Source organism: Macaca mulatta, chromosome 14 (genome assembly GCF_049350105.2).
Source record: "Macaca mulatta isolate MMU2019108-1 chromosome 14, T2T-MMU8v2.0, whole genome shotgun sequence".
In the NCBI taxonomy this organism is placed as follows: Eukaryota; Metazoa; Chordata; class Mammalia; order Primates; family Cercopithecidae; genus Macaca; species Macaca mulatta.
The window spans coordinates 11,995,713-12,063,644 of record NC_133419.1 but is presented as its reverse complement, the minus strand read 5'-3'; the positions used below and the strand labels follow the sequence as shown (position 1 = coordinate 12,063,644).

The following is a 67,932-nucleotide window of genomic DNA, read 5'->3' as shown; positions in this document are numbered from 1 at the left end:
CAGATGCTGGTGCCATGCTTCCCATACAGTCTGCAGAACTGCGAGCCAGAGAAACCTCTTTTCTATACAAATTGCCCAGTCTCTGGTATTCCCTATAACAATGCAAAACAGACTAACACACAGGACCACAGTTCAGGTACAAGGATAGGGGAAGTGCAAAGTCATCTGGGAGCACATCCAGGAACTCCTAACCTAGACTTAAGGTTAGGAGTCTGGAAAAATTTCGTGAGGCAGGAGTTTGGGAGTGGAAAGGGAGACCATTGAAAGAGTTGGGGCTGGCAAAAGAGTCAGGGGTTAGATCATGCGGGGCTTTGTATGTGGTATGGTTTGGCTCTGCCTCCCTGCCCAAATCTCATGTCGAATTATAATTTCCAGTGTTGAAGGAGGGGCCTGGTGGGAGATGATTGGATCATGGTAATGTATTTATGTATTTCCCCACTGCTGTTCTTGTGATAGTAAGTGAGTTCTCATGAGATCTGGGTTTTTTTTTTTTTTTTGAGACAGAATCTCACACTGTCTCCTGGGCTGGAGTGCAGTGGTGTGATCTCAGCTCACGGCAACCTCCGCCTCCTGGGTTCATGCCATTCTCCTGCTTCAGTTTCCCAAGTAGCTGGGACTACAGGCGTCTGCCACCACGCCCTGCTAATTTTTTTTTTTTTCTATTTTTAGTAGAGATGGGGTTTCACCGTGTTAGCCAGGATGGTCTCGATCTCCTGACCTCATGATCCTCCTGACTCGGCTTCCCAAAGTGCTGGGATTACAGGCATGAGCCACCGCGCCTAACTGAGATCTGGTTGTTTAAAAGTCTGTAGCACCTCCCGCTTTGCTCTTTTCCATCTGCTCTGGCCATGTAAGATGTGCCTGCTCCCCCTTCACCTTCAGTTATGATCGTAAGTTTCCTGAGGCCTCTCCAGCCATGTCTCCTGTATAGCCTGCAGAACTGTGGACCAATTAAACCTCTTCTCTTTATAAATTACCGAGCCTTGAGTAGTTCTTATAGCAGTGCGAGAATGAACTAATACAGTATGCTAGGTAAGGAGTTCAAACTTTATACATAAAGACAAAGAGGAGTCATTGAAGGATTTACACAGGAGTGTGATGTGAACAGATTTACATATCAAAAAGATGGCTCCTATGGATAAGTATGGAATTGGTTGGAGAATCTCTTCTCCTAGTGATGTGGTGGACTTGGAGCAGAGAGGAATCTTCCTGCTACGGAAAAAAAAAAAAAAAAAAATTCTAGAAAGAAGCTATAATTCTTTGAGGACATGTTGTCCATCAAGCTCTAGGCTTTGTCTGCCAAAGCCACTTCCTTGCCCACAAAGGAAAGTACATCCAAAGCTGGGAGCTTGGCAGTGAGCATCAAGCAGTGAGCTCACAGAGATCACCAGCACATAAAGATGCTAGCCACTGTGAATAAGAATCAATAGAAACAACACACAACAGATTTAGATGCTACGGGACTCCAGGTAGTGGTCTCCTATATATGATATTGAAAGGTTAACGTATGAATTTTTAGAATCTATTTTTAAAGAAAAAGAACATACACAAAATTTACAAAAAAACAAAAAAAATTTGTTTTTAATTTTTATGGCTACATTATAGTTGTACATATTTGTGGGGTATATGTGACCTTTTGACCCAAGCATACAATGTATAATGATCAAATCTGGGTAACTGGGATATTCATCACCTCAAACATTTATCATTTCTCTGTGTTGGGAACATTACAAATCATCTCTTAAAGCTAATTTTGACATATATGATAAGTTATTGTTAATATAGATGTATGGGCGGGCATGGTGGCTCCCAGCACTTTGGGAGGCTGAGGCAGGTGGATCGCTTGAATCCAGGAGTTCGAGACCAGCCCAGGCAAAATGGTGAAACCCTATCTCTACTAAAAACACAAAAATTAGCCGGGTGTGGTGGCACGCGCCTATTGTCCCAGCTACTGAGGAGGCTGAGGCACGAGAATCGATTGAACCCAGGAGGCAGAGGTGCAGTGAGCTGCCAAGATTGTACCATTACACTCCAGCCTGGGTGACAGAGTGAGACTTGATCTCAAAACATTTAAAAAAAATTTTTTTAAATGTATGAACGGAAGATGAATAAACAACAAGAGATTATCAAGGAGAGCCAAGCAGTTTTTTTTGTTTGTTTTGTTTTTTTTTTTTGATACAGAGTCTTGCTCTGTTGCCAGACTGGAGTGCAGTTGCATGATCTTAGCTCACTGCAACCTCTGCCTCCTGGGTTCAAGTAATTCCCCTGCCTCGGCCTCCTGAGTAGCTGGGAGTACAGGTGTGCGCCACCACACCTGGCTAATTTTTTGTATTTCAGTAGAGACAGGGTTTCACTATGTTGGCCAGGATGGTCTCGATCTCCTGACCTCAAGTGATCCGTCTGCCTCAGCCTCCCAAAGTGCTGAGATTACAGGTGTGAGCTACCGTGGGGTTTTTTTTTTTTTTTTTCTTTCTTTTTTTTTTGTGACAGGGTCTCACTCTGCTGTCGCCCAGGCTGGTGTGCAATGGTGTAATCTCAGCTCACTGCAACCTCCACCTCCCAGGTTCAAGTGATTCCCCTGCCTTGGCCTCCTCAATAGCTGGGACTACAGGCGCACACCACCACCATGCCCGGCTAATCTTTGTGTTTTTAGTAGAGACGGGGCTTTGCCATGTTGCCTGGGCTGGTCTCAAACTCCTGGGTTCAAGCAATACACCCGCCTCAGCCTCCTGAAGTGCTGGGATTATAGACATGAGCCACTGCTCCTGGCCAAGCATAGACTTACAAAGTCTATGAAATCAATAATAGAAAATAGAGAATGGAGGGGAGGTGATATTTGTTTAATGGGTATGGAGTTTCATTTGGGAAGACAACATGGATGGATGATGGTTGCACAACAATGGGAATGTAATTAATGTCAGTAAACTATACACTTAAAAACGTTCAAAATGTTTTTTAAAAAGGCATATCTGACCACCTAAGCATAAGGATATGGAAAGGGTGAGCTTCAAAAAGTCACACCAAAAGTAAGGTGGTATTTCTGCATTAATAACCAATCTTTAAGATGAATCATGATGAATCATATGTGTAATCCCAGCACTTTCGGAGGCTGAGGAGGGAGGATCACTTGAGCTCAGGAGTTCGAGACCAGCCTGGGCAACATGGGGAGACCCCATCTCTACAAAAAATCAAAAATTAGCCAGGCATGGTGGTGCAGGCCTGTAGTCCCAGCTACTTGGGAGGCTGTGGCAGGAGGATCACTTTAGCCTGGGAGGTCAAGGCTGCAGTGAGTTGTAATCATGCCACTGCACTCAGTCTGGGCAACACAGCAAGACCCTGTCTCAAAAAGACCAAATTAATAGAAACTTTAAGATGAAAAACATTATAAGGGTAGAGGTGGTCACTATGCAGTAATAATAAAATGATGACATTTTAAAAAATTCACCACATAGATATAACCATCTAAATTAATATGTGCCTAATAAAATAGCCTAAAATATTTAAAGCAAAAATAATTAAAGCTACAGGGGAAAATAGACACTTCCATCATTACGGTGTGAGATATCAACAAATCTTTCTGAATTATGGTTACATCAAGGCAGCAAAACATCAGGAGCTGGTGGCAGCAGAGACCACTGGCCCTGGTAGAAAAAGCTGAAGTATAGAGCACTAGATCAAAGCAAATGGATAAGCAATTTGATCCCTAGGTCCCCTCCTCTACTCCATGCCACTGGCCAACTGCCCCTTTCTGAGTCTAGCATAACACTGGAGATTTATTCTCTGGAGATGGCAAAACAGAAGGTCTTTGGGCCAGCAGCTGAATAAGGGGGTTAAGTGATTGTATACACACTGAAATCTGAGACCTCCTACCCTCTTCTCTCACTTGTCAGCCAAAATGGCAACTCACTCAGTCACTAGGAGGGTAAAGCCAGACCTTTACCCTCCAGACAGCCCCTCTATGTGACTCTGGCCGACCCAGGAAGAGAGATCTAAGACGAATGTTACCCAACAAAATATCCATCCGGCTCAAAGTCAACATGCTTGCCATTGGTTTTTCAGATCTCGCTCTTCATAATGAACAATCAAGGATTACTAGACAACTAAGGAGAACCTCTACCTTAAGAGAGACCAAACCTAGTAAGCAGAAAAAAAGCAACTTGCAGGAAAAAGAGACTCCGTAGAAAAAAGAAGGAGAAGAGGAGGTGAAGAGGAGGAGGAGGAGAAGGAGAGCAAGGAGGAGGACGAAGGAGAGGCATTAATAACCTCAGAGTGGGAAAAGAAGGTATTGTATTCATGAAATAGTAACCTGATTCTACGAAAGTAAACATTCACAGAGCAACAGAAACTACTGGAAAATGATATATTTTTTAAAAGCATGATGGTAGACATGAAAACAATGAGTAAGTTTGGAAGACACAGTTGAGGGAGTACCCCCCAAAAAGAAAGAAATGGAAAATAGTGAAAAGATTAGAAAAGTAGAGAATCAATTTAGGAGGTTCAATGTCTGCATAAAGAAGGAACAGAAGAAAATGAAGGGGGTAAAGCATTAAATAAATAATTCAAGATTGTTTCCCAAAACTGAAGTATATAAGTTTTCAAATTGAAACAGGCCACCTTAGCTGGACATGGTGGCTCATATCTGTAATCCTAGCACTTTGGGATTCTGGTTTTTAAAAAAATTATTGTTATACTGTAAGATTTTTTTAATTGCTTATATCAGTCTTCATAAATATCAATTTTAATAGTTCATTCATTCAGCAGTTATTTGTTTGGTATTTCTTTGCCTAACAGTCACTCTTCCAGGCACTGGGTGTATAGCAATGAGCAAAACAAGGCCCTGGCCTATGAAGCTTACATTCTAAGCTTTATAAGGCTTACAGTGTAATAAAAGACATTAAAGAGAAATAAAATAAAAGACATAAATAAAAGAGAAATCAAAGACATAAATAAATAGATAGTGATAAAGTCTTCTCAAACTTTTTTTTTAACTCAGCATTATATCCAAGACTTACCTTATTTTATGTAACTATAGTTCATTAATTTTTTCTTTTTTTTGAGATGGAGTCTCGCTGTATTACCCAGGCTGGAGTGCAATGGCACAATCTCAGCTCACTGCAACCTCCGCCTCCAGGTTCAAGCAATTCTCCTGCCTCAGCCTCCTGAGAAGCTAGGATTACAGGCATGTGCTACCATGCCCAGCTAATTTTTGTATTTTTAGTTGAGACAGGGTTTCACCATATTGGCCAGGCTGGTCTCAAACTCCTGACCTTGTGATCTGCCTGCCTCAGCCTCCCAAAGTGTTGGGATTACAGGCGTGAGCCACCGTGCCCGGCCAGTACATTCATTTTTATTGCTGTATAATATTTCATGATAGGACCATAACTGTAGTAGGATAAAAATGGCCTCTCAAAGTTACTGAATCCTAATCTTTGAAAACTGCAAATATTACCTTATATGAAAACAGAGTCTGTAAAGACATAATTAAGTTAAGGACTGTGAGATGGGGAGATTATTCCAAATTATTGGAGTAGACCCTAAATGCAATCACATGTATCCTTATAAGAGGGAGGCAGAAAGAGACCTGACACAGACAAAAGAGAAAAAGGCACAAGATGGAGGAGTGATGTGGCCAAAAGTCAAGGAGTGCTGGCAGCCCCTAGGAGCTGAAACAGACAAGAAATGGATTCTATAATAAAGATAAATTATAAAAAGAAAACAAATAGAAATCCTGGAGTTTTAAGTATGAGCTAAGAGGAACATTAAAAAGAAAAGAAAAGAAAAAAGTAAAAAGAAAGAAATTCTGGAGTTGAAGAGTATAATAACTGAAATAAAAATTTGCTAGAGGAGCTCAATATAGATTAGAGCAGGCAAAAGAAAGAATCAGCACACTTGAAGATAAGTCAATTGAGATTAACAATCTGAGGACCAAGAATGGAGAAAAACAAACAGAGTTTAAGAGACCCATGGAATACCATCGAGCATAACAACATATGCATAATGAAAGTCCCAGATGGAGAGGAGGGAGAGGAAGAAGACAGAATATTTGAAGAAATAATGGCCCAAAACTTTCAAAATGTAATGGAAGACTCAGTCTTTACATTCAATAAGCCTAATGAATCCCAAATAGGATAAACACAATGAGATCAAAACCAAGATACATTAGAATCAAACTATTGAAAGACAAAGATAAAAAGAGAAACTTGATTTTTGTTGTTGTTGTTGTTGTTGTTTTGAGACAGTCTCACTTTGTTGCCCAGGCTGGAGTGCAGTGGCATGATCTCGGCTCACTGTAACCCCTGCCTTCTCCATGCCTGGCTAATTTTTGTATATTTAGTGGAGACAGGGTTTCGCTATGTTGACCAAGCTGGTCTCAAACTCCTCACCTTAAGTGATCCACCACCTCAACCTCCTAAAGTGCTGGGATCACAGGCATGAGCCATGAGCCACCACTCCCTGCCCAAAAATAGAATCTTGAAAACAACAAGAAAAAGTGACTCATCATATATAAGCTAATCTCAATAAGATCAACAGTTTATTTCTCATCAGAAACCATGGGGGCCAGATAGTGGGATGATATATTCAGAAAATGCTGAAATAAACAAAAGAAGATTAAGATTTCTATATCTATCTATATATAACTAAGATTTCTATATCTGGCAAAGCTATCCTTCAGGAAAAAAAGGAGAATTCAAGACATCCCCAGATAAACTAAAGTTGAAAGAGTTTGTCACTAGTAGACCTGCCCTATAAGAAATGCTAAAGGGAGCTGTTCAAGTTGCTACTAAAGGACACTAGATAGTAACTCAAAACCACATGAAGAAATATTATAAAAAATAGACCTTAAGGCAAAAATTGTTACAAGGGACAAAGAGAAACATTTTGTAATGATAAAAGGCTCAATTCATCAAGAAGATATAACAATTATATATTTCACCTAACAGCAGAGTCCTCAAAGTATTTGAAGCAAAAACGGACAGAATTCAAAGTAGAAACAGGTCAGCAAGAATAGCTGGAAATATCGGCCGAGCACAGTGGCTCACGCCTCTAATCCCACCACTTTGGGAGGCCGAGGTGGGCAGATCACCTGAGGTCAGGAATTCGAGACCAGCCTGTCCAACATGGTAAAACACTGTCTCTGCTAAAAATACAAAAATTAGCTGGGCATGGCGGCACGTGCCTGTAATCCCAGCTACTTGGGAGGCTGAGGCAGGAGGATGGCTTGAACCTGGGAGGCAGAGGTTGCGGCGAGCCGAGATCATGCTACTACACTCCAGCCTGGTGACAGAGCAAGACTCTGTCTCAAAAAAAAAAAAAAGTTAAAAATAAATAAATAAAATAAAATAAAAAGAATAGTTGGAAACGTCAATACTTCACTTTCAATAATGGCTAGAACTACACACTAGATAAGGAAATATAAGACTTGAACAATGCTAACTCTACCCAACCATAGCAGAATATACATTCTTCTCAAACTACACATAAAACATTCCCCAGGATAGACCATATGTTAGACCACAAAACAAGTCTTAATAAACTTTAAAGGATTGAATTCATATGAATTATCTTTCTGATCACAATGGAATGAAATTAGAAATAACAGAATTAAAAGTGAAAAATTCACAAATATGTGGGAATTAAGCAACACACTCAAATGCCCCATGGATCAAAGAAAAAAATCACAAGAGAAATTAGATGAGATGAATGAAAATGAAAATACAGCATACTGAAACTTACCGAATACAGCAAAAGCAGTACTCAAAGGGAAATTTATAGCTGTAAAAACCTACATCAAAGAGAAGAAAGATCTCCAATTAATAACCTAAACTTCCAATTTAAGGAACTAGAAAAAGTAGAATAAACTAAACCCAAAGCAAGCAAAAGGAAGGAAAGAATAAAAATTAGAGTGGAGATAAATGAAATTGAGAAAAACAACAGAAAGAATCAATGAAAACAAAAGTTGATTCTTCAAAAAGATCAAGAAAATTGATGAAACTTTAGACTGACCAAAAAAAAAAAAAAAAAAAAAAAAGAAGAAGACTCAAATTACTAAAGTTAGGAATAAGGCTGGGATGGCTCATGCCTGTAATCTGAGCACTTCTGGAGGCCAAGGTGGGGGAATTGCTTGAGCTCAGGAGTTCAAGACCAGCTTGGACAACATAGGGAAACCTTGTCTCTGCTAAAAATAAAATATTAAAAAATTAGCCAGGTGTGGTGGCACATGTCTGTAGTCCCAGTTATTTGAGAGGCTGAGGCAATAGGATTACTTGAGCCCAGGAGATTGAGGCTGCAGTGAACTGTGATCCTGCCACTGCACTCCAGCCTGGGCAACAGAGTAAGGCCCTGTTTCTTACTTTGTTGAGTAAGGAATGAAAGTAGAAAAATTACTACTAGCTGGACATGATGTCTCATGCCTGTAGTCCTAGTTACTGGGGAGGGTGAGGCAGGAGGATTGCCTTGAGCCCAGGAGTTCAAGGTTGCAGTGAGCTATGATCATACCACTTCTCTCCATCCTGGGTGACAGAGCAAGATGCTGTCTCTAAAGTAAATACATAAATGAATGAATAAAAATTAAAAATAAAAATGTGTCCAGGCATAGTAGTTATGCCTGTAATCCTGACACTTTGGGAGGCCAAGGTGAGAGGATGGCTTGAGACCAGGAGTTTGAGACCAGCCTGGGCAAGATGGTGAGACCCTATCTCTACAAAAAGTTTAAAAATTAAGCTGGGCGCAGTGGCTCACGCCTGTAATCCCAGCACTTTCGGAGGACGAGGCAGGCGGATCACTTGTCAGGGGTTTGAGACCAGCCTGGGCAACATGGTGAAACCTTATCTCTACTAAAAATACAAAAATTAGCGGGGCATGGTGGCACTTGCAGGTAGTCCCAGCTACTCAGGAGGCTGAGGCGGGAGAATGGCTTGAACCTGGGAGGTGGAGGTTGCAGTGAGCCGAGATTGTACCACTGCACGCCAGCCTGGGTAGCAGAGCGAGACTCCATCTCAAAAAAAAAAAAAAAAGTAAAAATTAGCCAGGCACTGTGGCACATGCCTGTAATCCCAGCTACTTGGGAGGCAGAGGCGGGAGGCTCCCTTGAGCCTAGGAATTCAAGGTGGCAGTGAGCTATGATCACACAACTGCACTCCAGCCTGGGTAATAAAGTGAGATTCTGTTTCTATAAATAAATAAATACATAATAAAATAAATAAAACATTTTAAAAAGAAAAACTACTACCGACCTTAGAGATACAGAAAGAATTACAGAAGAACACTATGAAAACTTGTATGACAACAAATTAGATAACCTAGAGTAAATGAACAAATGCCTAGAAACCAAAATTTCCTCAAGAGGAAACAGAAAACGTGAATAGACCTCAAACACAAGATTGAATCAGTAATACAAAAACTTCCAATAGAGAAATGATTAGGAGCAAATAAAGAATAAACACCAATCCTCAAACTCTTCCAAAAGATAAAGAAGAATATACTTCATAACCCATTCTCTCATGCCAGTATTACCCTAAAACTAAAGCCAGACAATATCTCACAAGGAAAGAAATATACAGACCAGGTCAGGTATGGTGGCTCACACCTGTAATGCCAGCACTTTGGGAGGCCAAGGCAGGCAGATCACAAGGTCAGGAGATCAAGACCATCCTGGCTAACACAGTGAAACCCCGTCTCTACTAAAAATACAAAAAAATTAGCTGGGTGTGGTGGCGGGCACCTGTAGTCCCAGCTACTCAGGAAGCTGAGGCAGGAGAATGGCGTGAACTTGGGAGTTGGAGCTTGCAGTGAGCCGAGATCGTGCCACTGCACTCCAGCCTGGGCAGCAGAGTGAGACCTCATCTCAAAAAAGAAAAAGAAAAAGAAAAGAAATATACAGACCAATATCCCTTATTAATATAGATGCAAATATCCTCAATCAAATACTAGCAAATCCAATCCAGCAACATGTTAAAAAGATTATACATAATGTCCATGTGGGATTTATCATGGAAATGCAAGCAAGGTAGTTTAACATATGAAAATCAATGTAAAGGCTGGGCATGGTGGCTCATGCCTGTAATCTTAGCACTTTGGGAGGCCTAGATGGGCAGATCACGTGAGGTCAGAAGTTCGAGACCAGCCTGGCCAACATGGTAAAGCCCCGCCTCTACTAAAAATACAAAAATTAGCCAGGTATGGTGGCGTGCACCTGTAATCCCAGCTATTTGGGACGCTGAGGCAGGAGAATCGCTTGAAACCAGAAGGTGGAGGTTGCAGTGAGCTGTAATCATACCACAGCACTCCAGCCTAGGCAACAAGAGCGCAACTCCGTCTCAAAACAAACAAACAAAAAACACCTGAGCTCAAACAATCCTCCCTCCTTGGCCTCCCCAAATGCTGGGATGACATGCATGAACCACTGCACCTGGAAAATCATGACGTGATCTTATATGTAACAAACCCTAAAGAATCCACACAAAAACTATTACAGCTAGTAAATAAATTAAGCAAAGTTACAAGATACAAGGTGAATATACAAAAATGAGCTGTATTTCTATACATTAGCAATACACAATCTGAAAATAAAATTAAGAAAATAATTCCATTTACAAAATGGAACTTTATTATTATCAAAAAGAATAAGAGACTTAGGAATATTTTTAACCAAGAAGATGCAAGACTTGTACACTGAAAACCCGACAACAGTGGTGAATGAAACTAAAGAAGACCTAAATAAATGAAAAGACATCTGATGTTCATGGATTGGAAGACTTGATGTTGTAAAGATGACTAAGTGATCTACAGACTCAGTGTAATCCCCATCAAAATTGCAACTGCGTTTTATGCAGAAATGGGCAAGACAATCCTAAAATTCATATGGAATTGCAGTGGACCCCAAAGAGCTAAAACCATCTTGAAAAAGAACAAAGTTGGAGAGCTTACACTTCCTGGTTTTGAAATTTCTGCATAACTACATCATTAAAACAATGCAATATTGAAGTGACACATAGCTCAATAGAATAGAAGTGCTAGTCCAGAAATAAATCCATATATGTATTATCAATTGATTTTCAACATGTATGCCAAGACAAGTCAACAGGAAAGAATAAGCTTTTCAACAAATATACATAGACACCTGGATAGCTACATGCAAAAGAAGAAAGTTGGACCTTTACCTCAAATGATATATAAAAATTACCTCAAAATAGGTCAAATTCCTAAATGTAAGAACTAAAGTGATAAAAGTTTTAGAAGAAAACATACAGGTCAGTCTTCATGACCTTGGATTTGACAGGGTCAAAATTTATCAAAATTAAAATTTTAATTTTTAAAATTCAAAATGAATTAAAAACTTTATGCAACAAGGAACCTCCTCAAGAACGTAAAAAAGATGACCTACAGAATGGGAGAAAATATTTGTAAATCACGTATTTGATAATGACCTAGTATCCAGAATATATAAATGATTCTAACAATAAGAAGAAGACAAACAATCCAACTGAAAAAATGGGCAAAAGACTTGGGTAGACATTTCTCCAATGAGGATAAACAAATAGCCAATAATCACATGAGAAGATGCTTAACACTGTTTGCCATCTGGGAAATGCGAATCAAAACCACAATGAGATACTACTGCACACCTACTAGGATGCCTTTAGCATAAATAAATATGTAAACACTACATACGTAAGTGGAAAAGGTGAATTTTACAGGACGTGGATTGTACCTCAATATTAAAATTATAAAAAAAGACTGGAAGGAAATATATCAAAATGATAACCTTGTTTGGGGGTTTGTTTTGTTTTGTTTTAAACTGCTCTGTAGTTTCCTAATTGTTTATAACAAGCATTTAGTACTTTTGAAGTGTAAACAATAATCTTAAATCTCTCTTGTAATTGTATAAAGCAGGTATACATGAATCTTCCTCCCCTCCTCTCCCTCCCTCCCTCCTTCAAAATGAATTAAAAACTTTTATGCATCAAGGAACCTCCTCAAGAAAGTAAAAAAGATGACGTACAGAATGGGTCCCTCCCTCCCTCTTTCCCTTCCTTCCCTTCCTTTCCTTCCTTTCCTTCCTTCCCTTCCTTCCTTTGTTGAGACAGGGTCTTGCTCTGTCACCCAGTCGGGACTGCAGTTCTGAGCTGGTGTGATCATAGCTCACTGTAGCCTCAAACTCCTGGGCTCAGGCAATCTTTCGACCTCAGCCTCCCAAAATGTAGGGATTATATGTGCGAGCCACTGCACCAGGCCGGCTCTGCTTTGGTAACAAGCTTCCAAATGATGTAACTGGGCCCCAGGCCTCAGATTGAGAAGCCAGGTTGTAGAAGTCAGTAGCAGGAAGGAATGGATGGACTAAGCAAATCAGCAAAGCAGAGGGGCCGACAGAGAAAAGGACGATGCTCCCAGGCCCCTCCCCTGGGAGCCTATATAATGTAGGACATATTTACACTAAAAATTATTCACTTTTGTATCTGAAATTCTTATTTGCCCAACTGTCCTGTAGTTGTTTTTGTTTTTGACACGGCGTTTCACTCTTGTTACCCAGGGTGGAGTACAACGGTGTGATCTTGGCTCACTGCAACCTCCATCTCCTGGGTTCAAGTGATTCTCCTTCCTCAGCCTCCCCAAGTAGCTGAGATTACAGGCATGTGCCACCATGCCTGGCTAATTATTTTTGTATTTTTAGTAGAGACGGGATTTCTCCATGTTGGCCAGGCTGGTCTCGAATTCCTGACCTCAGGTGATTCACCCGCCTCGGCCTCCCAAAGTGCTGGGATTATAGGCATGAGCCACCACGCCTGGCCTGGCCTGTAGTTTTATTTGCTACGTCTGGTAGCCCTAGCATGGGTGGAGAAGGCTGTAGCTGTGGGAGCCCAGCCAGCCTGCATCTGAGGCAGGGAAAGGCAGCTAAGGCAGCCTGCCCTCAACCCATTGACCTGACAGATAGTGGCCAATGTGGCTTACTCCTCATCCAGCCTGCCCTTGTGCTGTCCTCCCCCACATCCACCCACTGTGACGGATGGATGACCCTTCCTCTTCCCCAGGGGTTGTTTTGATGATTAGATGACATTTCTAAAGAGAGCTTAGTGCACTGCCTGACATCCAGTAAGTGGTCAAGATGGGGAGAAATGATTATTTCTACTGTTCTTGCCCTCTCACAGTGGTCACCGCAGCGCTAAGCACGGTCGGTCGGCATTCAGTGCTCACCATGGAGTGAACCGCAGGAGCATCCTGGAGCAGTGGAGATGCTGCACTCACCTAGACAGGCGGCCTACTGTGACTTCAGGCAAGTCATTTTCCTTCTCTATACCTCAGTTTCTTTGTCTGCAAAATGAGCAGCTGGACGAGAAACTTACCATTCTTTCACAGCACGTCAAACTCAACATGCCCATCTGAGCTGAGGACACTGAGGCTACTCCCTGGGTGTGAACCTTTGACGGCATCCAGGTCCTGTAGAGTTGTCTAGGAGAAGCCTGACCCACGATGTCCTTTCCGCTACTCACCTGCCATGAGCCCCAGTTCTGAGCTGGAGGGCTGGGGGTAGGTGGAAGGTGGATAGGGTCAGTGCCTCACCTGACCAGCTTCAGCGTGGCAGAGTCCATGGGGGAACTCACAGCCTCGTGTCTCTAGTTGGTCCGGCTCTGGTCTATTCCATGCTATTCCGTTGTCATGGGCAGGACTGGGTTTGATGAAGTTGGACCTAGGTGTATCCCAGCCTCTCCGGCCTTCCCTGGTTTCTGTCGTCTTTCCGTGGTGCCCAGGGCTTATGTGTCCATCTCTTTGAATGTTGAGTCTACTTCACCCTTCAGGGATCAGGGCTTCCTGAGCTCAGGGTGGAGGTGCTGTTGTCTGTCTGGCTTCCAGGCCCTGGACTGGCAGTGTCCCCCAACACCCCTGTCCAGCTATGCCAAGCCCCCTCCTTTTCTTTCTTGGCCTCTGCCCTGTTTGTTCTGTGACTGGCCCAAGAGAGGGGTGTGGGCTGGCAGGTGTCCCACATAGAGCCTGGAGGCAGCATCCAGGCCTGGCTGACTCACTCCAGGGCCCCCTGCCCACTGCCCCCAGCCAAGCTGGGTCCCCTTCTTCCTGCCCAGCTGAGGCAGGGCCTAGAAGGGCACCGTGGCAGGCTCTCTGTGATGCTCCTGTTGCCATGGTAATCCTAGGTGAGAAGGCCATAGCATTCTGTGTCTAGCACCTCCACCCATCTCCCCAGCTCTGCTCTGCTGCCCCAAGAGATGGCTCTCCGCTGGGGAGCTCGAGAGCTTGGAATCTGCTGCAGTCAAAGTCTCTTCCATTCGGCCAGGCGCAGTGGCTCATGCCTGCAATCCTAGGACTTTGGGAGGCCGAGGCGGGTGGACCACTTGAGGTCAGGAGTTCAAGACCAACCTGGCCAACATGGTCTCTACTAAAAATACAAAAATTAGCCAGAAATCACTTGAACCCAGGAAGCAGAAGTTGCAGTGAGCCAAGATTGTGCCACTGCACTCCAGCCTGGGCAACAGAGCAAGACACTGTCTCAAAAAAAAAAAAAGTCTCTTCCATGCAGGCCCCATCCTTTGGACCTCCCTTCAACCCCAAGAGAGACCACTACCCCAGTAGGTAAGACTCTGCCTCTCAGAAACTGACCTCTACTGTGGAGCTGATAGTGGGAAAGGGCTCAGGATCCAAAATCAAGAGACCTAGTTCCTAGTCTCAAGCCATTTATAGCTGTGTGACCTTGGACAAGGCAGGCCTTGAACTTTAGCGTCCTCCTCTGTAAAATGTGGATAAACATGCCATACTGAACCATCCTTCAGTAATACCTATGTGACTTTCTGTGGGTTGTTCCCCTGATGTGTAATGCTCTTCCATTCTTCTCAGCTCCGCAAACTCCTACTCTTGCTTCAAGACCCAACCCAAATGCCCCCTTGTCTGTAAAAATTTTCCTGCCCTCTGTGCACTTGGCACAGATCTTAGGCCTTGCCATTCGAGTTATTTAAGTGTTTCCATAATTTTTGACTATGAATACGTACAGGTAGGAATCAGATTAGGCTCAGTTCTGGAAGGAGAAATGGTTTGGTGAATATTTTCTTTGCGGAACGGAAAGCAGAAGAGGGCGACCTTGACTGGGTTGGGTGCCATCTCTGCGGAGGTCAATCCTGGGACTCTTGTTCCAGGCACGGCTTGGGTCAATCAGCATTCACGACTTTGCTGTGTGCCTGAGCCACGCCTGGCTAGCTGGGGACATTTTCATAGCTGAGACCCAGTAGGAGAGACCATGACTTGTGCCAGGGTGTGCCTGTCTCAGCTCTGGGGCAGGGCCAGGAGCAGCTGCTCATGGAATGTCGTTGGGGACATGCTGGGGCCTCTGGGAGGGGAAGGGAAACTGGGCATGCACTGTCGATGGTCCTGGTGGTACTTCTGGGATATTGCCAAGGAACCTGCGGTTCAGGGAACAGGGAGGAAGGACTCCAGTGTCTCCAACTCCCTCTTATGGCTTTATGGCTGCTTGTCGGGGTCAGGGAGATGAAGGAGTGCCAGCTCGGTGGTCTACACTGATCCTGACCAGTGAACCAGGCTGTCCCAGCCAGAGCCAGCTAGTCAAGCACGCCCTCTAGTGGCTATCACAGGGAAGACAAGAACTTGTCTCCACAAAGGCAGGATTTTCCTTTACCCCTTCAGAGAGTACAGAATGAGCATCAATGTTCCAGGCATGGTGCCAGGCATGTGTGTTAACTTTAGTTAAAACATACTAATTGGCCGAGTGTAGTCCCAGCACTTTGGGAGGCCTAGGTGGGAGTACTGCTTGAACCTAGAGTTCAAGACCAGCCCGGGTAATGTAGTGAGACCCTATCTCTATAAAAAAAAAAAAATTAGCTGGGTGTGGTGGCATGTGCCTATAGCCCCAGTGACTTGGAAGGCTGAGATGGGAGGATTGCTTGAGCCTGGGAAGTGGAGGTTGCAATGAGCCAAAATCACACCATTGCACTCCAGCCTGGGTGACCTTGTCTCAAAAAAAGATACATATATTTTTATATATTTATTAATATATATTTATATGTATAAATAGATGTATGCATATAAATAAATATATTTGTAATATTATAGACATATATTAATACTTATCTGTATATGTTAATATAAAAATATATAATATATATAAAATATATTAATATATATTTGAATATATATATTAAAATATATAATTAATCATCTTCTAAATGGAAATCTCTCTTGAGTTTCAGGATGTGTTGGTGGGGAAGGGAATACAGGATAGGGAAATAACCCCTTAAGCAATGACTCAGCACAGGCTGTAAAATTAGAATCACCTGGAGAACCTGAACAATCCCAATGCCTTGGGTCCATCCAGACCAATCAAATCAGAATTCATAGGGGTCAGGCACAGGCACCAGCGGTTCGGAGAGTTGACAAACACATGTCGCATCCATCATTCTCACTCAGCTGCCAAGGTAGGCATCATTGTCCCATTTTGCACACGAGGAAACTGAGGCTGAAGTGAACCCGTTTCTTTCCCCGTTTCAGTTGAGGACAGCGATGGGGCAGCGGGGAGGCAGTAAATACTCCTACAAGGCTGCCTCTACAGAGATTCTTATAATAACAACAGCTTTATTGTTTGCCATGATTAGAAAAGTATTCAAGGTCATTGTGAAATAGTGGTTTTTTTCCTAGGCAGATAATTATATAAAGGCAAAAGTGGTGTGTAGGGGTGGGGGACAAGGGCAGGGACAGCATTAGGACAAATACCTAATGCACATGGGGCTTAAAACCTAGATGACGGGTTGACAGGTGCAGCAAACCACCATGGCACATGTATACCTATGTAACAAACCTGCACACCATGTATACCCATGGAACAAACCTGCACACCATGTATACCCATGGAACAAACCTGCACATGCTGCACATGTATCCTAGAACTTAAAGTGAAAAAAAAAAAGTGGTGTGTAGAAAAATCACCTGCAATTTCAGCATAGTTAACTCTTAGTACTATTTCAGAGACAGGGTGACAGGAAAGGAAGGATAAGGCACAAGGTCATATTATAAATCAGGGCTTCTGGAAGTGTAGTCCCAAGACCACACACATTATAATCCCCTGCAGTGCTTGATTAAAATGCAACATCCCTAAGGCCACAGACTCAGACTCCGGAGAAAGATCCAGAAAACTGCACGTTTAATAAACATTTGGGCGATTCTTATGGCCTCTAAAGACCAAGAACCACTGCTGCCTGGAGCTCTGCTCTCTTCATTGAACAATACAAGAGGAGCGTGTAGGTAGACACCTATCACTTCCAACAGCTTAGGAGAGCCTTTGAGTATGGATTGATGTATTAAAATTTATTGAATCACATGCTGAGATTTTCACCAGCTGCCCGTGGGGATCTGGGCACTTATTCCCATATTGCACTGGCTGGAAGCCAGCAGCATAAATTTCAGGGCTGTTCTGTCAACCCCCACCAGCCCCGGCAAGTTCTCACCCCCCTACACCAGCCCCAGGCTTCTCCTTCCATCTCTCTGAAGCAACCTACTAATGGGGCCTGCCAGCCAATCACAGCCAGAATAACGTATGATGTCACCAGCAGCCAATCAGCGCTCCTCACCAGTATATGCAGAATTCTGTCATTTTACTAGGGTGATGAAATTCCCAAGCAACACCATCCTTTTCAGATAAGGGCACTGAGGCCGAGAGAGGAACTGAAACCCACCCAGAGTCACCACACACAGGTGGCAAGGCTGGGACTAGAAACCAGGACTGGTGACTGCAGCCGGGTATTCATTCTTTCCACAGCCCAGAGGGCTGTCAAAGACCCCAGGGCCTGGTCAGAGGCACCTCCTTCCTGGAGAGTTCCTGGCACAGGAGTTGAGGCTCAGCACAGTCCCCTAACCCCCAACTCTCTCTGCAAGGCCTCAGGGGTCAGAACACTGGTGGAGCAGATGCTTCGGCCTCTGGATTTTAGGGCCATGGTAGAGGGGGTGTTGCCCTAAATTCCAGCCCTGGTCTCAGTCCAACGGCCTCCAAGAAGAAATTAGAGGCCGGGCGCGGTGGCTCAAGCCTGTAATCCCAGCACTTTGGGAGGCCGAGACGGGCGGATCACGAGGTCAGGAGATCGAGACCATCCAGGCTAACACGGTGAAACCCCGTCTCTATTAAGAAATACAAAAAAAACTAGCCGGGCGAGGTGGCGGGCACCTGTAGTCCCAGCTACTCGGGAGGCTGAGGCCGGAGAATGGCGTGAACCCGAGAGGCGGAGCTTGCAGTGAGCTGAGATCCGGCCACTGCACTCCAGCCTGGGTGACAGAGCGAGACTCCGTCTCAAAAAGAAAAAAAAAAAAAAGAAGAAATTAGGGGGGCCATGGCCAGGCTGTGCTGGCCGTTGCTTCTGAGCAGATTACAAGGAGGGACCGAGACAAGGACTCCTTTGTGGAGGCCCTGGCTTAGGGAGTCAAGTGACGGCTCAGCACTCACGTGGGCAGTGCCAGCCTCTAAAAGTGGGCAGGGGCACTGGCCAGAGAGTCCCAGGGAGTCCCACCAGCCTAGTGGCCAGACCTTCTGTGGGATCACCGGATCCACCTGGAACCCCACTTGTGAGTACAAGGTGCCCCAGGTGGACTGGGCTGGGGCTTTGAGGCCTTCAGGGTTGGATGGCCATCTTGCATATGTGTGTGGGATGTGCACACACAGGCAGCACATGCGTGGGTGTGTGGGCACCTGTGTGTCTGTGCAAAGGCCCTGAGGTGGGAATGAGCTTGGTGTGCATCAGGCACAGCCAGCCAGTGTGGCTGCAGCAAAACACATAGGGAAAGAATGGAGGGGACATCAATCACTGCTTCAGTAAATTTTCATCGAGCGCCTTCTATGAGAACACAAGAGGAGATTCCATTGTGAGGAGGAAACAGGCAGTAAACAGGCAGATATCCTGTATAATTTCAAGTAGTGATAAGTGCTCTCTAGAAATGTCAAGCAAGGTGAGGAGACAGAGAGCACCGGCGGCAGTGGGCTCTATTTCCAGGTAGGATGGTTGGGAACATTCTTTCTAAAGGGAACCTGGAGTGGGAAGGAGCCATGCGGGTACCTCAGGAAGACCTTCCTCCAGGCAGGAAGATCAGCAGGTGGAAAGGCCCTGGAGCCACCATTCAGTAAACATTGTTTGAGCATCTCTACCAGCTAGGTTCCGTTGTGGGAATGGGAATATGGTGGTGGACAGGGCTGCCTGGTGCCTTCCATACTTCTCACACTAGAGTGGTTGAACGAGCTTGGGAGTAATGAACAAGATGGACTGAGAACACTGCCTAGCCCAGGGACTTAAGCTTAGTGTGTAGACATTGCTGCTGTTACTGCCTTTGTCATTGTACAAATTATTTATTTATTTATTTATTTAGTTATTTATTTATTTATTTATTTTTAGACAGAGTTTTTGCTCTTGTTGCCCAGGCTGGAGTGCAATGGCGCGATCTCAGCTCACTGCAACCTCCACCTGCTGGTTCAAGCGATTCTCCTGCCTCAGCCTCCTGAGTAGCTGGGATTACAGGCACCCACACCATGCCTAGATAATTTTTTGTATTTTTAGTAGAGACGGGGTTTCACCATGTTACCCAGGCTGGTCTCGAACTCCTGACCTCAGGTGATCCACCCGCCGCAGCTTCCCAAAGTGCTGGGATTATACACATGAGCCACCGTGCCCAGTGATTACAGAAAGTTAAAGGCACATGGCAATGCACATGCCTATCTACATCTTCCCCTGCCAAAGCAATGGGCAGCCTCTGGGCTCACTTTCTTGGGTTTCCACCTTCAACAGGCAGTCAGAGCTGGCAGGGCCTTGGAGACCACTTCATCCACCTCCCAGGGTCCCTATGGGAGAGTTGAGGCCCAGAGCAGGGAAGGGTCCTGACAGGCTCTGACCAGGGTCTCTGATCCCTACCAACCCCCAAATCCGTGTCCCTCTCTACTAGGACCCAAGCCCACCTGCTGCAGCCAAGTGCCTGGCCATGACCATCACCTACACGAGCCAAGTGGCTAATGCCCGCTTAGGCTCCTTCTCCCGCCTGCTGCTGTGCTGGCGGGGCAGCATCTACAAGCTGCTGTATGGCGAGTTCTTCATCTTCCTGCTCTGCTACTACATCATCCGCTTTATTTATAGGTAAAGCTGGCAGGGCTGGGGTGGGGGGCCTGGGAGGGATGTGGCGGGGGCTGGGAGCTCCTAGGGGCCTCCCAGCCTGCTCAGGGGCCAATGCACCAGTTCACTACAAGACTAAGCTGAGCTCCTGACCAGGTCCTGGGCACTGGAGCTGAGGCTGGGGCTGGGGGCTGGGGAGAGAAAAGAAGTCAGACTGAGAGGCTGCTCAACCCAGGCCAGCAGGGTTTTAGCCACCCTTCCTCCAACCCCAGGAGGAGCCCTGGAGCCCAGAATTTGTCTGGTGCCACTCAACTGGCCTGTTTTATTGAATCCCACACAGACTCATAGGTCCACATGGTACACTGAGAGAGAGAGAGAAAGAGATAGAAAGAGAGAGAGAGAGAGAGAGTCTCACTGTGTTGTCCAGGCTGGTCTCGAACTCCTAAGCTCAAGCAATCCCCCTGCCTTAGCCTCCCAAGGTGCTGGGATTACAGGTGTGAGCTACTGCGCCTGGTCAACCACATGGTACTTTTTTTTCTTTTTTTTTTTTTTGAGACAGGGTCTCACTTTCAGCTCTACAGTAGAGGTCAGTTTCTGAGAGGTAGAGTCTTACCTGCTAGGGCAGTGGTCTCTCTTGGGGTTGAAGGGAGGTCCAAGGGATGGGGCCTGCATGGAAGAGATTTTTTTTTTTTTTTGAGATGGAGTCTCGCTCTGTTGCCCAGGCTGGAGTACAGGGGCACGATCTCGGCTCACTGCAACTTCTGCCTCCTGGGTTCAAGTGATTTCTGGCTGTTTTGTATTTTTACAGCCTGCACTCCAGGCTGGAGTGCAGTGGGGGCGATCTTGGCTCACTGCAACCTCTACCTCCCAGGTTCAAGCGATTCTTCCGCCTTAGCCTCTTGAGTAGCTGGAATTATAAGCACACATCACCACGCCTGGCTAATTTTTTTTTTTCTGTATTTTTAGTGGAGACGGGGTTTCATCATGTTGGCCAGGCTGGTCTTGAACCCCTGACCTCAAGTGATCCACCCATCTCGGCCTCCCAAAGTGCTGGGATTACAGGTGTCAGCCACTGTGCCCAGTCCACATGGTTCATTTTTTAAAAATTATTTTTTAATTAAAATGTATATCTAAGGCCAGTAGCAGTGACTCATGTCTGTAATCCCAGCACTGTGAGAGGCCAAAGTGGGGGGAATCACTTGAGCCTGGGAGTTCAGAATGGGCAATATAGTGAGACCCCATCTCTACCAAAAATTTTAAAAAGTAGCTGGGAGTGGTGGCATTTGCCTGTGGTGCCAGCTACTTGGGAGGCTGAGGCGGGCGGATCATGAGGTCAGGAGTTCAAGACCAGCCTGGCCAACATAGTGAAACCCTGTCTCTACTAAAAATACAGAAATTAGCCGAGTGTGGTGGCATGTGCCTGTAGTCCCAGCTACTCGGGAGAATGAGGCAGGAGAATTGCTAGAGCCCGGGAGGCAGAGGTTGCAGTGAGCCGAGACCATGCCATCGTACTCCAGCCTAGGTGACAGAGTAAGACTCCATCTAAAAAAAAAATCAAAAAATGATCTGGTCGTGGTGACTTATGCCTGTAGTCCCACCCAGCTTCTCAGGAGGCTGAAGCAGGAGGATTGTTTGAGCCCAGGAGGTTGAGGCTGCAGTAGGTCATGATTGTGCTACTGTACTCGAGCCTGGGTAACAGAGCAAGATCCTATCTCAAAACAAACAAACAAACAAACAAAAACCAATAAACCAAAAACATTTACCTAAACAATAAAATAGAGGACAGATATAATCAGAATATATGACAGCATTTTAAACTGAAAAAGCACTAATGACTACAATGGATTATAAAACATCAAATACATAAAATTCTTGAGTTCCTTATAATACCAATAAGAAAGCACATTGGTCTTTGGTTTTTACTTGGGCACCAATGCATGCTGAAAAAAGTCAGACTTCATTTTTTTTTTTTTTTTTGAGACAGAGTCTCGCTCTGTGGCCCAGGCTGGAGTGCAGTGGCCGGATCGCAGCTCACTGCAAGCTCCGCCTCCCGGGTTTACGCCATTCTCCTGCCTCAGCCTCCCGAGTAGCTGGGACTACAGGCGCCCGCCACCTCGCCCGGCTAGTTTTTTGTATTTTTTAGTAAAGACGGGGTTTCACCGTGTTAGCCAGGATGGTCTCGATCTCCTGACCTCGTGATCCGCCCGTCTCGGCCTCCCAAAGTGCTGGGATTACAGGCTTGAGCCACCGCGCCCGGCCTAGACTTCATTTTTTAGAGCAGTTTTAGGTTCACAGCAAAATTGAGCAGAAGGTAGAGTTCTCATGTGTTTCTTTGCTCCTCCCCCTGCCCCCAGCCTCCCCACTATCAACACCCCCACACTACAGTGGCAGATTTATTACAATCCCTGAACACACATTGACACATCACCATCACCCAAAGTTCATAGTGTACAGCAGGGTTCAGTCTTGGGGCTGTACATTCCATGGGTTGGATAAATGTGTAATGATGTCTCCGCCATGGCAGCATCAGGCAGAGCAGTTTCACTGCTCTAACAAAATCCTCTGTCTGCCTACTCACCCCTCTCGTTAAAGCCAAACACTCTGTTTCTTTTTAGAGACAGGGTCTCGCTCTGTCACCCAGGCTGAAGTGCAATGGCAATCACAGCCCACTGCAGCTTCCAACTCCTGGGCTGAAGTGATCCTCCTACCTCAGCCTCTAGTGGCTAGGACTGCAGGCATATGGCCATCACACCCAGCTAATTTTTTTTTTTTTTTTTTTTTGAGACGGAGTCTCGCTCTGTCGCCCAGGCTGGAGTGCAGTGCTGCCATCTCGGCTCACTGCAAGCTCCGCCTCCCGGGTTCACACCATTCTCCTGCCTCAGCCTCCCGATTGGCTGGGACTACAGGCACCCACCACCACCCCGGGCTAATTGTATTTTTAGTAGAGACGGGATTTCACCGTGTTAGCCAGAATGGTCTTGATCTCGTGACCTCATGATCTGCCCGCCTTGGCCTCCCAAAGTGCTGGGACACCCAGCTAATTTTTTGTAGAGATGGGGTCTTGCTATGTTGCCCAGGCTGGTCTTGAATTCCTGGTCCTGCCTCAGCCTCCCAGAGCTCTGGGATTACAGGCGTGAACCACCGTGCCCGGCCCAAACACTCTGTTTTGGCCTGCTTTTAAAAACTGACCCCTGGCTGCGTTCAAAGGGTCAGGGTGTCTGAAACTGGCCTCTGCAACAGGACCTGAACTACACATCTCCCAGTGGCCAGTGTGAGGATTCTCCCCACAAGAAACCACTGGAGGGGGCCTCCTCTAGCCTGTCTGGGTTAGGGGCTGCACAAGGAGCATCATGGACCTGGCTCAGGCCTCAGGAGGGGACCTGGGCTGGGGAAAATGTGGGACAGCATCGAGGCAGTCCCATTCCTGCAGTAAGTCATGATTGTGCCACTGCACTCGAGCCTGGGTAAGAGAGCAAGATAAAACCAAAAACATGTATCTAAACAATAAAATAGAGGACAGATATAATCACAGAATATATGACAGCATTTTAAATTGAAAAAGGGCTGGGCTAGACCTGGGGACAGTCTCAGCCATCTCCTCGCTGCGTCCACACATGTCCACCCCACACCCACCCCCAGGCTGGCCCTCACAGAAGAGCAACAGCTGATGTTTGAGAAGCTGACTCTGTATTGCGACAGCTACATCCAGCTCATCCCCATTTCCTTCGTGCTGGGTGAGTTCCCCCTTCTGGCTGTTCTGGGTCCCAGTGGCCGCCCAGGCTCCAGACAGGCCAGGGGAGGACCACGAGGAGCTGAGGCAAGGGGCTGTCGTGGGGGAAGCGGGGACGCCAGCGGCAGGTCGGCGCCTCTCTGTAGTTCAGGGAAAGGTGCGGACTGCAGCCAGAGAGACTGAAGTTAGACGTTAGGTAAGACGTCCTGCTGCTAGCAATGAAAACCCCATTTTCTGAGGGAAGCGCTGACATCATGGTCCCTGGAGCCCCTGCGCGGGAGGGGAGGGTGTCTGGAGGATTTCTGGGACCAGCAGGGGGCCCCCCGGGAGACAGAACCCTTGGAGCTCTCGCGCCTCCATGAGAGGCTCTGCCTGCCTCCCGCTCCTGAGCGCCTTCCAGGAGGGTTGGGGGCTAGGCCCGCTCGCAGCAGAAAGCTGGAGGAGCCGAGGCATCACCTGGCGCTGGGCCCTGGGCTCTGGCCGCAGCCTGGCCCCTCGCCCCTCGCCCCTCCTCCCCAGGCTTCTACGTGACGCTGGTCGTGACCCGCTGGTGGAACCAGTACGAGAACCTGCCGTGGCCCGACCGCCTCATGAGCTTGGTGTCGGGCTTCGTCGAAGGCAAGGACGAGCAAGGCCGGCTGCTGCGGCGCACGCTCATCCGCTACGCCAACCTGGGCAACGTGCTCATCTTGCGCAGCGTCAGCACCGCGGTCTACAAGCGCTTCCCCAGCGCCCAGCACCTGGTGCAAGCAGGTGGGCTGATCCGGAGCAACGGGGCGGATGAGGCGGAGCCAGGGGCCATGATGGGCTCCGCAACAATGGAAGATGGGTGGAGCCAAAGTCCCCCGGACTCGGGGGATTGGGTGAAGCCAGGAGTGGGGTGGGGTCAAAATTTGGGGGTCCAGTCGGCCGGGCGCGGTGGCTCACGCCTGTAATCCCAGCACTTTGGGAGGCCGAGACGGGCGGATCACGAGGTCAGGAGATCGAGACCATCCTGGCTAACACGGTGAAACCCCGTCTCTACTAAAAAATACAAAAAAACTAGCCGGGCGAGGTGGCGGGCGCCTGTAGTCCCAGCTACTCGGGAGGCTGAGGCAGGAGAATGGCGTGAACCTGGGGGGCGGAGCTTGCAGTGAGCTGAGATCCGGCCACTGCACTCCAGCCTGGGCGACAGAGCGAGACTCCGTCTCAAAAAAAAAAAAAAAAGATTTGGGGGTCCACTTGGGCGGGACAGAGTCAGGTGTCTGAAGGTGGGGCGAGGCCAGGAGCCCACCCTCCGAGAGTAGGTGTCTGAGGACCCTTGAGAGATAATGGAAAGAAGGGTGATGGCTTGGGAACTGGTGAGATACTAGGGTCTACCTCCCTCTGCCCTTGCCCCTTCTGATCTCCGGTTTCCACTCTGGAGGTATGGGACATTGGTCTCTGACTCCCCCTCAGCCTTGCCTGAACTGGTCCTGGTTAATAAGACAGATCCAGGCTAGGCGTGGTGGCTCTCGCCTGTAACCCCAGCGCTTTCGGAGGCGAAGGTGGGAAGATCGCTTGAGCCCAGGAGTTTGAGACGCCCCTGAGCAACGTAGGGAGACCCCCATCTCTACAAAAACATTAAAAATTAGCAGGGCATAGTGGCTTGTGCCTGTAGTCTGAGGCTGAGTATCGGGAGGCTGAGGTAGGAGGATCACTTGAGCCCGGGAATTCCAGGCTGCAGTGAGCTAGGATCGCATCACTGCATTCCAACCTAGGTGACAGAGCCAGACCCAGTCTCTGGAAATAAATAAATACCCTGCCCACATGCTCAGCCCAGAATAGCACATAGTAGGTGCTCAGAAATATTGTTGTTGTTGAAAGAAAGAAGATGGCAAAGGAGTGCTGAGGTTCCTATAGGTCAGCAGGTCCTGGCCTGGCCACCAGATGCCAGCCATCCCTTCTGCAGGTTCTCCCACCCACCGCTTTCTTCACTCCACTCTGCAGGCTTTATGACCCCGGCAGAACACAAGCAGTTGGAGAAGCTGAGCTTACCACACAACATGTTCTGGGTGCCCTGGGTGTGGTTTGCCAACCTGTCAATGAAGGCGTGGCTTGGAGGTCGAATCCGGGACCCTATCCTGCTCCAGAGCCTGCTGAACGTGAGTCCACTATGCAGACAGAGCTGCCGCGGAGTGGGAAGGGTTGTGGTCCACAGGAAACAAGGTTTCCTGCAAAGAAAAGGCTCGAGCTCCCGAGAGTCTTCCCAGAGCCTGAAGTGGGGTTGCAGAATCTTTTCCAACAGCATTCCCCAGCCCGAGGTGGTCCCTCCTCAGATGCCCCTCCTTCCTCTCTGAGTCTGTGAGGTCCTGGTTCTTTTTTGATAGATGAGGAAGCTGAGACACAAAGAGGTTTAGTGAGCTGCCCATGACCACACAGCCAGGAATGGACCATGAGTACCAGGCCCTGGTACTTGGAGAAGAGTGGGGGTGAGCCCAGGGTGGGGGCAGGTGGTGTTCAGAACCCCATCCCTCCCTGCTGCCCCCCAGGAGATGAACACCTTGCGCACTCAGTGTGGACACCTGTATGCCTACGACTGGATTAGTATCCCACTGGTGTATACACAGGTGAGGACTAGGCTGGCAAGGCTGCCCTTTTGGGAAACTGAGGCTGGAAGGACCAAGGAAGCAGCTGGGATGGGAAGGGCTCACCTAGAGGCTGAGTAAGTGGCTCCCCCAGGAGTTGGGTCCGCACTTTGAAGTTGGGTCTAGACTTTGAAGTGCCGAGTTCTTAGAGACCAGGCTCCTGCCTGACGCAGTCCAGTAGGGGTGGTGTGATTATCCCCATTTTAAAGAGAGGTTGGCCAGGCGCAGTGCCTCACGCCTGTAATCCCAGCATGTTGGGAAGCTGAGGCAGGTGGATCACCTGAGGTCAGGAGTTCAAGACCAATCTGGCCAACATGGCAAAACCCCATGTCTACTAAAAATACAAAAATTAGCTGGGCATGGTGGCGCATGCCTGTAATCCCAGCTACTTGGGAGGCTGAGGCAGGAGAATTGCTTGAACCCGGGAGGCGGAGGTTGCAGTGAGTGAAGATCGCACCACTGCACTCCAGCCTGGACGACAGAGCAAGACTCTGTCTCAAACAAACAAACAAAAAAAGGGGGGCGGTTAACAGAGACTCTAAGTCACGTAAGTGTGCAAGTCAGAACAAGGCCTCGGTCTCCTGTCTCAGACTCCCAGCCCCGGGAGCATCCTGATGTCAGGGTTCCCACCTAGTCCTTTGCTGCTGCACCCTCCTCCTCCTTGTCCTCCTCCAGGTGGTGACTGTGGCGGTGTACAGCTTCTTCCTGACTTGTCTAGTTGGGCGGCAGTTTCTGAACCCAGCCAAGGCCTACCCTGGCCATGAGCTGGACCTCGTTGTGCCCGTCTTCACATTCCTGCAGTTCTTCTTCTATGTTGGCTGGTTGAAGGTGAGCCTCTCCAGGGCCCCTCTCGGCTGGAGGCATGGCCAGAGGGGTCATGGCCAGCAGCTGCCTGAGACGAGGACGCATTGTCAGGAAAGGAAGGTCTCATGGGTAGAAAGCAGCGAGCAGGGCCCCGACCACAGCCCTCTGGTCTGCACATTCCCATGTTGTTACATATGAGGAAACTGAGACTCCAGCAGGGCCTTCTTGAGGCCTGAGTCTGCTTCCAAGGCTGCACCCAAGGCCCAGACTTAGCAGCTTGAGGGACAAGGAGAGCTCAGTCAGTCTAACCATTTGCTGCTCCCTCAAGAGAATATTCTTTTTTTTTTTTTTTTTTTTGAGACGGAGTCTGGCTCTGTTGCCCAGGCTGGAGTGCAGTGGCCGGATCTCAGCTCACTGCAAGCCCCGCCTCCCGGGTTCACGTCATTCTCCTGCCTCAGCCTCCCGAGTAGCTGGGAGTACAGGCACCCGCCACCTCGCCCGGCTAATTTTTTTTGTATTTTAGTAGAGACGGGGTTTCACCGTGTTAGCCAGGATGGTCTCGATCTCCTGAACTCGTGATCCGCCCGTCTCGGCCTCCCAAAGTGCTGGGATTACAGGCTTGAGCCACTGCGCCCGGCCTGAGAATATTCTTCAAACGTTTGTCCAGAGAATAGGGGAATTCATGGAATCGGAGTGGCAGTGGCAGGCCCTGCTGGTGAGGACACTTCTCATCTCTGCTTAAAACAAAGCCATGAGGCCAGGTGCCGTGGCTCATGCCTGTAATCCCAACACTTTAGGAGGCCGAGGCGGGTGGATCACCTGAGGTCAGGAGTTCGAGACCAGCCTGACCAACATGGTGAAACTCCGTCTCTACTAAAAATACAAAAATTAGCCAAGCGTGGTGGTGCACACCTGTAATCTCAGCTACTTGGGAGGCTGAGGCAGGAGGATCGCTTGAACCCCGGAGTCAGAGGTTGCAGTGAGCTGAGATCGCACCACTGCACTCCAGCCTGGGCAAAAGAATGAAACTCCGTCTCAAACAACAACAACAACAACAACAACAACCACCACCACCACACACACACACAAAAGCCCTAAGGTTCACTAGCCTCTGCCCTTTACAAGGCAGATTGGTACCACCTCTCCTTATTCAAGATGCCTGTTGGGGTGTCTTGTTCCTCACCTCGAGTGGCTTGTCCATGTATTCCCTCCCACCACAGCCAGTACGCCAAACAGGAGTTCTCAATCCCAGTTTTCTCTCCAACTCTTTATCTTTCCTTCCTTCTGTTGCCCACCCACTCTCTCTCCCTTCCTACCTTCCTTTATTTTTTGGTAGTGGGGGTGTAAGTCTCCATCTCTGCCCTTCCTGTTGCTGTGACACACACACACACACACACACACACACACACACACGCATGCATTCCTATTCCTCTAAATTCCCCCTGCCCCCCAGTTATCTTTGGTTTCTACAGATCAAAACAAATCACACTTTTATGCTTGAAATTCTCCAAGGTGCCCCAGTGGCCTGTAAGATGTCCCCTGGACCCCGAAGGCAGAGGCGTGCCACCTCTTCGGGGCTTTGTTAGGGCATTTTAGAGATTGCTATCCAGGAATCTGCCCACCTAGACGGCCCTTTAGTTCAGCCCAGCTTCAGTATATATCTTTGTTGCAGGAATGAATAAAATTATGCAACTCCAGGTAAGATACATGAGGTGAGATAAAGGTGATGACTCAGCTGAGTGATACACTCAGGGACAACTGTGGGTGCTCAGGGAAGGACTGGCTCAGGAGAGTTAGAGGGGCTGTGTCCAGAAGTGTGTGGGTGCCCACAGGTGTGGGGGGCTGGAGCCCTAAACTCTGGCTTTGAAGACAGTGGTCAGGCAGGAAGGGCATCATGTGGTGTGGAAATGGCAGCAGCTGAGGTTTAAGTGGGGAGGCTGGCTTTGAGGAGTCCTGCCTGAGGGTTTACAGAGCCTCACCTGTCCCCAAGGTGGCAGAGCAGCTCATCAACCCGTTTGGAGAGGACGATGATGATTTTGAGACCAACTGGATTGTCGACAGGAATTTGCAGGTATGGGGAGAGGGAGAGAGGCCATACCATGGACCTTCTCCACAGTGGACCCAAAGAGAGGACCCCACTGTTCTGTAGGGAGGTCTCACAGTGAATGATCACCCCTTCCCCTCCTCGCTCCTGCAGCCATTCACTCACAGGATTCTCACCTCAATCTTTGAGGCTGCAGGCAGGCACCCATCTCCCCATTTCACAGACAGGGAAACTGAGGTCCAGAGAGAGGGAGAGATTCCTCCAAGTCATCAGGCACGTACAAGGTCCTGCCTGGGATGACCTTTCTGTGGGACTTCTTCTGTCCCTGGTGACCAGGTGTCCCTGCTGGCTGTGGATGAGATGCACCAGGACCTGCCTCGGATGGAGCCAGACATGTACTGGAATGAGCCTGAGCCACACCCCCCCTACACAGCTGCTTCCGCCCAGTTCCGTCGAGCCTCCTTTATGGGCTCCACCTTCAACATCAGGTGTGGCCAGTGCCAGGGGGCTGGGTGGGAAGCCCCTCCTAGTGCAGGGGTCTGCCTAGGAACTTAGAATAGCACTAGGTAATACATACTGGGTGCCTCAGTAAGTGTCAGGCACTGTACTATGCTCTTTATAAATAGTAACTATTTTTTCCTCCCAATAATTTTGGTTTGTTATCCCAAGTGTTCAGATGATTAAAGTACAGGTTCAGAAAGAGTAAGTTGCCCAAGGCCACATAGCTAGCAAATGGTGCATCTGCTACTCGAAGGACAGCCTGTGATCAATGATGCAGTGGAAGGTTAGGACCTGGCTCCTGTCATCCAGAACTATGTTTTCTTTTCTTTTTGAGACAGAGTCCCGCTCTGTCACCCAGGTTGGAGCGCAGTGTTGTGATCTCGGCTCACTGCAACCTCCGCCTCCTGGGTTCAAGTGATTCTCCTGCCTCAGCCTCCCTAGTAGCTGGGATTACAGGTGCCCACCACCACAACCGGATAATTTTTGTACTTTTAGTAGAGACGAGGTTTCACCATGTTGGCCAGGCTGGTCTCGAACTCCTGACCCGTAATCTGCCCGCTTTGGCCTCCCAAAGTGCTGGAATTATAGGTGTCAGAACTGTGTTTTCTGATAAGCTACGGTGCTTGGATGGGAAGTGGAAGTGGGGTTCCCTGGGATGGGGAAGGGGCAGCAAACATATCCTAGCAGGCAGCCAGGCCATCACAGGTACCTCCTGAATTGACTTTGTCCTACCGAGTAAAGGGCTCAGGCCACCCACAGCAGCCAGACTTATCCTCACATAGTCCCACTTCCCTGATTCCATCTGAATCCCTCTTGAGCTGCAGTGGGCTGAAGGGCTATCCCAGCTGGTCCTTTCTCCCCAGGACAAGAGTTGAAAGTGCCTTAGAGTGTTGGGCACATGTCAGGGTTCATACTCAAGGTTTTCTTCCACAGTATCCAGTGCTGTTCTCGGCTTGTTCTTTTCTCTTTCCATTTTTTGTTTTTTTTTTTTTAAACGGAGTTTTGCCCTTGTTGCCCAGGCTGGAGTGCAGTGGCACAGTCTCGGCTCACTGCAACCTCTGCCTCCCAGGTTCAAACAATTCTCCTGCCTCAGCCTCCTGAGTAGCTGGGATTACGGGCGCCTGCCACCAAGCCTGGCTAATTTTTATATTTTTAGTAGAGACAGTTTCACCATGTTGGCCAGGATGGTCTCAAACTCCTGACCTCAGGTGATCCACCCTCCTCAGCCTCCCAAAGTGCTGGGATTACAAGTGTGAGTCACCGTGCCTGGCCACTTGTTCTTTTAAGAACCAAGTATCCGGCCAGGCGCGGTGGCTCAAGCCTGTAATCCCAGCACTTTGGGAGGCCGAGACGGGCGGATCACAAGGTCAGGAGATCGAGACCATCCTGGCTAACACGGTGAAACCCCATCTCTACTAAAAAATACAAAAACTAGCCGGGCGAGGTGGCGGCCGCCTGTAGTCCCAACTACTCGGGAGGCTGAGGCAGGAGAATGGCGTGAACCCGGGAGGCGGAGCTTGCAGTGAGCTGAGATCCGGCCATTGCACTCCAGCCTGGGCAGCAGAGCGAGACTCCGTCTCAAAAAAAAAAAAAAAAAAAAAAAAAGAACCAAGTATCCTACTGGACTGCAATCGAGTTTAACTAGAGTCTATAGTTTGAGGAAGAGTTGGGAAGGTGATCAAATGAAGGCTGGAGGCTTGCTTAGGTCATAAACATTTCTGGAGGATGACTTTGAGCCCTACATGGTCTGTACCCCAGCAGCTGAAGGTTGTTGGGGGGAAAGCTGAAAACAGAACAATAAAGCATAGACCTTGTCTCCAAGGAATGCGCAATTTACGGAGGGAGCTCAAACCCAAGCCTCAAACTGTGGATACAAGGTACAAAGTACTGGACATCTAGGAAAGGGACAGAACATGGAACACAGTCACCTTTGTCTGCCTGGAGGCGGCTTCCAGCAGGGTCTGGAGCTGGGCCATGGAACATGGGAAGAATCTGAACTTGGGAAAGGGCAGGCCATACTCTGTGGTAGATAAGCTTTCCCTTGCAGGGTAAAGGTCTTGGGCTCCTGGGATGCCTGTTGCTAGGAAGCCAAATTTCCCTTTGTGGATGTCGCTCCCAGTTGGAACCACAAATCCCTGGCATTGCCCAGAGTCACTCATGGGCCTCATCTGAACCACTCATGCCAGGGCACCAGTGTTTCTGACTGCCTGGAGTGAGGGGGTTTTAAAGGGGAAGTGAATGATGAGGAGGGCTTTACATGCCAGGCAGGGGTGGTTGAGGGGGTTGGGTGTTAACTCTGGTCAAGAGGGAGTCAACGAACAGTGAGGTGAGCAGGGCCTGGAGGGATCACCGGGAGGTACAGGATGGATCAGGAGAGAGGTGAGAGCTGGGGTATTGTGAGGAAGATGGTGTGGCCTTGGCTTGGGCCAACCGAGAGAGAGGAGGGGGTAAGGGAGAAGGCCAGGTGTTAGTCCTTTGTCCACTGGCCCAGCCCTGCATCTCCTGCTTCTTTCCAGCCTGAACAAAGAGGAGATGGAGTTTCAGCCCAATCAGGAGGACAAAGAGGACGCTCACACTGGCATCATTGGCCGCTTCCTAGGGCTGCAGTCCCATGATCACCATCCTCCCGGGGCAAACTCAAGGACCAAACTACTGTGGCCCAAGAGGGAATCCCTTCTCCACGAGGGCCTGCCCAAAAACCACAAGGCAGTCAAACAGAACGTTAGGGGCCTGGAAGACAACAAGGCCTGGAAGCTTAAGGCTGTAGATGCCTTCAAGTCTGCCCCACTGTATCAGAGGCCAGGCTACTACAGTGCCCCACAGACGCCCCTCAGCCCCACTCCCATGTTCTTCCCCCCAGAACCATCAGTGCTGTCAAAGCTTCACAGTGTCACAGGCATAGACACCAAAGACAAAAGCCTAAAGACTGTGAGTTCTGGGGCCAAGAACAGTTCTGAATTGCTCTCAGGGAGCGATGGGGCCTTGATGGAGCACCCAGAAGTATCTCACGTGAGGAGGAAAACCGTGGAGTTTAACCTGACGGATATGCCAGAGATCCCCGAAAATCATCTCAAAGAACCTTTGGAACTATCAACAACCAACATACATGCTACACTAAAAGATCACGTGGATCCTTATTGGGCCTTGGAAAACAGGTCTGTCCTCCACCCGAACCAGGGGCACTGTATTGCCCTGTGCCCCACCCCAGCTTCCCTTGCTCTGAACCTACCCTTCCTCCACAATTTCCTAGGGTTCCATCACTGCCAGAGCACGCTGGACCTACGCCCAGCACTGGCTTGGGGTATATACTTGGCCACCTCCACAGGGATCCTAGGGAAGTGTTCGGGACCTTTTCTCACTTCACCCAAGAGCCTGGTATCACCAGGAAGACTTCTTGGGAGCAGGTGAAGGAAGCTGAGGTTGTGCTGACCGGAGTGCTGCTAGAGAACTGTCCCAGGGCTGCCAGGCCAGGCTTCGCTGAACAGATGTTATCACTGGCCCCGACTTACTTTGAGCAAGGGTAGCTGACCCAAAACCATGGGGTGGCAGTCAGCTGGATGACAGATGAACACTTCCCCATAACCATTTAGGGTAGTACCCAAGCACTATGGTGATGGTGACATTGAGGGTGTCCGGGGCCCTTAGGTCATTTTCTCACTGCCTGGGGCACCTCACCAAAATACTTCATGCTTCCTTGGGGTCAGCCCAAAGCTGTCACAAAATCAGATGTTTCCCTTTATTCCAGATTTCCTGGGCACTTTCACCCAATTGGAAACACCCCACTTCAGCCCCAATCATGAGGGAAGGAAGTATATAACTTCCCTTTTCTGGATTCTCAAGCAGTTACTTTCAGTCAGAACACCCAGCTATTGTAATTGAAAACTTAAAAGGGCAACAGTTTCAGTCTTGCTTCTAGGGCTAGACAGGAACTTGGCAAACATCTGTGGCTTGTTTAGCAAAGGATGTTATTTCAGAATCTTGTCTTGGGCTGGGTGTGGAGGCAGGCAGATCATGTGAGGTCAGGAGTTTGAGACCAACCTAGCCAACACGAAACCCTACCAAAATAATACAAAAATCAGCTGGGTGTTGTGGCATGTGCTTGTGGTCCCAACTCAGGAGGTTGAGGGGAGAATTGCTTGAACCCAGGAGGCGGAGGTTGCAGTGAGACTGAGCGACTGCACTCCAGCCTGGGCGACGGAGTGAGACCCTGTCTCAAAAAAAAAAATAAAAAAGGATCCTCTCAACCTTTGTCCTCCTACTACAACGTTTTAGTATTTGAAATGAAGGTTCCTTCCATATTCACACTGTTAATTCTCTCCCATTCTCACTAGGGATGAAGCACATTCCTAACGTGCTTCCCAACGGGGATGCTTCGCCAGCCAGGTCCTCTCCGGTGTGTACACCAGCAGGACACCGATCCAGTCACACAGCCATACAGCTGTCCACACTGAAGAACATGTCCTATGACAGCCTGAATCAAATGGTTAGTTTAATAGATAAAATCAGCAGTCCAGGACTACTTCAGCCTTTAATGCCTTTCATTCATAAAAATTATGAAAGCTAGACTGAACCATCGGAAACATTTAGCTCAGACACTGGATTGAGAGTCAGGAACCCTTAATCCTGTCTGAATCCAAGACAGCCATACCTCAGTATACTGCCCAAACTAAGGCGTTTAATAAATACAAATACTCTGTTTCTTTTTGATTAGTGTGATTAGAACTGAGCAACGGCACTTAAGGAATCTGGAAGATAGACTGGATAGATTTCTGATTCATCCCAAGACCTCAAAGACAACACCTGGGTACCAAATGTCTTTATTTGAAGGAATGGTACAAATCAAAGAACTTAAGTGGATGTTTTGGTACAACTTATAGAAAAGGTAAAGGAAACCCCAACATGCATGCACTGCCTTGGTGACCAGGGAAGTCACCCCATGGCTATAGGGAAATTAGCCTGAGGCTTAGCTTTCATTATCACTGTCTCCCAGGGTGTGCTTGTCAAAGAGATACTCTGCCAAGCCAGATTCGGGTGCTCCCATCTTGCGCAAGTTGGTCACGTGGTCACCCAATTCTTTGATGGCTTTCACCTGCTCATTCAGGTAATGTGTCTCAATGAAGTCACACAACTACAAAACAATGGGCAAGACAGTTAGTGGGCAGCTTTCCCAATCCCTAAGGCAAATGATTTCCTCTATTTCCTGGGTTTCCAGTACTCACATGGGGGTCATTTTTGTCAGTGGCCAGTTTGTGCAGTTCCAGTAGTGACTGATTCACATTTTTTTCCAAATGTAAAGCACACTCCATTGCATTCAGCCCGCTCTCCCAGTCGTCATAGTCTGGTTTCTGAACGAGGAGGATAGGTTAATGCATCTCTACCAACTAACCTACAAATCAGCAAGCCCGTCATCTCTAACCACCACGCTTTGGCAAAAGGGACATTACTATTTGCCTAATTTAGTTTAGATGGTAAGCCTAAAAAAACCACAAAAGGCAAAAGCCCAGTGTATCATCACTTTATAAGGGCAACTGCTAGTTTAAGTGATTTCTGATACCCAAACACGGCTAGATGATGAAGTATGACACCCCTAGGATCTTTTGTTCACCTTAATATCCTGAAGGAAGATTCGGCCACCTCGTTGGTTCTGCAGCTTCATCAGTTTCTCGGCATGTTCCCTTTCCTCATGAGATTGGTGAAGAAAGTATTTGGCAAAGTTCTTCAAAGCCACATCATCGCGGTCAAAGTAGTAAGACTGAAAGGAGAACACTGAATGTGTTATATTAGGGATCCCCAAAGACAGGTAGCTGTGATGGTCTACACTGAGGCAAGATGGTCTAGATAGTCAGCCTAGGCTTCCTTTCTCAAGGCGCAGCATGAAGGGGTCAGTGCCCAAGGAAACTGGGGGCAGATGAGCTACTGGATTGAACCCAACAGTAATCTTTCTATTCTAATAGAAAACTGAAACTTGATCCTTCAAAGTTTACTTCAAGGACTTCAAGGAACCTTTAGATTATGGGCATTGCCTGGGGCAATGTCTTAAGGCTCTGTATTAGTGCACAGAAAACTTTCATTGTCTGATGAGAGGGTGCTGGGGTACTGATCCCGCACTTAGTCCTTTTCTCCTCCCTGTTCCTGGATTAACCATCTTAAAGCATGGTTAAAACAAAGAGCTCAGGAGCCTGCCAGCTGTACCGCGATTTATTTATAAAATTAAAAACCCCTACTGGGCGCAGTGGCTCACGCCTGTAATCCCAGTACTTTGGGAGGCCGAGACGGTTGGATCACGAGGTCAGGAGACCATCCTGGCCAACATGGTGAAACCCAGTCTCTACTAAAAATACAAAAAATTAGCCGGGCGTGGTGGCGGGCACCTGTAATTCCAGTTACTCAGGAGGCTGAGGTAAGAGAATCGCTTGAACCCGGGAGGCGGAGGCTGCAGTGAGCCGAGATCGTGCCACTGCACTCCAGTCTGGGCGACAGAACAAGACTCTGTCTCAAAAAAAATAAATAAATAAAAATTTAAAACGCCCATGCAAGGTGACAAATGTGGGCAGTATGTTGATGCAAATATACTTTTAAAATACTTGTATCACAAAAATTTGATTTTCAGTTTTAGACATTTGATGTAGTCAAGTGCTTCTGAAAGGCAATGACAGTCACAGAAATACAGGCCTGTTTTCAAATCCATTTGGAACACATTCTTGGGATAGTTTGGACAATCACAAGGCAATTCTAGGAAGACTCCCACGACACTGCCGAAGACCAAGATTTGGGAAAACTGATTCCACTGATCACTGAAAAATTTATTGCCCAGTAACTGTCGGTGGACTTTATCCAAGAACTGGAGGTTCACTTAGTACGCCACACCTCTTACAGTAAGATACATAAAAGATAAAAATTAAGTTCCCTAGACGCAGGGTCAGGTGACACTTCGGTGACTGCAGAAGGGGCGATTTCTGGAGATATGCTTCAATGCAAGTGGGGCTTAGAGATAAGCAGAGCTGAGAAGTGGATAGGGCTGCTCCAGAGGGATCTGCCCACAAGATAAGCCACTTCGCGCCAGCCCCTAGGGGTTGCTGTTCGACACCGTTACCCAGCAGGCCCGCCATACCTAGGGGACTGGAGCTGGATACCTAAGCAAAAAACGCTAGGCTTCAGAGCCAACTGCCGGAGGCAGAGAAAAAGATGGGAGTGCAAAACTCCACCTTCCTAACCGCAGGATTGATCGCACGGGCTGACAGTTTTGCAAACCCAGGATTTCAGGACACCCAACTCTCCTTTAAAAAAAGAACGGTGTGCAGAGGCGGCCCCGGCCTAGGAGGGAGCCTTCCCAGCGTACAGCCGAGAAGAACCAGCTGCCCCCACTTTCTGCGCCAGAGAAGTCCTCGGAAACCTCGAGCAGCCTCCATTTTCCAGAAGGGCGCAGGGAGGCGGGGGATCCCGCGGGTGGCCACACCCCCGGCCCGCCCCAGCGCGCGCCCCGGGAACCGCGCCCGACCCCCGCCACCGCCCCGAGCCGCCCGCGCTCACCATGGACAGGTAAACGTAGGAAGCGTAGAGCTCCAGATTGATCTGGCGGTTGATGGCGGCCTCTGAGTCCTGGTGGTAGTTCTGGCGCACCTGCGAGGTGGACGCGGTCGTCATGGCGGAGGCTAAGGACAGGCGGCGGCGGCGGTGGCTGCGCGGCGCTGGAGCGGCGGCGGGGCCCTTGGGGCAGTCCGAGGACGCGGTGAAGAGGAGACGGAAGGCTGGCTATGGGCGGCCGGCCGGGATGGGGGACGAGCGCCGGGTTCCGTCCAAGCACTGTTGAAGCAGGAAACCCCGACGACTCTCGGCGAAGAACGTTTGGCGCAGCGGGTAGCTTGCGGTCTCTTATAGCGGCGGCGGCGTCAGGCCCGCCCCGGCCAATCAGCACTGCCCGCCCCGCGCCCGCTCCTTCCGGTGGGCGCGGGGCCCCGCCTGCGGTGGGGGAGGGGCGGCCGCTGGAGGCCCTCGCGCGCTCTGGCGGAGCTCGGGAGCGGGGACCGGTACCGGACTGCCTCGGGGACAGTGGTGTCGTCTCTGTGCCCCTGGGGCCCGTTTAGTGGAGTTGGAGGGAAGCTGCGAGGAGGCGCGGGAAGTCCACCTCAGAGCCCCCCGCTCTAGGTGTGCCCGGACCTTGGAACCGGCGGGGGCGGGGTGCGGGGGCGCATGGGGTGATCCTGATTTGGCTCCCATTTTCCCGAACGAGCACCCTGAGGCTCCTGGCCCGGGGCATGGTGTTAAAAATCATAGCTGCGGGGAAGCCCTTGTGACATCTTGCTGCAGATTGAGAAGGTGGAAGGTGGAGACGCGGGCCTTAACTTAGGTGGTCGAGCGCACTTTCTCTTCCTCAAGAGTCCAGGAAGGAGCGCGATGGAGAAGTGGGGCTCACGGCGGGTTTCGGGTCCGCCCCTGCCCTTCTGATTCCGGCGACCACGTCTGCCTTTGGCTGAAAGCAAATATGGCTCCGAGTGCAGTTTCTACAACAAAGGCTGGGCGGGCCGGGTTTCCCTAGGGATGGGGACCGCCTCCCCTGGGGGTCTTGGGAGTGAGCCACCGGGGCTTCCGAGAGAATCGCTGGAGTCGCTTCGCACCCAAGGGACACATCTCGGGTTAGAAAGGAGAAGCGACGTGGATCTAAAGGCGAAGCCCATGCTGAGGCCTTTTCAAAATGGCCTCTTACCAGCCACACTCACAGGAGCTTCAGGCTTCGGCGGCCCTGTAGGACAACCCCGGGGTGTCATTGGAGAAAAGCTGACAGGGTTGATGGCGGGTGACAGGTGAAAGAGACCCCGGATGGGCGGGGCCAGTGTGTGTGGCTTGCAGCTGAGTCCCAGGCACAGGGTGGATGTGAATTTATGGGTGGCAGAGCTGGAGCTAGGCCCTGCCCCTACCTAGGTCCTGGCTTCGAGGTCCACTGTTGTGTTGCATCTTTTGACGCATCGGTGGAAGAACTATTAATTTCAGGATGCTCACAAACCTGCAGCTGAAAGCTAGACTTCCAAACCTTATTTTAAAAAAGCAACTCTACTGAAATATTAAAAACAAATTGCCGACGGAATTAGGGTGATTTCTTTTTCACGGTTTCATTAAATGCACCTATGTTACTTACAGGAAAAAAATTTTCGTGGTGCTAGAGCTACAAGAATAAGGTAAACAGAAGGATGCTCCTAGACCGGGAGTACCTTACCCAGTCTGGGATAGGAGGAGGTCAGGGAAGCCTTCCCTGAGCAAGACCCCTGAGCTAAGTTTGCAGAAAAAGTTAAAAGCAAGGTGAAGTGCAGGAGGGAAACAGGGAAGGGAATTTAGAGCAGAGTGAAGAGCATATGCAAAGGTGTGGCAATGTGGAAATGCATGACCTGTTCAAGCTGCCTTAAGAAAGTATGTTGCCTGGGGCTGGGCACTGTGGCTCACGCCTGTAATCCCAACACTTCGGGAGGCCAAGGCGGGCGGATCACTTGAGGTCAGGAGTTGGAGATAGGCCTGGCTAACTAACATGGCGAAACCCCTCTCTACTAAAAATACAAAAATTAGCCGGGTATGGTGGCATGCACCTACAATCCTAGCTACTCTGGAGGCTGAGGCGGCAGAATCGCTTGAACCTGGGAGGCGGGGGTTGCAGTGAGCCGAGATCGCGCCATTGCACTCCAGCCTGGAAGACAAAGCAAAACTCCGTGTCAAAAAAAAAAAAAAAAAGAATGTTGGACTGGAAAGTACAGTGCATGTTGGGGGATACTGGATAGGGTGGAGAATAGGGGCAAGGTCGGGCAGGGTTGTGTTCCATAAAAAGAGGTTAAACTTGATCCTGGAGACAACATAGAGACACCGCATTAGCTTTGTTTTTAGAAACCTTACACTGGAAATCTCTTAGAATAAGAGTATAGCAAAGTCACCATATATAGGATCCAAAGCTTTCCTTGATAGCAGTAACCACCAGTTAGAAAATAGGGGGAAAAAATGGAAAAACACAGTGTTTTTCGGTTACATTGACAACAACAGCTTAAAGTACCTTGGAATAACGTTAACAAGAAATATATAGAGAAAACTATAAATGCTTACTGCTGGACCAAAAAAATCCAAAAAGCCTAGCATAAATGAAGAGGTACCATATTCCCAAATGGTTGGTCAGTCTTCATTTTGTAAAGATGTCAGTTTTCCCCAAATAAACGTAAATTCACTGCAATTTCCATAAAAGGCAGTTTTTTGTTTTTGTTTTTCCTCAGCCATTACTGTCTCTGGGACAGTATTTTTTTTTTTTTTTTTGAAACTTCACAAAATGGCTCTAAAGTTCATTTGGAGGAGTTAGTGTGTTGATAGATTTGCATTTAGTGCTATAATAAAAGTACAGTAAAGTGCTATAAGCAGTATGGTACTGGCACAGGAAGAGATGACTAGATTAATGTGACAAAATAGTCCTGCCCACCTATGTATGAGAAGTTGGGATATGCTAAACTGTTGTGTCAAATTAGGGAAGAAAGAATGGGTTTAACAAATTATGTTGAAACAATTGACAGTCATGTGGAGAAAAATGACTCACTCAGTATTTAAAAATACATTCCAGATAGATTAAAAATCCAAGTCTGAAAAAAAGTATAAAGTTTTGAGGAGAATGTATAGAAGATTTTTTTTTATAATTTTGGGGTAGGGAATGTTCTTCTGAGGCTGTCAGAAGCCATAAAAGTACAGTTGGCAGATTTGCCTACTTAAAAATGAAAAGCTGTAAGACAAAAGATGTTGTCAACAAGGTTAAAACAGAGATGACAAATTCGGTTGATATTTGTAACTCATATAAGTGATGAAGATTAGGAACTGTAATATATATTTGTATGTTTAATGAAATACTATATATGTATCACACTTTTTTTTTTTTTTTTTTGAGACGGAGTTTCACTCTTGTTGCCCATGCTGGAGTGCAGTGGCTTGATCTCAGCTCACTGCACCCTCCACGTCCCGGGTTCAAGTGATCCTTCTGTCACAGCCTCCCAAGTAGCTGGGACTACAGGCACCTGCCACCACGCCTGGCTGATTTTTGTGTTTTTAATAGCGACAGGGTTTCACCATGTTGGCCAGGCTGGTCTCGAGCTCCTGACCTCAAGTGATCCACCTGCCTCGACCTCCCAAAGTGCTGGGATAACAGGCATGACCCACCCCACCTGGCCTTATGAGACCCTTTCGATTGCCTGCGCTGGTGCTGTAGATGGTAAGCTCCTGGAAGGCAGGCATTGTTTCTGTCTTGTCTCTGCACTCCCAGCTTTTTGCAAGGTGCTTGTTACTTGGTGCCCAGTATCTGTTCCATGAACAGATGGATTCATGATTGAATGTGGAGGATGGCTGAGAGTGAGGCTAGAGGGCTGGGCACCAGTCGGGAGGCAGCAGCCTTAGTTCTTAGTGAGCAGAGGCGATAGAACACAGATTTGACAGATCTGGAGAAGATCAAATGAACAGACTGATTGGCGAAAGTGGGGGGCCGGGGTGGGCAGTGGGTAAGAGATCTCCCAGCTTTCTGATTTGGTAGTCCTGGCTGCTGCTGCCATTCCCTTAGCCAAGGAGTGCAGGAGGAAATGCAGGTTTGGGGGAAGGCCAGCTTGGTTTTGAACTAGATGTGCTGAGTTTCCAGGCTTCTGGGCTGTTCAGAGGGACAAAGCCAGCGTGAAGTTTTGGACCCACCGGAGGGCAGTCGGTTGGCTCCATGCTTGGCTAAACACGCATGTAGCTGCAGTGAACATCGCAGCAAGACTGAGGGACAGCTTGTGCTGTTGAAGGTCACTGGGAGGAGGCTGGCTGGGAACAATGGAAAGGGCATCTATTGGTGGGGGAGTGTGAGTGTGTGTGTGTGTGTGTGTTTATATGATTGCTTGTTTCCCCTACTTTCTGGTAACTTGAGGTGTCAGAACTGCAATCTCCAAGCCTTTCGATTCTTCCGAAGCTGTGGCCTGGTCTTTGGACCTTTGTTGACCAGGGTTCTACCTCCCCCACCCTCGTACAACCCTGCTCCTCGTGACTTGGAGGCGCCAGAGAGTTTGGCTGGTCTCCCAGGACAGCCGCCTCCCAGGGCCAGGAGTGGCGGGAGGGACCTCGGATGAGAGAAGAGCCAAGCCGGTGGTTTCTGGAGGTTCAGCACATCCTGGAGCAGGAGGGGGCGGCGGTGGGGGTTGCGGTGGAGAGTTGCTGTCCCACCGTGACTCAGCACTCTGCTAGGCTGGGCTTGGGCTCAAAAAGTGCTTTGTCATGGAGGAGAAGAGCAGTCATAAGACCTGGAGGGCTGTGGCTTCACTGTGGAGGGAGGGAGGGAGGGAGGGAGGGAGAGCGTCCCCCTCCCCTCATTTCCTAATGGGACAAAGACCAGAGGCCGGACTGGGAACAAAGGGGTCTGAGATCACCTAGCGGGGCCTCTGATGGTGTTTTTGCTGGCAAGCCGCGGTGTCACTTTTCCTACCTATCTCCTGCTCAGTGCCTTCCCGCCGTATGGAGAATTTTCAATAGATGTTGAGTCTCTTTCCCTTCTAGGGATTGTTATTGTGTGGTCACAATTTAGGATCTACAGCTAGGAAATCATAGACCCCCACAAATTTTAAGGCTTGGAAAGGACGTTAGAGCTTCCAAATCATCGTGTTTTACAGATAAGGTGAGGCTTATCTGTAGCCTCAGAAGAAGGTTAGGCTTACCCAAAGCCATAGAGTCACTGGCTGAAACACAAGCTGAAAACTAGGACAGGGCACATGACGGAACCCCGCGTGGCCGTTAAATACAGTAAGTGTGTTTAATAAGTGTGTTTAATGTGTGTGTGCGGGAACGCTATGTGAAAAGGCAGACCCCAAACCGTTCCACAGACTGATTGCAGCAAAGGAAAACCTCAGGGCTGGAGACATAGATGAGGATTGGGAGAGAATCGGTTACGTGGTATTTTAAGTGAAGAGCTCATGCTTTAAATGTCTGGGATTCCCCCTGAAGTGAAGTAAAGCAGGAAATTCAAGTTTTGAAATTCCGAACAAGGAAAAACAATACTAAATCAGTATTCTGGTACATTTCTGGATGATGCAATCATATTCACAGAGCTTGTCCTTAAATCATTTCTTGAAAACCCTTGAGGCCATTCAGACTCAGAGTCTAGGTATTCGGAATCCCCCGCTTCCAGAAGGTTAACGAGAGCCACAGCCTGCGATGTTTGAGGACAACTGTGAATGGAAGGCAAGGCCCATTTTTGAACGCTAACTCGGGCCTCACTGCACTCCAGACTTCTGCCAGAGACTTTATCACATGGGGCCCCAGCTATGTGTTTACCTCTTCTGGCTGGACTTTGAACTTAACTTTAAGCTGTGTCCCCAGGCCTGGTACAGCCCAGGGGTCCTTCCAGTTCTAGCGGTTTGCAGCTCTGTGCCTCTTCTCTGGAATGGTCATGCCCAGCAGAACATCTGCTCTCTACCTTTGGACTAGCAGCTCCTGGAGATCGAGGGTCTTGCCTTTAACAGTCCCCAGCTGTATCCTTCCCAGTGAGCCCCTGGGATCTGCACATGGTGAAGAGGCCAGGTGGCCTCTCTGAACTTTGATTCCTGTATTATTTACGGTATCTGATGACAGCCCTCTCCCATGCTACCTTGAGCACCCGCTCTGGGCACCCTCTTCACCACAGTTCCCGTTGCACCCCGTCAGCTGGGACCCAGCCACACGGCATCCCCACATCACCACATCCAGGCTCAGTTGTGCTCACCCTGGCCAAATCGGGAGGCCCAGCTCAGTGCAGGGGACAGGTGGGAGCCATGGCTAGCAGCCTTGGGAGGAGGGTGAAAAAACAGAAAAAAGTCTTGCATGTCTGGGCAGGGACCTCAGCAGCCAGAGGCCTGGGCAGCCAGGGGCTGGGAGTGGCTCCTCGTGGAAATGGGTACTGTGCCTCAGGAGTTTTCACCTTGTAGACACTCACTATGGTGGAGGGGAACAAAGGCTGCACAGCACAGTCCCTTGGGCACTGGGGTGGAGGGAGTAGGGATCAAGAGGGTCTGAGAGATCAGCAGCCAGGGACTAACCCAGCTGGGAGGCAGCAGAAAGAGGCAGTCGGAAGGAGCGGCTAGGGCTTTCCTGCCCCCAGAGAAGAGGCACAGTCCAGGAGAGCTAGTGAGTCTCCCTGGGCCAGCAGATCCTGAGTGTCCTGTGAGAGGGTCAGGACCCAAAAGATCTCACCCTCAGCATGGATGAGGCCTCCCTCCAGCCTCTGGCTGTTCCCACTGTCCCAGGCTCCTTATTTCCTGCCTGAACCACCTCCTGCAGTCCCACTCTCTCTAACTTGTCTCTTTTCCGTCTGTCCCAGCATTATGAAATGCAAAGATAAGCACTTTGTGGTTACAGCTTCTTCAAGGAGGCGGGTACAGTGGCTCACACCTGTAATCCCAGCACTTTGGAGGCCGCGGCAGGCAGATTGCTTGCCCAGGAGTTTGAGACCAGCCTGGGTAACATAGTGAGTCCCCCTCTCTACAAAAAAAAAAAAAAAAAAAACACAAAAATAAGCCGGGTATGATGGCACAGGCCTATAGTCCCAGCCATTCAGGAGGCTGAGGCAGGAGGATTGCTTGAGCCCAGGAGTTTGAAGCTGTAGTCAGCAATGATTGTGTCATTGCACTCCAGCCTGGGTGACAGAGCCAAACCTTGTCTCTAAAAAAAATAAAAAATAAAATAAAACTCCTGAAGTGCTCCCCACTGCCCTTGGGATAGAATTGCAATTCCTGGGTGTGGCCCGGCCACTCACTCCCAGGCTCCTCTCTAGCCCTCCAGAGCTCCTCTCACACCTTGGGACTTGGCACAGCTGGTCTACCTGCCCAGACGGCCTGCCCCTCACTCTTCTGCATGAAAAAGTACCCAGCCTTCAAGACCCAGCTCAAATACCCTCCCGAAGCTCCCTGCACGGCCCTGCGGAGCTGAGAATTTCCATTCTTTATGCCCTCCAGCGCTCCGAGCGTGTCGTCTCCACTGCCACGCACTACTGCAGTGACCTACTCCGTACCCGTCTCCCCCACTGCAAGGGAACTTCTGCCCTGTTTATCTTGGCCATGCCTTTGCCTTTCCCACCTCAGCACCTGGCAAAGCACTCAGAGTTTCATAGGCTCCCAGACTACTGACAAATACGGGCTGGATTTAAGTTGGACTTAGCTCTTAGCCCAACTCTTACTCATCTTTTCTGTTACTGAGTGTTAGGCTGCGCCACCACTACCCCGTGCCTCATAGGTTTTTTGGTTTTTTGACAGAGTCTTGCTCTGTTACCCAGGCTGGAGTGCAGCGGCGCCATCTCAGCTCACTGCAACCTCTGCCTCCCAGGTTCAAGTGATTCTCCTACCTCAGCCTCCTGAGTAGCTGGGACTACAGGCACACACCACCATGCCCAGCTCATTTTTGTATTTTCAGTAGAACAGGGTTTTGCCATGTTGCCCATGCTGGTCTCGAACTCCGGGCCTCAAGCAATCTGCCCACCTCAGCCTCCCAAAATGCTTCTGTGAGCCACTGGGCCCGGCCAGGTTTGGTTTTTCCATCTTTACTTAATTAAGACTACCAGCTGTTTCTGCCTCCCGTATGGAAGATGCTGGGAATCAGTGGAAGATGCTGGGAATCAGTGGAAGATGCTGGGAATCAGTGAGTCCTTCTGGGGTTTCAGGATTATTCCTAGGCAGAGACCTGAAGCCACTGTGAGGCAGTCGGGGCTGGGACCGGCGCAGCCACGGGGATGGCGATGTCACAGTCACAGGCTCAGTGGCTCTGAGGTCCAATCCCCGTGGCTTGCTTTTGTGGCCACAGAGTGTTTCCTCAACTGCAGGAATCTGTGGGCTGTCACTAGGGACCAATGGGGAAGGAAGGCAAGAAGGGTTGGTATAAAACCGGCTTGCTACTACAAAACAGTGTCCTATCCTTCCTGGCAGCGGGCCAGTGCATTGTTGGAATTGTCATTCTATAAACATAACGGAGATTTTTACATAAAGTAAGTTGACAGTTGACACCTTTGGCGCTGACACTGACAGCCCCTCTGAGTAAGTAGGGCAGGTAGCCCGTGCTGGCAGCAGAGGTTCCCTTTATCCAGTGAGGAAACTGGAAGTCAGAGAGGGTAAGAGACGGCCTTGCCTAAGATTGCGCAGCTGGTAAGAGACAGGGCTCTGACGGGAACCTGGACTCTGATTGTGGTGCAGTTTTCTAAATCTGGTGCCCTGACACAGCCATGACGGCAATTCTGAAACTCAGCACGTACATTACCCTTAATCTCGAGGCATGCAGGAGGAAGAGCTCCAAGATTCTACTTGCTTAGGCTTCTGAAATATCCCTGCAGCTGGAGAGCACTTCCCGCAGTCCTGAATCCTGAAGGCGAGCCAGCACCCAACTTCGGCCAGCTTCAAGCCACCAGAGTTGGCGGAGGGCGCTTTCAAAGTAGTTGCTGTGTTTCTACCAGCAGCAAAGTTATCATGGGTGATCTTTGAAATTAATAGGCTGATTTGATTAGTAACTGAAGTCTGTTTGCTTGGTAGGAGTTTTGTGGTTCTTTGGAAGGCACAGGGGATCTCATGGTAGGACTTAGAGTATTGGACTTGGTCTTGAGTTATCTGGACTTGGTGCTAATGGCTGGCAGGCCCAGGAGATGCCTGGGCAGCCTGGAGACTGGTGGCTGTCCAGTGGCATTTCAAGCAGGGCAGTCCCGCACCTTAGGCCCACACCGGAGAGCTTAGTGTATTTCTGGAGCATGTAATTTCCAGGGACCGTGGCTGGCTCCTCAGAGCCTCAGTACTCCCACTGTGCTTGGCTGGTCCTCCCAGGGGTTGGGGGCCTCTGCTCAGCCACAAGACACACCATATTAGGGAGCAGTGGGAGAAGCTTTCCTGAGGGTTTCATGGTGCCTCATTCCTATGTAGGATCTGAGAACCATATAAACTTGCCTGAAAGAGTCTCTGGGCCTCTGGAGCTGAAGCTCTTCACATGCCGGGAAGCATAGGATGACCCACTTCCAAACTGGGGCAACGCCAGCTCCTCCCCTGGGGCCTTAGTTTTCTGTGCAGAGGGCTCACCCACCTTTCTGACAAAGCTTCTGATGCTCAGAAGCCAGTCGGCCTGAGTCAGAGCCAGGAGAGCCTTCCCATGGGAAGGGGCTTTACATGCTATTACCTTTCTCATCTGTTTCCAGCTGCACAGATGATATTCTAACCCCCTGTCAAACATCCCGGCCTTTTGTAATTTGAAAGCATTAGATGGAACCAAGTGGCTCTCGTTCTTTTCCTACTATTTACTCACCTATCCAGCTGCCCTTTTGATATCATGGGTGTGTATGTGGGTGGACGGGGGTGTGTATGTGTAGTGGCAGGAATCCGGATGTTTTGCTTTTTGCTTTTTTCTGGAATTGATTTCTCCAGATCCATACCTACTTCCCAATATCCACCTCCCTTCTGGACACTAGATCCAGATTTTCCTCTGGGGATCTATTTCCTTCCTTCCAACCTCTGTGATGTGCTATGATGGAAACTGCCTCCATCCCTAGATTCAGGGATAGACGTGTTTTGTTTCACTTGCAACAAATTTTTCAGTCCACTTACCTTTTACATCAGGGGTCCCCAAGCCCCGGTCCGTAGACTGGTACCGTAGCCTGTTAGGGACCAGGCTGCACAGCAGGAGGTGAGCAGCGGGCGAATGAACATTACCTCCAAGCTCTGCCTGCTGCCTACCCGAGCTCTGCCTCCTGTCAGATCAGCAGCGGCATCAGCTTCTCGTAGGAGTGTGAACCCTATGGTGAACCGCCATGACAGGGATCTAGGTTGTGCGCTCCTTATGAGAATCTAATGAATGCCTGATGATCTGAGGTGGAGCAGTTTCATCCTGAAACCATCTCCCTCCCCAACCCCTTGTCTGTGGAAAAAATTGTCTTCCACAAAACCGGTCCCTGGTGCCAAAAAGGTTGGGACCACTGTTTTACATCATCTAAATGGCAACTGATTCTTACATGAGTCACAGAATTTTCAAGACAGGAAGGAGCCTTTGAGACTCTCTAATACTTTCAATCACTCAACTAATGATTTTATTTTATTATTACTCTTTTAAAAATAGAGACAGGATCTCAACTCTGTCACCCAGGCTGGAGTGCAGTAGCACAATTGTAGCTCACTGCAGCCACCAACTCCTGGGCTCAAGTAGTCCTCCCACCTCAGCCTCCTGAGTAGCTGGGATTACAGGTGCATGCCACCACACCTGGCTAATTAAAGCAGTTTTTGATGGGGTCTCACTATATTGCCCAGGTCCCGAACTCCTGACCTCCAAAGATCCTCCTGCCTCAGCCTCCCCAAAGCTTGTGATTACAGGCCTGAGCCACTACACCTGGCTTCAAACATTTTAAAATGCCAGCTCTGTGCCAGCCCCTGGGGTTAGATGAAGAAAATGATATCTGGGGCCAGGGATTGGGGGGACCAGATCAGGGTTACAGGGAAAGTCAGTGGCTGAGCCAAGGACCAAAACCTAGGCCTTCTGACTCCCACACCAGCCTTCTTTCCTCATGCTTCTCTGCTTCCTGAGATTAAATTCTTCTGGCAGTGCTCACATACAGTTATGTGATTATGAAAAACACAGGGAGCTCTGTGCCAAGCAGCTATCATTGGTTTCGTGGGCAGGGTTGCAGAGAAAGAGAGAGGAGAAGGACAAAGGAGCTTCACTCACCCCTGCGTGTGAGACTCAGCTCTCTGGCGGGGGGCGAAACAGGCTCATGGGGCTGCCTGAGGGCTCGTCCTCTGGTGTCCCTCCTCTGGGCCCCATCAGCCCTCTGCTTCATCCACACCAGCCCCTGGGGTGCCCCACAGCGCCCCTGGTCCCCCGCCTCTGTCCTTTGCTGAAGTCTTTCCTCCCCTCGCTGTTCACTTTTATCTATCAAAGGCCCACCCTTTCTCCAAGCTGCAGTCCAGGTCCTGCCTCTGCCGAGAAGTCTTCCTGGATTCAGAGCTTGTCTCTTATTCCTGCTAATGTTTATTCCTTCGGCCTTTACTGACTGACAGGAGGCCCTGTGCCATTGCATCACCACGGGGGAGGCTCGTAGGAAGGCATCATAGAAGACTCACAGGAAGCTGCTCTTCATCTCTGCTCCCAGGAATGGGACCAGGCCCTGGCACCTGGCAGAGCCTCAGCTAAGACTCTGGTTGGATGTGATTGAATCATTGTGAGAAAGGGGAATCCTTGCCCTGCTGCAGGGCAAAGCAGGGGGTAACGTTTGGACCCCCTGCCCTGCCCCATCTCACAGGCATTGTGAAAAGGTCTTGAGCTTTGTCTGACTGGGTCTTGCTTGAGCCAGTACTGCCTCTTCATTCCTTGAAAGATGGTTCTCTGCACTTAACTCCAGGTAAGGGAGGGCCCGTCCTGCAGTTTCCCCTTAAGAGCCTGGAATGGGAGCCTCGGGAGTTAGAACTGGTCTCTGGAGTTTGCCTTAAGCCCAACCAGCTTGGTCAGCTCTTTAGTCCAAAACTCCTGTATTCCAAGGGCGGGGGTCCTCAGGCCCAAGCTCCACCCAGCTGGGTGGGTTAGACTCAGACTCTTTTCTTAAAATGAATCAAGTAAGAATAAAAACTAATACTTATTAATAAAAGCAGATACTTCTTGACCCCTTACTACATAGGCCAAACGTTGTTTGACAGATGAGGAAATTGATGCACAGAACTACAAAGTAACTTGCCCAAGGACACACACCTGCAGTTCCAATCCAGAGCCCACACTCTTAACCGCTCCTCGTCCCCACCCACTGTCCAGATCATTGGGCTCCATCCTGTCATCCACTTGTCATTCCACTGTTTGCCCAGGACCTAGTATGGCGGCTCCCATATGGGGGTTTAGTAAATGCTTATCATATGGGTGCTTATTGAATTTGAGATTTCTGTTTGTTTACCAGGTTATCCCTAGCAAGGCATGGAGGGAATAAGAGGGAACAACAAAAATGCTGGATGCAAAAATGCTGGATGCTGGGTGGGGCACGGTGGCTCACGCCTGTAATCCCAGCACTTTGGGAGGCTGAGGTGGATGGATCACCTGAGGTCAGGAGTTCGAGACCAGCCTGGCCAACATGGTGAAACCCCGTTTCTACTAAAAGTACAAAATTAGATGTGGTGGTATGCGCCTATAATGCCAGCTACACGGGAGGCTGAGGCAGGAGAATCGCTTGAACCCAGGAGGCAGAGGTTGCGGTGAGCTGAGATTGCACCATTGCACTCCAGCCTGGGCAAAAAGAGCAAAACTCTGTCTCAAAAAAATAAATAAAAATGCTGGATGCTGTATCTGTGTCTTGCTGTGGGATCAGTCCTTGGCACAGACATCCCACCCAAGCCAGGCTTCTTGCATGCCCTTACTCTCTGCCGTTCCCAGGGAAGGAGGATATATTTCTGAAAAGGTCCTGAATTTCAGATGGGCTCTCATCACTGTCAGTGTTAGGATGGAAGGACTGAGCGCAGTTGCCTCTAGACCAGCCCCTGTGAAAAATACTCCAGGGAAAATCACTCTGGAGAGAACGTGGCTTCTGAGATGGTGCCCTGGGTGGATGGAGGAGAGACCTGGGAGGTCTCACATCAGTCAGGATGATTTTGGTTTCAAGCAACAAAACCCAACCCACAATACATTAAGCAACAAGGGGGATTTATTGACTCGTGGAGTTGAAAAGCCCAGAGGAGGTGGACTTTAGACATGGTTCCATCAGGGCTTGGGCCCCGTTTCTCTGTGATTCAGATCTGCTCCCATCCACAGGGCTTCATCCTCCGGCTGTCTTCCAGCAGCATCCACAGTTGCAGGCTTCCTTCTTCCAGGGGTAAAGTTAGGACACCCTGCCTGCCCCATCTCACAAGCATGGTGAAAAGGTCTTGAGCTTTATCTGACTGGGTCTCGCTTGAGCCAGTACTGCCTCTTGGAGTGTCTGATTCTAAATGGTTGTTTAAGCAAATTAAGGAAATGGAGTTGATGACCACTTCTGAGTGGCATCGGGCCCCAGGGCTCACTGGAGACAGGAAGAGTCTTTATCAACTGCTCTCTGCTCTCTCTGCGCTTGCCGTGTCTGATTTCACTAGAGTAGGGTGACCTCAGCTGGGACCCTCAGGCCTGCACCATTCAGAGTTCAGAGCTGTTTGCGGATCTGTGTGAAGACCTCTAGGAGCCCAGCACTCAGATTTGGGAGGCCCCACTGCACATCAGGGCAAACACGTTAAAACATGCCCACACTCCGCATGCAGCATTGTAACCGAAACACAGGTTCAGTTGCTTGCCACTTGTAGAGTCCAAATAACAAGAGTGAGGTCCTGGTATAAGTCAAGTGACTTTTTATTTCAAAGCTAGCTTAGGGGAAGAGGTACAGGCTTCTTGCCTTAAGAGTGCCACCTTGGGGCTGGGCGCGGTGGCTCAAGCCTGTAATCCCAGCACTTTGGGAAGCCAAGGCGGGTGGATCACCTGAGGTTGGGAGTTCAAGACCAGCCTGACCAACATGGAGAAACCCCTTCTCTACTAAAATGACAAAATTAGCCAGGCGTAGTAGCGCGTGCCTGTAATCCCAGCTACTTGGGAGGCTGAGGCAGGAGAATCGCTTGAACCCGGGAGGCGGAGGTTGTGGTGAGCTGAGATCACACCATTGCATTCCAGCCTGGGCCACAAGAGAAAAACTCTGTTTCAAAAACAAAAACAATCAAAACAAAACAAAACAAAAACAAAAAAGACTACCACTTTGGGCTGGGTGCAGTGGCTCATGCCTGTAATCCCAGCACTTTGGGAGGCAGAGGCAGGCAGATCACCTGAGGTCAGGAGTTTGAGACCAACCTGGTCAACATGGCGAAATGCTATCTCTACTAAAAATATAAAAATTATCCAGGCGTGGCGGCGGGCGCCTGTAATCCCAGCTACCTGGGAGGCTGAGGCAGGAGAATCACTTGAACCCAGCAGGCAGAGGCTGCTGTGAGCTGAGATCACGCCACTGCACTCCAGTCTGGATGACAGAGCAAGACTCCTTCTTAAAAAAAAAAAAAAAAAAAAAAAGAGAGTACCACTTCGCTTTTGGAGTGGAAAGTGGGTGCTTTTAAAGGGGGCCTGGCGCACAGACATGAATGGCACACAGGGGAGGAAGCAGGCAGGTGGGGGGCTGTGTACTTGCTTTGGTGCCTTATCTACCAGGTGGCCGAGTTGGCGTCTTTGAGGACAGAACTGGGTTGTGAAGGTGGCCAGAACTCTCCAGGTGGGAGAGAGTTTCATAGCAGGCATACTTTGGGTTGTAAATGGACTGTTGTCTCTCAAGGTAGTCCCCTGGTGGGAGAGAGTTCTACCCTGGAGCTTCTAAGCACATAGTTAGATGAACTTGCCCTGTTGGGAGTGTCTGGTGAAGAGGAAGTGAAAGGTTATAACTGCATTTCTAAAGGGACAAGTGGGATGTAGGGAATAGGGAAATAGAGGAAAGACAAGAGAAAAAATAATTTAAAATGATGCCTTGCTTCCTTCCTCTCTCTCTGTCTTTCCCTCTCTCTCTGTCTTTCTTCTTTCTTTTTTTTTTTTTTTTCTGACAGAGCTTCACTCTTGTTCCCCAGGCTGGAGTGCAGTGGTGTGATCTCGGCTTACTGCAACCTCCACCTCCCAGGTTCAAGTGATTCTCCTGCCTCAGCCTCCCAAGTAGCTGGGATTATAGGTGCCCACCACCACACCCGGCTAATTTTTGTATTTTAAGTAGAAATGGGGTTTCACCATGTTGGCTAGGCTGGTCTCGAACTCCTGACCTTAGTTATAAGCAAAAAATAATTAAAGAAGGCCTGAGCTCAATTGCAGTTGAATAGATGACAGCTTTACAGTTCATAAATATTTGCTTTTATGAACTTTGCTGTTTTCTTTTTAAATTTAGGAGCCAGTACATTTTCTTGGGCCCTTGTAAAGCTCATAGGCACTAGGCCTGGGCCTGTCATGCGTAATAGAGAAACCTGCCTGTTTGAGGCCAGTGATGGTGATTTGTGTGTGTGTCCCTAAAGGAACACCAGGCCTGGAGCCAGGACTGTGGAAGCTGGTCCCAGCTCTGCCATTAACTAGCTGGGTGACCTTGGATAAGCCGCCGACTTCTCTGGGCCTCTGTGTAGTCACTTGTCAATTGGAGATAATGTCACCTCTATTTGTCGCCTGCGTTCTTTGCTGAAGGGGCATTTCTTCCGGCTGGGGAGACTGGAGGGCCTTAACTGAGTCTTGCCATAGAGCCAAGTAAACCCAATTTCTCTGGGATCCTTCTGACACTGGTTGGCTGCCCATGGTGAGCCAAGCTTGCAGCCCAGCTCTGGAGAGTAGACATGGCTAAGCCAGAGCTTGTGTTCACAGGAGCCCAGAAAGACAGGCTCAGCAGAGACGTGTGGAAGGGGCACACTGGGATTCAGATGAGCAGCCTGAGAGCCTGAGAGAGCCATGGAAGAGCCTGACAATGGAACGGCCCTTTCCTTGCCAAGGAAGGTAAAATACCCAAACCAAGTCAATTCAGCAGTGATCCAGGCAGGAGCCTGGGGTGCAAGAGTGAAAGGGCCAGGGGCTGTAGCTGCCTCTTAGCCCCAGTGTAGTGATGACTCCCTTCTGTTTTTTGTTTTGTTTTGGTTTTGTTTTTTTTTCCTTTTTTGAGACAGGGTTTGGCTCTGTCACTCAGGCTGGAGTGCAGTGGCACATACATGGCTCACTGCAACCTCGACCTCCTGGGCTCAAGCAATCCTCCCACCTCAGTCTCCTGAGTAGCTGGGACTATAGGTGTGTGCCACCACACCTGGCTAACTGTTTTTATTTTTTTATTTTTGAGACGGAATTTCGCTCTTGTTGTTCAGGCTGGAGTGCAATGGCGCAATCTTGGCTCACTGCAACCTCTGCCTCCCGGGTTCAATCAATTCTCCTGCCTCAGCCTCCCAAGTAGCTGAGATTACAGGCACGCGCCACCACACCTGGCTAATTTTGTATTTTTTTTTTTTTTTTGAGACGGAGTCTCGCTCTGTCGCCCAGGCTGGAGTGCAGTGACGCGATCTCAGCTCACTGCAAGCTCCGCCTCCCGGGTTCATGCCATTCTCCTGCCTCAGCCTCCTGAGTAGCTGGGACTACAGGCGCCCACCACCTCGCCTGGCTAGTTTTTTGTATTTTTTAGTAGAGACAGGGTTTCTCCATGTTGGTCAGGCTGGTTTCGAACTCCCAATCTCAGGTGATCCGCCCATCTCTGCCTCCCAAAGTGCTGGTACAGGCATAAGCCACCGCGCCCGGCCTGTTTTTTGATTTTTAGTAGAGGTGTTTCCATATTGCCCAGGCTGTTCTTGAACTGCTGGGCTCAAGCAATCCTGCTGCCTTGGCCTCCCAAAGTGTTGGGATTATAGATGTGAGCCACCGCACCGGCTCTCTCTTAATAACCTTTAAGTGTACATCACAATATTGTTACCTATTTGCACATTGTTTTACAAGAGTTCTCCCAAACTTTTTTTTCTTCCATGACTGAAACTCTATCGCGTTGAGCAAAAACTCCCCATTTCCCCTCCCCTCAGCTCCTGGAAACCACCATTCTACTTTGTGTCTCTATGAATTTGATTACTTTAGGTACCTCTTGTAGGTGGAATCATGCAATATTTCCCTTTTTATGATTGGCTTGTTTCACTTAGCATGATGTCTTCAGGGTTGTCGTTGATATAGTATATGACAGGATTTCCGGTTTTTAAAAAAGACTGAATGACATTTCATTGTATGTATATACTATGTTTTTTTAATCCATTTATCCATCCACAGGATAAATGGATTAAAATTTGTGTTGCTTCCACATCTTGGCTATTGTGGATAATGTCGTAATGAACATGGGAATGCAGATATCTCTTTGAGCTGAGATCCTGTTTTTCATTCCTTAGGATATGTACTCAGAAGTGGGATTGCAGTATCATATGGTAGTTCTATTTTTAATTTTTTGAGGAGCCTCCATATTATTTTTCATAGCAGTACACCATTTTACAATCCCACCAACAGTTTGCAAGAGAACCCTCCCGGGTTCAAGTGATTCTCCTGCCTCAGCCTCCCAAGTAGCTGGGTTACAGGTACCCACCCCCACGCCCACCTGATTTTTTTTTTGTAGTTTTAGTAGAGACAGAGTTTCACTATGTTGGCCAGGATGGTCTCAAACTCCTGACCTCATGATCCGCCGACCTGGTAATCTGCTCACCTCGGCCTCCCAAAGTGCTGGGATTACAGGCGTGAGCCACTGCACCCGGTCCACTTTTTGTTTTTTTGATAGTAGCTATTCCAATGGGCATAAGGTGATAGCTGATTGTGGTTTTGATTTACAATTCCCTGATGATTAGTGAGCATCTTTTCGTATGCTTGTTGGTCTGACCGTTGAAAAAAAAAAAAACAAACAGAAAGAAAAAACAAAAACAGCATCAACAAAAAAGTCCCCACACAAAACCCATCCAAAGGTCAGCAGCCTTGAAGATTGAAGCTAAACTCATGAAGGTGAGAAAAAAATAAATGAAAAATTGCTGAAAACTCAAAGAGCCAGAGTGCCTCTCCTCCCACAAATGATTGCAACACCTCTCCAGCAAGAGCTCAGAACCAGGCTGAGGCTGAGACGGATGAACTGACAGAAGTAGGCTTTAGAAGGGGAGTAAGAACCAAGTTCGCCAAACTGAAGGAGCATGTTCTAACCCAATGCAAAGAAGATAAGAACCATGATAAAATATTACAGGAGCTGTTAACCAGAATAACCAGTTTAGAGAGGGACATAAATGACCTGATGGAGCTGAAAAACACAACATGAGAACTTCACAGTGCAACCACAGGTATCAATAACTGAATACGCCAAGCGGAGGAAAGAATTTCAGAGCTTGAAGACTATCTTGCTAAAATAAGACAGAAAAGATGAGAGAAAAAAAGAATGAAAAGGAACAAACAAAACCTCTGAAAACTATGGGATTATGTAAAAAGACTGAATTTACAAATGATTAGGGTACCCAAAAGAGACGGGAGAATGGAACCAAGTGGAAAACATACTTCAGGATATCACCCAGGAGAACTTCCCCACCCTAGCAAGACAGGCCAACATTCAAATTCAGGAAATCCAGATAACCCCAGTAAGATACTCTATGAGAAGATCAACCCCAAGACACATAATCGTCGGATTCTCCAAGGTCAAAATGAAGGTAAAAATATTAAGGGCAGCCAGAGAGAAAGGCCAGGTCACTTCAGAGGGAAGCCCATCAGACTAACAGTGGACCTCGCAGTGGAAACCCTACAAGCCAGAAGAGGTTGGGGGCCAATATTCAACATTTTTAAAGAAAAGAATTTCCAACCCAGAATTTCATAACCTGCCAAACTAAGCTTCATAAGCAAAGGAGAAATAAAATCCTTTTCAGACAAGCAAGTGCTGAGGTAATTCATCACCACCAGGCCTGCCTTGCAAGAGCTCCTGAAGGAAGCACTAACTTACCAACCACTACAAAAACACGCTGAAATACAAAGACCAATGAAACTATGAAGCAACTACATCAACAACTCTGCAAAATAACTAGCTAGCATCATGACAACAGGATCAAATTCACACAATCTTAAATGTAAATGGGCTAAATGCCCCAATTAAAAGACACAGAACAGCAAGCTGGATAGAGTCAAGACCCATCGGTATGCTGTACTCAAGACACCCATCTGACATGCAAAGACACACATAGGCTCAAAATAAAGGGATGGAGGAAAACATACCAAGCAAACAGAGAGCAGAAAAAAGCAAGGGAGGAAAATTTACCAAGCAAACGGAAAGCAGAAAAAAAGCAAGGGTTGCAATCCTAGTTTCTGACAAAACAGAGTTTAAACCAACAAAGATTAAAAAAAAAAAAAAAAAAGAAAGACAAGGACATTACATAATGGTAAAGGGTTCAATTTAATAAGAAGAGCTAAGTATCCTAAATATATTTATGCACCCAACACAGGAGCACCCAGATTCATAAAGAAAGTCCATAGCAACCTAGGAAGAGACTTAGATTCCCACACAATAATAGTGGGAGACTTTAACACACCACTGTTAATATTAGACAGATCATCAAGACAGAAAATTAACAAGGATATTCAGGACTTGATCTCAGCTCTGGATCAAGTGGACCTGATAGATATCTACAGAACTCTCTACCCAAAAACAACAGAATATACATTCTCCTCAGCATCACATGGCTTTTACTCTAAAATGATCACAGAATTTGAAGTAAAACACTCCTCAGCAATGGAAAATAACTGAAATCATAACAAACATTCTCTCAGACTGCAGCGTAATCAAATTAGAACTCGTGATTAAGAAACTCACTTAAAACCACACAACTACAAGGAAACTGAACAACCTGCTCCTGAATGATTCCTAGGTAAATAATGAAATTAAGGCAGAAATCAAGAAGTTCTTTGAAACCAATGAGAACAAAGAGACAATGTACCAGAATCTCTGGGACACAGCTAAAGCAGTATTAAGAGGGAAATTTATAGCACTAAATGTCCACATCTAAAAGCTAGAAAAATCTCAAATCTACACCCTACCATCACAACTAAAAGAACTAAAGACCCAAGGTGAACAAACCCCAAAGCAAGCAGAAGAAAAGAAATAACCAAGATCAGAGCAGAACTGAAAGAGATAGAGACACCTTTCAGCCAGGCACAGTGGCTCATGCCTGTAATCCCAGCACTTTGGGAGGCCGAGGAGGGCAGATCATGAGGTCAAGAGATCAAAACCATCCTGGCCAACATGGTGAAACCCTGTCTCTATTAAAAATACAAAAATTAGCTGGGCATGGTGGCGTGCACCTGAATTCCCAGCTACTCTGGATGCTGTGGCAGGAGAATTGCTTGAACCTGGGAGGTGGAGGTTGCAGTGAGCCGAGATCACTCCACTGCCCTCCAGCCTGGTGACAGAGCAAGACTCCATCTAAAAAAAAAAAAAAAAAAAAAAAAACTTCAAAAAAATCAGTGAATACGGGAGCTGGCTTTTTGAAAAAATTAAGAAAATAGATTGCTAGCTAGACTAATAAATACAATAAAAAATGATAAAGGGGATATTCACTGACCTCACAGAAACACAAACAACCATTAGAGAATACTATAACCACCTCTATGCAAATAAACTAGAAAATCTAGAAGAAATGGATAAATTCCTGGACACATACACCCTCAAAGACTGAACCAGGAAGAAGTTGAATTCCTGAATAGACTAATATCAAGTTCGAAAATTGAGGCAGTAATAAATAGTCTACAAAAAAAGCCAAGGACCAGATGGCTTTACAGCTGAAAATTCTACCAGAGGTACCAAGAGGAGCTGGTACCATTTCTTCTGAAACTATTCCAAACAATTGAAATGCAGGGACTCCTCCCTAACCCATTTTACGAGGCCAGCATCATTCAGATACCAAAACCTGGCAAAGATATAACAAAAAAAGAAAACTTCAGGCCAATATCCCTGATGAACATCGATGCGAAAATCTTCAATAAAATACTGACAAACCAAATCCATCAGCACATCAACAAGCTTATCCACCATAATCAAGTTGGCTTAATCCCTGGGATGCAAGGCTGGTTCAACGAGTGCAAATCAATAAACATAATTCAACAGAACTGAAGACAAAAAACACATGATTATCTCAATAGATGCAGAAAAGGCCTTTGATAAAATTCAACATCATAAGTGGCTCTTATTATTTTGTGGTAAAACTAAGTGTTGAAGGAACATACCTCAAGATAATAAGAGCCATTTATGACAAACCCACAACCAATATCGTACTGAATGGGCAAAAACTGGAAGCATTCCCCTTGAAAACCGGCACAAGACAAGGATGCCCTCTCTCACTACTTTTATTCAACATAGTATTGGAAGTTCTGGGCAGGGCAATTAGGCAAGAGAAAGATATAAAGGGTATTCAAATAGGGGAAGAGAAGAAGTCAAACTGTCTCTGTTTGCAGATAACATGATCCTATATCTAGAAAACCCCATCGTCTCAGCCCAAAAGTGTCTTAAGCCGATAAGCAACTTTAGCAAAGTCTCAGGATACAAAATCAATGTGCAAAAATCACAAGCATTGCTATACACCAACAACAGACAGAGAGCCAAATCATGAATGAACTCCCATTCACAATTGCTACAAAGAGTGAAATACCTAGGAATACAGCTAACAAGGGAAGTGAAGGATTTCTTCAAGGAGAACTATAAACCACTGCTCAAGGGAATCACAGAGGATACAAACAAATGGAAAATAATTTTATGCTCGTGGATAGGAAGAATCAATATCATGAAAATGGCCATACTGCCCAAAGTAATTTATAGATTCAATGCTATTCTCATTAAACTACCATTGACATCCTTTGCAGAATTAGAAAAAAACTACTTTGAAATTCATGTGGAACCAAAAAAGAGCCTGTATAGCCAAGATTATCCTAAGCAAAAAGAATAAAGCTGGAGGAGTCATGCTACCTGACTTCAAACTATACTACAAGGCTACATTAACCAAACAGCATGGTACTGGTACAAATACAGACACATAGACCAATGGAACAGAATAGAGATCTCAGAAATAAGACTGCACACCTAAAACCATCTGATCTTTGACAGACCTAACAAAAACAAGCAATGGGAGAAGGATTCCCTTTTTAATAAATGGTGCTGGGAGAACTGGCTAGCCATATACAGAAAACTGAAACATGACCCCTTCCTTACACCTTATAGAAAAATTTACTCAAGATGGATTAAAGACTTAAGTGTAAATCCGAAAACTATAAAGACCCTAGAAGAAAATCTAGGCAATACCATTCATGACATAGGCACAGGCAAAGATTTCATGATGAACATGTTAAAAGTAATTGCAACAAAAGCAAAAATTGACAAATGGGATCTAATTAAACTAAAGAGCTTCTGCACAGAAAAAGAAACTATCATCTTGGTGAACAGACAACCTACAGATTGGAAGAAAATTTTTGCAATCTGTCCATCTGACAAAGGTCTAATATCCAGAATCTAAACAAATTTACAAGAAAAAACACCATTAAAAAGTGGGCAAAGGAATGAACAGACACTTCTCCAAAGAAGACATTTGTGTGGCCAACAAACGTATAAAAAAAAGCTCAACTTCACTGATCATTAGAGACATGAAAATCAAAACCACAGTGAGATTCCATCTCACACCAGTCAGAATGGCGATTATTAAAAAGTCAAGAAACAACAGATGCTGTTGAGGCTGTGGAGAAAGAGGGAACGCTTGTACACTGTTGATGGGAGTGTAAATTAGTTCAACCATTGTGGAATACAGTGTGGCGATTCCTCAAAGACCTAGAACCAGAAATACCATTGCTGGTTATATACACAAAGGAATATAAATCATTCTATTATAAAGATACATGCATGTGTATGTTCATTGCAGCACTATTCACAATAGCAAAGACATGGAATCAATCCAAATGCCCATCAATGATAGACTGGATAGGCCGGGCGCGGTGGCTCACGCCTGTAATCCCAGCACTTTGGGAGGCCGAGGCGGGCGCATCACAAGGTCAGGAGATCGAGACCACGGTGAAACCCCGTCTCTACTAAAAATACAAAAAATTAGCCGGGCGCAGTGGCGGGCGCCTGTAGTCCCAGCTACTCGGGAGGCTGGGGCAGGAGAATGGCGTGAACCCAGGAGGCGGAGCTTGCAGTGAGCCAGGATCGCGCCACTGCACTCCAGCTTGGGCGACAGAGCAAGACTCCGTCTCAAAAAAAAAAAAAAAAAAAAATTATAGACTGGATAAATAAAATGTGGTACATATACACCATGGAATGCTATGGAGCCATAAAAGGGAACGAGATCATATCCGTTGCAGGGATGTGGATGAAGCTCGAAGCCATTATCCTCAGCAAACTAACGCAGGAACAGAAAACCAAACACTGCATGTTCTCACTGACAAGTGGGAGCTGAACAGTGAGAACACATGGACACACAGAGGGGAGCAACACACACTGGGGCTTGTGGGGTGCAGGGAGAGCGAGAGCATCAGGATAAACAGCTAATGCATGTGGGGCTTAATACCTAGGTGATGGGTTGATAGGTGCAGCAAATCACCATGGTACACATTTACCTATGTAACACACCTGCACGTCCTGCACATGTATCCCAGAACTTAAAATTAAATTGAACTTAAAGAATAGTTTAAAAAAACAAAAACAAACCAAAAAATGCCTTTTAAAAAATTTAATTTGTTTGAACCAGGATTTAAAAAGTTCTGTAGACCTGGCATGGTGGCTCACGCCTGTAATCCCAGCATTTTGGGAGGCCGAGGCAGGCAGATCATGAGGTCAGGGGTTCGAGACAAGCCTGGCCAACATGGTGAAACCCCGTCTCTACTAAAAATACAAAAATTAGCTGGGCGTGGTGGCGGGCACCTGTAATCCCAGCTACTTAGGAGGCTGAGGCAGGAGAATCATTTGAATCCTGGAGGTGGAGGAGGTTGCAGTGAGCCGAGATCGCGCCATTGCACTGCAGCCTGGAAGACAGGGTAAGATTCCGTCTCAAAAAAAAAAAAAAAACAAAAAACACAGTTCTGTGGCTGGTTGACATATCTCTTTAGACTCTTAACAGACTTCCTGACCGGGCACAGTGGCTCACACCTGTAATCCCAGCACTTTGGGAGGCTGAGGCGGGCGGATCACGAGGTCGGGAGATCGAGACCATCCTGGCTAACGTGGTGAAACCCCATCTCTACTAAAAACACAAAAAATTAGCTGGGCATGGTGGTGGGCGCCTTTAGTCCCAGCTACTTGGGAGGCTGAGGCAGGAGAATGGCATGAACCCGGGAGGCGGAGCTTGCAGTGAGCTGAGATCGGGCCACTGCACTCCAGCCTGTGTGACAGAGTGAGACTCCGTCTCAAAAAACAAAAACCAAAACAAAACAATAAAACAGACTTCCTTCCCATCTTCTTTCTCCACCCCCACTCCCTGATCTGGAGCTTACTATCTTTGTGGTATTTGACATGCTCCTCTGTCCCCTGAATTTCCTGTAAGTTGGTAGTTAAATCTAGAGGCTTGATCAGATATTTGGGGCATATTATTTTTGGCCCAGTTACTTTACAGGTCATGTTTTGTTCTTCCATCAGAAGGTACGTGTCTGTCTTTCTGCTTGTTAGCAGTTGTTGCTCTCTTAATTTATTAGAATTTGCAAAATGGTGATATTCAAACCTATCATTCCATCTTCCCTTACTATGTGAAATATTTCTGTAGAATCTTCCCTTTATGAACTATTTGGCTAGCCTGAAGAATAGTTCTTTTAAAAAGGCTGAAAAGGCCAGGCACGGTGGCTCACGCTTGTAATCCCAGCACTTTGGGAGGCCGAGGCGGGCAGATCGCCTGAGGTCAGGAGTTCGAGACCAGCCTGGCCAACATGGCAAAACCCCATCTCGACTAAAAATACAAAAATTAGCCTGGCGTGGTGGCGCATGCCTGTAGTCTCAGCTACTTGGTAGGCTGAGGTAGGAGAATGGCTTAAACCTGGGAGGTGGAGGTTGCAGTGAGCTGAGATTGTACCACTGCACTCAAGCCTGGGAGAAAGAGTGAAACTCCATCTCAAAAAAAAAAAAAAATGGCTGAAGAAATGCTTGATTTCTCCACCTCCTTCCCCCACATATAATAAGTTAGTTTTCTAGTATCCACTAAATTAAAAAAATTACGAACTCCTGGATTTAAAAGTATTTGATTAACTATAATTCAATTTACTATAATTATTGTCTGTATTGATTTTCAAATTATCTCAGTTTGGGTCCAGTGGCAGCCTGTTCACCTTGACCGTGAGTCCTTTTGACATGGCCTCTATAATAGAGATCTTTGATTAGTTCTTTGCTTTCTGGTGTGATGAGCTGTTCCAGGCTTAAACTCACTTTGTACATTTACTTCTACTCCCCAGGCTTGCAATCAGCCATTTCTCCCAGGAGTCCTGGTTCCTTTGGTGGAAATATTAGGTTAGTGTCAAAGTAATTGAGGTTTGCCAAAGTAATTACTTTTGCACCAATCTTAATAGCATTTACAAATCACCATCTGGGTACCAGAAGCACTCATTGTTTCTGTGTTCAAGAATGCTAGGCCTTTTCAGAGGACACAGATTGGACCATTTAAAAAAATTTTTTAAGAAGAAAAATGAGGGCCGGGCGCGGTGGCTCAAGCCTGTAATCCCAGCACTTTGGGAGGCCGAGACGGGTGGATCACGAGGTCAGGAGATCGAGACCATCCTGGCTAACACGGTGAAACCCCGTCTCTACTAAGAAATACAAAAAACTAGCCGGGCGAGGTGGCGGGCGCCTGTAGTCCCAGCTACCTGGGAGGCTGAGGCCGGAGAATGGCGTGAACCCGGGAGGCGGAGCTTGCAGTGAGCTGAGATCTGGCCACTGCACTCCAGCCTGGGCTACAGAGTGAGACTCCGTCTCTAAATAAATAAATAAATAAATAAATAAATAAATAAATATTAAAAAAAAATAAAAAATAAAAAAAGAAGAAAAATGAGGCCGGGCGTGGTGGCTCAAGCCTGTAATCCCAGCACTTTGGGAGGCCGAGACGGGCGGATCATGAGGTCAGGAGATCGAGACCATCCTGGCTAACAAGGTGAAACCCCGTCTCTACTAAAAATACAAAAAATTAGCCGGGCGTGGTGGCAGGCACCTGTAGTCCCAGCTACTCGGGAGGCTGAGGCAGGAGAATGGCGTGAACCCGGGAGCTGGAGCCTGCAGTGAGCTGAGATCGCGCCACTGCACTCCAGCCTGGGCCACAGAGCCAGACTCGGTCTCAAAAAAAAAAAAGAAGAAAAATGAGTTCATTCTGATACTTTCAATTCAAATTCAGAATTCTAGGGTTTTTGCTTCATCTTAAAGATTTTACATCTGAATTGCCTTTCTTCTAATGCCCCAAATATCTGTTCTCAAGTACAATTACAGAATTATTTATTTATATTTTTCTCCACGACATACACAGCAGTGTTAAAGTAATAATCCCTATTATTATAATTATTGAATAATTGAATACAGTTATTATTGAAAACAGCTTAATATTTTGATCTTGTAGTTTTCTTCATATAGTAAATCCCACCAGGAATATACAGTCAAATGAATGTACTTTAAAGCTCCTTTGGAAGAGCTCCTCTCTGTGTTTGTGCTGCCAACCCATTTAACCCATTACACAGTTAGGAGCATTTACTTCATTTTGCTTTCAATTTTTAGAATTGCTTTTTAAAGTTTAATTTAGTTTTATAATTATGTGAAATATATGCATGGTCAAAGTCAAATCTATAAAATAAGATATATTTAAAAGGATCTAGGCTGGGAATGGTGGCTCATGCCTATAGTCCCAGAACTTTGGGAAGCTGAAGTGGGGAGGATCACTTGAGCTCAGGAGTTCAAGACCAGCTTGGGCAATGTAGCAAGACCCCATCTGTACAACAATTTAAAATTTTTTATTTAAAAAAGCTAAGTGTGGTGGTGCATGCCTGTAGTCCTAGCTACATGGAAGGGTGAGGTGGAAGGACCGCTTAAGCCCAGGATTTCAAGGCTGCAGTGAGCTGCTATCATGCTACTGCATGGGTAACAGAGCAAGACCCTATCTCAAAAATAAAAAATAAATAAATAAATAAATGGATCTAGTGTCTATTCTCCCCCTACTCTCTTCTTTCTTTCTGTTAAACTATCAATGTTTGGTATTTAATCATAAGAAAGTATTTACTTTTTTTTTTTTTGAGACAGTCTTGCTGTGTCGCCAGGCTGTAGTGCAGTGAGTGGTGTAATCTCAGCTCACTGCAACCTCCGCCTCCCAGGTTCAAGCGATTCTCCTGCCTCAGCCTCCCAAATAGCTGGGACTACAGATACGCGCCACCACGCCTGGCTGATTTTTTATATTTTTGGTAGAGACGGGGTTTCACCATGTTAGCCAGGCTGGTCTCGATCTCCTGACCTTGTGATCTCCCCACCTCAGCCTCCCAAAATGCAGGGATTACAGGCGTGAGCCACCGTGCCCGGCCCTGTATTTATATATTTTTGTTTATATTTGTATCTTTCCTTCTTAGAGAAACAGATCCTAAGGTGTCCTTAGGATCATACTGCATTCGCTTGTAGAGATCTTCCTTGTTCTTTTTGTGGCTGCAAAGTACCCTATTGTGTAGATGTGCTATTGTTTATTTCTCAAAGTCCTTATTGATGGATTTTTGGCTTTCTCCCATGCTTTGGCTTTTACAAACAGGGCTGCAATAAACAGCACGTCTCAGTGCCTTTTTGTATTGTTTTCAGTGTATCTTTAGTATAGATTCCTAGATGTGGGATTGCAGGATCAAAGGGCAAATGCACTCATAATTTTGCTAGATATTACCAAATTCTCTTCTACAGAGACCGTACCATTTTGCATTTCCCACCAGGAATATGTGAGAATGTTGGTTTTCTCACAGCCTGGAAAAGCGAGTGTACAGTAGTAAGCTTTTGGATTTTGGCCAATCTGATCAACAAGAAAGTTATTTGGGGCAATTTGTGTTTCTTTTACTATAAGCAAGGTTGAGTGTCTTTCTATATAGTTTTGAAATATTTGCCTTTCTTTCTCTGTAAACTGTTTGTATTTTTAGTGCATTTTTCTTTCAGGTTGTTGGCCTTTTTAATTTATATAGGAAGCTCATCGTATACTAAGAATATCGGCCCTTTGTCTGTGATGTAGGTTGTAAGGTTGTTTTTTTTAAAAAAAAAACAATCATTTTTCTTTTTAATTTTGCGTATGTTTAAAATTTTCATTTAATTTCTTTTCCATACAAAACTTTAATTCCTTGAGACTTGTTCATCTTTTCCCCTTATTGTTTCCAGGTGTTGAGTCAAAATTAGGAAATTTTTCCCCAGTCCCAAATTATAGGAGAATTGGTCTATGTTTTCTGTTAGACTTGTATGGTTTCATCTTTACATTTGAATCTCCAACCCCACTGGGCGCAGTGGCTCACGCCTGTAATCCCAGCACTTTGGGAGGCCAAGGTGGGCAGATCACTTGAGGTCAGTTCAATACCAGCCCGGCCAACTTGGTGAAACCTTGTCTCTACTAAAAATATAAAAGTTAGCTGGGTGTGTTGGTAGGCACCTGTAATCCCAGCTACTTGGCAGGCTGAGGTAGAAGAATTGCTTGAACCTGGGAGGCAGAGGTTGCAGTGAGCCCAGATTGCAGCACAGCACTCCAGCCTGGGCGACAAAGCGAGACTTCGTCTCTAAATAAATAAATAAATAAATAAATAAATAAATAAATAAATCCCCAACCCCTTTGGAATGCACCGTGGTCCACAGCATGAGGAATGCTTCCAGCTGGTTCTGAGTCCATGAGGCTCTCCTGACACCAGCTATGAAGTCACCCATTCTTTCTGGTTTTCTTTTTTTTTTGAGATGGAGTCTTGCTGTGTCACCCAGGCTGGAGTGCAATGGTGCGATCTCAGCTCACTGCAACCTCCGCCTCTCAGGTTCAAGTGATTCTTCTGCCTCAGCCTCCCAAGTAGCCGGTGTTACAGGCGCATGCCACCAGGACCAGCTAATTTTTGTATTTTTAGTAGAGGTGGGGTTTCACCATGTTGGCCAGGCTGGTCTCCAGCTCCTGACCTCAGGTGATCCGTCTCGGCCTCCCAAAGTACTGGGATTACAGGCGTGAGCCATTGTGCCCTGCCAAAGTCACCCATTCTTTCCCGTGACTTGGGATGCTGCCTCTATCAGACATCAGCTTTCCATAGGCCATGGGAGCAATTTCTGGATTTTATGCTGTGTTCCTCAGAAGGATAGCTTCATTTTATTTGTCCCTCCCTGCCAATGTCCTCCCAGCCTTTCCAGGATAATAGGGTGTCAGGCAGAGCATCTGTAGCAGGAGGCGCTGTGGGGCTGGCTCTAGGGCTGCGGAAGGCTTTCACCTGACAACAAAGCCCTTTGTTCCAGGCTCAGAGATCAAGCTTTGGAGGCAAATGGTCTCGAGAGGGAGATCTGCCAATCCCTACTAAGCCACACTTTGCAGGTAGTGAGGCGTTTCCGGAGAATCAGCTTCAGAGAAGAAGAGTGGGTGTTGGAGGGGCCTCTGGCAGGAGGAGATCCCTATTCTGTCCCTGGGGCAAGGATGGATAGGACCAAACATTCTATATTTAGAACCAATGCTGGGGCCTGCAGGGAATCAAACCCTGGCTAATGATGTCCCTTGAGGGATGACTTCTTCATAAGCAAGACAGAACCATCATCTATGCAGCTACCTACCCATCCACTCATCTTATAAATATTTGCTTAATATTTAATTCACTCCATAGCAAACACAGTGTTCTGTGCTGTGGGAGAGAGAGTGAACACTCTGTTCCTGCCTCTTGTTTAGGGAGATGAGAGCACAAGCTCTGTGGGTCTACAACATAAAAATATCATAAAAAGGCTGGGTGCAGTGGCTCACGCCTGTAATCCCAGCTACTCAGGAGGCTGAGGCAGGAGAATCGCTTGAACCTGGGAGGCAGAGGTTGCAGTGAGCTGAGATCGTGCCGTTGCACTCCAGCCTGGGTGACAGAGCAAGACTGTGTCTCAAAATAAAAAAAGAGATAGTGAATGAAAGCCAGGCACGGTGGCTCATGCCTGTCATCTCAGCATTCTGGGAGGCCAAGGTGGGTGGATCACTTGAGATCAGGAGTTCGAGACCAGCCTGGCCACCATGGTGACACCTCGTCTCTACTAAAGATACAAAAAATTAGCCGGGCATGGTGGAGCACGCTTGGAACCCCAGCTACTCGGGAGGCTGAGGCACGAGAATCGCTTGAACCCAGGAGGCAGAGGTTGCAGTGAGCTGAGATGGCGCCACTGCACTCCAGCCTGGATGACAAAGACCCTATCTCAAAAAAAAAAAAAAAAAAAAAAAGATAAATGGATGTGGAAAGTAAAAAGTTCCTCTTCAAAGTTTCCCTTCTTGTTAAAGAATAAATAATAAATGTTAGAAATAATAGTTTCTTTTAAAGACTAACTTCCTCCAAAGCCCTCTTGCTTTTTGCTAATAACTCTTTGTTAAGACCTATCCTATGTAACTGTTAGATATAAGGGAATAAATATATTCTATGTCTGGCTGGGCGCAGTGGCTCACGCCTGTAATCCCAACACTCTGGGAGGCCGAGGAGGGTGGATCACGAGGTCAGGAGTTTGAGACC

General features: G+C 47.5%; 2 protein-coding genes across 11 annotated transcripts; one reads left to right on the top strand and one right to left on the bottom strand.

Annotated features, from left to right (window-relative positions):
* The first annotated feature begins 18,487 nt into the window (after nucleotides 1-18,487).
* BEST1 (bestrophin 1) lies at nucleotides 18,488-34,478 on the top strand. Of its 10 annotated transcripts, none has more exons than XR_013403689.1 (11): nucleotides 18,488-18,564; nucleotides 19,930-20,117; nucleotides 23,733-23,827; nucleotides 24,343-24,576; nucleotides 25,792-25,946; nucleotides 26,334-26,411; nucleotides 27,105-27,257; nucleotides 29,224-29,304; nucleotides 29,614-30,093; nucleotides 31,331-32,933; nucleotides 34,110-34,478. XR_013403689.1 is itself a non-coding variant. In XM_015113980.3 (11 exons), the coding sequence occupies exons 2-11, from the start codon at nucleotides 19,966-19,968 to the stop codon at nucleotides 34,126-34,128; spliced, it is 1,758 nt and encodes a 585-aa protein (XP_014969466.2). In that variant the 5' UTR covers nucleotides 18,488-18,564; nucleotides 19,930-19,965; the 3' UTR covers nucleotides 34,129-34,478. The 10 variants fall into 10 exon arrangements, 9 of the variants coding, with proteins under 9 accessions (XP_014969466.2, XP_077818741.1, XP_014969469.2 ...); XM_015113980.3 differs by having other exon boundaries at nucleotides 29,614-29,765; nucleotides 32,295-32,933; XM_077962615.1 differs by lacking the exon at nucleotides 19,930-20,117 and having other exon boundaries at nucleotides 29,614-29,765; nucleotides 32,295-32,933.
* A 100-nt stretch (nucleotides 34,479-34,578) lies between these two features.
* On the bottom strand, nucleotides 34,579-37,606 carry FTH1 (ferritin heavy chain 1). Its single transcript, NM_001195380.1, is given in 4 exon segments — nucleotides 34,579-34,906; nucleotides 34,998-35,123; nucleotides 35,384-35,530; nucleotides 37,309-37,606. Coding segments are annotated over 4 exon segments (552 nt in total). The 5' UTR covers nucleotides 37,423-37,606; the 3' UTR covers nucleotides 34,579-34,741.
* Between the last annotated feature and the right edge of the window lie 30,326 nt (nucleotides 37,607-67,932).

Excerpts from the sequence above, each read along its gene's own strand:
- BEST1 (XM_077962612.1), top strand. The coding sequence starts at position 19,966 with ATGACCATCACCTACACGAGCCAAGTGGCTAATGCCCGCTTAGGCTCC. Across the intron at positions 26,412-27,104 it reads TCCCACTGGTGTATACACAG|GTGGTGACTGTGGCGGTGTA; the intron begins GTGAGGACTAGG and ends GTCCTCCTCCAG. Across the intron at positions 29,305-29,613 it reads TTGTCGACAGGAATTTGCAG|GTGTCCCTGCTGGCTGTGGA; the intron begins GTATGGGGAGAG and ends CCTGGTGACCAG.